Source organism: Coenobita brevimanus, chromosome 75 (assembly GCF_032717465.1).
Source record: "Coenobita brevimanus isolate Jiangsu-jjx chromosome 75, ASM3271746v2, whole genome shotgun sequence".
NCBI classification, from domain to species: domain Eukaryota; kingdom Metazoa; phylum Arthropoda; class Malacostraca; order Decapoda; family Coenobitidae; genus Coenobita; species Coenobita brevimanus.
This window is the reverse complement of record NC_137028.1, coordinates 3750001-3811525: the sequence shown is the minus strand read 5'-3', so window position 1 is coordinate 3811525 and position 61525 is coordinate 3750001. Positions and strand designations below refer to the sequence as shown.

At 40.4% G+C, this 61525-nt stretch overlaps 1 protein-coding gene across 1 annotated transcript; it reads left to right on the top strand.

Moving 5' to 3' along the window:
• Positions 1–8183: 8183 nt before the first annotated feature.
• Positions 8184–42427, top strand: alphaSnap (Alpha-soluble NSF attachment protein). Its single transcript, XM_080278857.1, has 6 exons — positions 8184–8325; positions 16994–17190; positions 28290–28396; positions 33309–33467; positions 34078–34251; positions 37624–42427. Exons 1-6 carry the CDS (start codon positions 8234–8236, stop codon positions 37768–37770), a joined length of 876 nt encoding a protein of 291 aa, XP_080134983.1. The 5' UTR covers positions 8184–8233; the 3' UTR covers positions 37771–42427.
• The last annotated feature ends 19098 nt before the right edge of the window (positions 42428–61525 follow it).

Below are 61525 nucleotides of genomic sequence, written 5' to 3'. Positions count from 1 at the left end.
GGAGTGTCAGATGCCACATGAATTTCAGGATGCAAAAATCAGCCAACTTGATAAAAGAATGGATGTTAGGTGAGCTGCAGCCAAATGACAAATTCACCAAGAACAAATCCAGACGAATAAATCGAACCGAGTCCAAAGGCAGTGTAGGGTAAAACAGCTGGATATTTCTCCACAAACTCCACATTTCTCCACCTCTATATCCTCCCCTCTTGCCCGGTCTCCCTTCTCCCCATCCCATCTTATCTCTCCTCTCCCTCCCCCCTCATCCTCCCACATCATTCCCCATTATCTCTCCTCCACCCCTGCCACTTTCTTCTACCCCTTTCTCCACCTTACAGCTACTCTGCACCACCATCCCATCCCCCAGTCACTTTTCCCCACACCACTCCTCACACTGCTTCCCCTTTCCTCTCATCTCATTCTTACTCATATCCTACACCTTCATCACTGCTTCCTTCTATCACTGCACTATCTCTCTCATTTCTCCTGTCATCCCCAACATTTCTAATAATCCTCTCCTTACCCATCACCCCTCCTTTCACCATCCTTTCCTCCTCTCACCATCCTGTCCTCCTCTCACCGCATCCCTCCTCACCCCTCTCATCACCTCCTCTCCTCCTATCCTCTCTTCCTGTATACTCGCTCTCCTTTACTCATTTCACCTCTTCCTCCCCTTATCCTCACACCCCTTTACTCCTTTCACTTCCTCCTCCCCTTCCATCCCTCTTTCCTTCTCTCATGTCTTCCTTGATGCCTGTCTTCATATCTCCCTTTTTTTCCTACCCTCACCCTCTCCCTTCTTTTGTCCTCATTTCCTTCATCCCTTGCCCCAGTACTCTTCTCACTACCACTTCTCCCCCAACTTCTTCCCACTTTTTGCCAATCCATAGATCACAGTGCCACCGCCCTGCCCCCATCCTCCTCCTCCTCTTTCTGTTTTCTTTCTTAACTTTTTTATTTATCTTTTTTTTTTTCTTCAGTGCCTTCCAAGACAACCAAGCTTTACCTGCCACTCCTTCCCTTCCAATAACTTTTTCTCACACTCACACACTTATCCCCCCCCTCCCCTTCCCTCACTCAAACTCACCATAGACCTTTATCCTCCATCCCATCTCAGCCCCTTACCTCCCCTCTCACTTTCTTCATTCCCTTTCCCCCCCTTCCCTGCCTCCTAATTCTATTCACTCATACATTTCACATTGCTCCCACTTTCATTTACTCCCTCCCTTACTGCTCTGTTTATCCACTTTCTCTTTCCTTCCCTCCTCATGTACACTATCTCCACTCATTTTACTCCCATGCACTTCACTCCTACCTCCATTCACACTTATTTTTTTTACTCACTCACTCCCTGTCTTGCTTCCCACTCACACTCAGTCACTCAGTTCCTCATTCACTTCCCAGTCCCTCACTCAAATAGTCAGTCACTTCCCAGTTACCCACCCGCTACCCACTCACCCCCACTCTCAAACATTCACTTCCCACTCACTCACTCGTTCATTCACTCATTTCCCACTCATTCATTTACTCCCCTCATTCACCCACTCACTCTCTCCCCACTAACTCTCTCACTCGGTTCCTACTCACTCATTTGCTCAATCATTTACCAGTCCACCAGCCACTCACTTCCCATTCACTCTCACCCATGCATCTACTGACTCAATCCCTAGTCACTCCCTCTCACTCCACACTCATGTACTTTGTCAATCCCCAGTCACTTATTCACTCCCCACTCACTCATTCACTCACTTCCCACTCACTCCCTCACTCCTCACTCACTACCCATTGACTCATTCACTCGCTTCCCACTCAGTCACTCACTCTCTAGTCACTCACTCCCCACCCACCCATTCACCCATTGCTTACTCACTCCCTTCCCAATCACTCAGTCGCCACTCATTCACTCTCATTCTCCACTCACTCACTCACTCCCCATTCACTCACTCACTCGCTTACCACTCATATACTCACCCATTCACTCACCTGTTTGCACCTCACTCATACACACAGTCATTTAATCATTCAATTCCCACTCACTCACTCACTCCTCACTCATTCATTCACTCACCCCCACTCATTCACACACTCATTTATTCATTCCCCCTCACTCCGCACTCATTCATTCACTCGCTCCCCACTCATTCATTCACTCACTCCTCACTCATTCATTCACTCATCTCCACTCATTCACTCACTCATTTATTCATCCCCCCTCACTCCCCACTCACTCGCTACCTACTCACTCATTCATTCATTCACTCACTCCCCACACACTCATTCGCTCACTCTCTATTCATTCGCTCACTCACTCACTCACTCCCCACTCACTCGGTCATTCCCAATTCGCTCACTTTTGCTCACCTACTCACTCACCACACACTTACTCAATCCCCATTTGCACACTCTTGTTCACTCACTCGCTTCCCTACTTACTCTCCACTCACTCATTCTTTCACATACTCCCCACTCTCAGACTCATTCACTTCCCACTCACTGATTCATTCCCAATTCGACCACTTTTGTTCACTTACTCATTCACTTACTCCCACCTCATTCACTCACTCACTCCACTCACCCACAAACTCGTTCAGTCACATTCCACTCACTCACTCAGCCTTACACCTCCTGGAAATGTAGACTGACCAAATTACAATGCGTTATCCTTGTAATTAGCAAAGAAAACATTAAATCGACCAAGTTTTATGTCCATACTACCACAACTAAAGGCGCAGATGAAATACGTGTGCACCATCCTCAGGTGTTACGTACGGTGATTAAACCCTTATCAGGTGTTCCAATCATGGCACGGTGTTGTACTCTGTAGCCACTGAGGCAGCTAGAATGAGTCATAGTTTCGCATCATATAAGTGTATTAGAAGCCTGGTGGCCTATTGGATTACGGCGCTCCAACTGGATGACACATTAAGGGTTTTAATTTTCTTTCTTTTTTTTAATTTTCGTCATGTCAGTCAGAGAAGAGCGACGGGTCAATATTGCCTTGAGTGTCTGGAATGAGCAGCCTAACCCCGAGCCCTCTTGTTCGTGATGGGCAACACGGGTGCAACAAAGCAAATATAATTTGCCTCCTGTGACCAGTATGACGAGCTTCTAGCCTTCTCAGTAATGATAAGTCATACACAGCGTTAGTGAGTTGGCAATCTATAACCTTCAGATGTTACTAATTTCTTGTGAGCTGTCCTTCAGAGAACTGAGGTAGCTAAGCCAATTTGTTGCCGGACCCTTGGGAGCTCTGCTGGCCAAAAAAGGAACAAAAGGAGCCCAAGACGACCCTTATAAATAAAGCAATCTTTTTAATATGACTTCGTGTTCATGATATTTTTAAGGTATTTATGCAAATTCTCAAATTAATAATCTTTGTGAAAATTAAGATCTCTGGGAACCATCAGTAGCTTGCAGTTAGCCACAGGAAAGCCTGCTGAAGCTTCCCTAGGGGCTCCAATCTGGCTCAGTTCTCTCCGAATTACAAAGAGTGACTCCTGGTTAAGACGTTACCCATGAGACTCATGCATTTGTGGGCCGGCCTCTGCCGCTGCCAGGGTCTGGCAGTTAGCCATATGGGATCAACTGCTGGCATGTGCGATGCAGGAACTGAATTCCTTCCCTATCTTCCTCGTATAATTATTCATCATTTTGTTTACCAACAAGCCACTTCCGATAAAATTTCCATGGGCTGCAGTAAGATGTAAATACATTTAAGTACTTGGGTAGTGTGATGAATAAGGAAGTTTGGAGGATGAAGTGCTTGAAAGGGTACAGCAAGGAAGAAAGGTTGATGGTTCTTTTAAAGCAGTGATGAGAAACAAGGAAGTGAGCATGGAAGTAAAAAAGTCGCTGCATGACAGTATTGTGATATCAGCTCTAACATATGGAAGTGAATTAAGCTTGGACCTTGTTGGAAGGACACATGAGTGACAGCAGTGGAAATGAGTTATTTGGGAGGAACATGTGGAGTTACATGGAGAAAGACTGACAAATGAGGTAGTGAAGGAGCACTGTGGTGTACATGTGATAGAAAGCATTAGGAGAAATGCATCGAGGTGGTTTGGCCATGTAGAGACGATGAAGTGCGAAAGACTTAACGAGGAGAGTATGTGGGTGAGGTGGAGGGGGAGGCCAATGATGAGATGGAGGAATGGAGTGGTGAGGTATATGAGAGAGGGGGGTGTGAGCTGGAAGCAGGGCAGTGAAATGACAGGGGACCGGGCGACATGGAGGCGATTTGTTTGTGGCCACCCTGTACGGGATTAAATCGTCCGGCAATAGATAGATAAATAGAAGTTTATGTTTGTAGACTAATAACCATACCAGTATGTGCAAGTTTTTTTCCATTGATTACATCTCTATGTATCGCGATCTTGGGCCATTTCCCTGCACATTTCCCTAGGCCAGAGGCCTTTATACAGGACTTCACTCTTAGCCAGCCTTTGGGAACCCTTCCCTTCACATTCACACCTATAACCCTCTTAAGTTAGTCACTCTCCACCCTCTTCTCTACATATGCAGATCATCTCAACCTACCGGTTTGCATCAACACTGATATTTTTTATGACATCTCTCGCTGCACACTCAGTTAGTCCCTGCATATCTCTCTCATTTACGTGCATTCCACTCACTCTCATTTACGCTCTCTACTTGTACAAGCCCTCTCACTGCAACAGCTTCAGCTTAACACGCCTCACAATTTCCTTGTTTTAACTGTAATTTTACTCTGCATGAAAGGAAGGGAAAATAAAGTGCAGTCTTCCCATGTCTCTTGTTCATCCAGGAAACATAAATCACAGTTACGACAGGAATCTGACGGTAAATGTGTCCATGAATCTCGTCCATACCAATCCCAATCTGATCACCCTTTCTTCCCTCACCCCACTACCACTTTGTCGTAAAGGGCTTGCAGAACAGGGTGGCAGTATTTTTCTTCATTCCTTATTGTCCCGTATTAAGAAGCGTCATCTTCAGCGATTTATTTTGCATATCACACCTCAGCATCACCTTGTATGTTATGTTTGGCCATGAGGGGTGAATGGAAAATGAAAGCTTGACCATGACAGTGTATGTGAGTGAGGTGGAAGGGGAGAGCGGGAGCAAGGATGAAATGAAGGAATGGGGTGGAGAGGTATATATATGAGTTAAAGTAGCGAGTTAGACAATGGGCAGCCTGATGATGGATAAGAGGGTGACATGAACAGTATTTTCGTCCATATACTGTACACAGTGAGTCGTGTTTTCGCTGTCATAGGGAAATTCGATACGCTTCCTGTAGCAGTTTACTTGGCATACTGTGCAATATCATTATGTTTCACCTACACGAGAGGCAAGATATTTAGGTGTGGGAAAAGCGGTATGTGACGATATAACAACATATACCGGTATATGCATACATATATAACAGCGAGAGAGAGAGAGAGAGAGAGAGAGAGAGAGAGAGAGAGAGAGAGAGAGAGAGAGAGAGAGAGAGAGAGAGATGATCTTGCATGCATGTCTCTCCTTCACGAAGGCCTCTCTTTCAGTAGACATCCTACCAGAGCACCTCTTTGATAAGGCACAGTCAGCATCAAAAGGACTGTCGCCTCTCCTGCATTTTTCTCCATGCAGTTTGAAAATCAGTGTGGTGAATTCGCAGCAACGGACACTGATGACTTTATTTTGGGCTTACATCAGTCACAGGCGCATCGTTTGCTGCAGGTACACCACAATGATTTTCAAAGTTCGTGGAGAGAGTGGCAGGAAAGGCGACAGGATTATTGATGAATGCACATATCCTCATTCCTGTTTGCTGTTCTCCAGGTATTGCCATTATGCTCGTACCGCTCTACCCGTCACATAAGAATCCACACAAACTCTGGATGAGCTGATCGTTAAGAGATAGCTGGTATGAGGATGTACACTACTTAACTGGAACTCGGGACGACACGCAACGAAGATGGAAATTATGAAAGGAAATTATGATGGCATCTGGTACAGATTATGACAATGTGCTGTGTAATTTCCTGTGCTTGGAACTGGGGCAAATCGCAACGGACAGCAAAGTCGTGGTGCCTCTAAAATACCGCTTATGATGCTTTGCAAATATTACTACCAGATGGTCAAGGGACTTGCTCGTTAAATACCTTCTGGTGTGTGAGAGAGAGAGAGAGAGAGAGAGAGAGAGAGAGAGAGAGAGAGAGAGAGAGAGAGAGAGAGAGAGAGAGAGAGAGAGAGAATCTTACAGTGACTAGATGATGTGGATGACATACTTCTCAAGTGGGAAGCTGTCGGAAGGTTTGCGTGATCAAATCCATACAGGTCACTGCAAACACTTATTCCCAAATTACAGGAAATTTCTATTGTATAACGAAGTGGTGGCAGCACAGGATAGGCTTTCTGTCTTCCAATGAGAAAACTGACTTAAGATCTCTCCCTCTTCCAAAAGACATACTCTTTTTGAGCAAGCATTATCAAAGAAATATTAATACGCTGATGTTCAAATACAGGAATTAGGTAGAGGTTTTCTCTCATGCAAAACTGTCACGAACGCACGATGGTCTCCTACAACTTCAATATCTCGCATATTGTACGGGCGGCTAGGCATTTCAAGGAGGGGGAGGGGATTCCCTTGAAACTGCTCGAAATTACGCTGATCTCCAAGGAATTACTACTAAATAATTATGTCTATCTATCTGTATACCTAGGCTGCTTCCCCCAAGGAAAGGGAGGTAGCCGAGACAGGACGACACACTCCGCATTTACTCATCCATTCAAACACATTCATTCGCATCTTAGCCCCAAAGGGGAGAACGGACAGAGCCTCACCGCACCACATCGCACAACTCCCCTAAATATGTATAATACAAAAATATGAGTACCGGTATACAGTGTATATATATATATATATATATATATATATATATATATATATATATATATATATATATATATATATATATATATATATATATATATATATATATATATATGTGTGTGTGTGTGTAATTTATATGCTTAAAATCTCATGTTCACATGAGGAAAAATAAAAATTCAAGTGCTGAGGGCTGCCATCCCCCCCCCCAACCTCGTACGCTCATATCCTACAAGCAGTCAGAAGAAAAGGGGTGTGGCTGGATTATATTGCACGTTAAATTTAGATAATGATGACTTAAATGACATTTAGCTGATGGGATGCAGTCTAACTTACCTTCGTAAAGATTTTGGGTCATTACAGCAGTTTTGATTGTAGTTCAACCGGACAGCCTCACTGTGTGACGACTACAAATGACGCTTGAGTCGTGTAATTACCCAGGGACGCTTCTATCACGAAGTAAATATTTAGCAGAAGCCGCCACTGGAATTCAAGTCTTTAGACGTGGCTTCTGTTTATTTCTCACCTCTGGCTGACACTTTTTTTTCTATGACACTTCCGTCGCAGAATAACTCATCCCTACCCCCCGCTTCCCGTGAAGTGCACTAATGCCCCAGAAGTTCGTTAATAACCCCAAGGGTCATTTGCAATGGAAATATCACAGAACAAAAGCGTTATCAAGTGAGATATAGACAGAAAACACTTCAAATTACTTGAATTTCAATTGTGGCTGCTGCTATTACCCCAAAGTTAAAATTTCAGTGTTCATAATTAAGCTGCTGCCAATGCCAAAAATTATATTCTCTCGTAGCAGCTGAGAGAGTGATCCTATCTAAAAAGCACAGTAGTAGTGATTAAAAAGCACAGTAGTATAGAAGTAGTAGTAACTTTTAGTAGTAATATCTGCGTTGTCGTCGTACTGTAGTATGTCACTTTTATCCACGTGCATCGGTTTATCCTTTCTCATAACCATTAAATTTTCTTATTTGACATTCGATATTCATTAGTGCACTTATATGCAAAACTGGGAAAGATGAGATTAGACTGCATCTAAATTTGCGCACTGAAACACTCTTTGAAATGTGATACACTACCACTTCTCACAGTAAAATTGCATGTAACGCCATCTATTGAGAACAACAGTAATGTAATCGATTAGTCAATACAAAGAATAGACTCCTTGACCCGGGGAAAGAAAGATTTCCGTACCTTCCTAAAGCGTTTTGCGTAGCCTATACTGGGCAAAATAAAGAACTGGATCCTACAACTGACATATACTGATGACGTTTCATTCGCTTATACATGAAAGCAGACGAGCTGTGTCACTGCAAACCGAAGTGTGTTCGTGATACGTGTCGGTAAAATAATCGTTCCAGGATGGCTGACGCTGAACAGAAAGCGAAGCAGTTGATGATGGAGGCCGAGAAGAAGCTGTCTTCTTCAAAAGGATTTCTTGGATCACTGTTTGGGTAAGATAAATTAGCGAGACAAAATAGTTTGGTTAGAGAGGGGGGTGGTTCCTAGGCCCGAGGTTGTATATGAATATATTTTCGTCGAGCGTAAGTGGAAGGAATGCTCATTAGCTTAAAAGGTGAGTTATTTGGATCCAATGTGTGGTATGACTGAGTACGTAAGGTGGACTCATAAAATTATATGGGTAAGGAAGAGGAATCGAAGTTCCTTGTTACAGTTGCCAGTAGCTTATTCTGGTTTTCTTTGTGGCATATTTTGGATTTAAATACGATTACAGTAACGCGTATTTCCAGATTTCTTACTGGAATGAAGTGTTGACAGAAGCCTCTGTTAATTTTAATAGATTAGTGTATATATATATATATATATATATATATATATATATATATATATATATATATATATATTAAATGTTCATTAACATGGTGTTCCATGATTTAACTTCGTACTGTGTATATTTTAGGTATTATGGAATATGAAGTGATTTAATTTAATCACCAAGTGTCATTTTGCTGACCTTCATGATATTTTAATGGATGTTTCCTGTCTGATGTGTATAAAGATTTGCTTCATGATCTCATCTGCCTGCACCATCCCATGATAATGTGATGATTACCAAGTGCTTGTAAAGCATGGTACTGTTTTGGTGCATTATCTAATGGACATTTTGGTTTCCATGCTGTGAGGTACCGTAGGTTATAATCAATGGGAGTTGGGGGCATTGCCTCCTGTTAGGTTTCAGCACCTCTTCATTTAGGCTTCTACTGCTATTTATGGTTTTTATATTGTGTATATTTGAGTTTGGTGTTATGGTGTCTGTCCAGTTGGCAGGCTCAGCATTAATCATGCTGTCGGGCATACAGACTACCTTCTTGAATATTGCGAAATAGATATTTTTTGTTTGTTCTCTTCAGCATTTTTTGTTTGCTCTCTTCAGCATTTTCTGTTCAAAAATTAAATGTTAATCATGTTTATTGAATATATAGTTTATCTATACCTATTGCCTGATGCCGTAATCCCTTAAGGGGTGGCCACAAAGAAATTGCCTCCATGTTGCCCTGTCCTCTGCCATTTGACTTCCCTCCCCCCAGCGCAAACCCCCCTCTCATATATCCCTCCATCTCATCCTCGGCCTCTCCCTTCCTCTCCCCTCCCCCCCATCACCTCACTCACATACACTGTCCTTGTTAGTCTCACACTCCATCCTGTCCACATGGCCAAACCACTTCAGTGTATTATTTTCTCCCAGTACATTCTGTCACATCCACGACAACACAACACTCCTTGACTTCCTCATTTGTTAGTCTGTCTCTCCATGTAACTCCACGTGCTCCTCTCAGATAACTAATTTCCACTGCTCTCACTCTTGTGTCCCTCCAACAAGGTCCAAGCATCACTTTTTTTTTTTTTTTACATGTCCAACCCTGGGCAAAGGCTTCAGTGCCTATTCCCAAGTCCCAGTTCTTCCTACATCACCACATGCCACCACTTCGGCACTAACACCCACCATCCATATTGAATACGTGCTAGGGCTGTCTCATATAGGACTGGTTTACTGGTATCAGCGGGGGTACTTTTATGACATGTCGGTGGGTCATTTGGTAGATCAGATAAGTCTGCTATTTATGAAATTCAAATCCTTAAACTGTTCCCTGGTCCAGCCAGGATTTGAACCTGGGTCCTTTAGGACTGCAAGCTGCCTCTCTGCCGATTCTGCCATCGCCTCCTGTTAGAGTTTGTATCACAATATCTGTACTGTACTATCATGCAGTGCCTTTTTTACTTCCATACTCACTTCCCTGTTTCTTATCACAGATATCAAAGAACCAGCAACCTTTCTTCCTTGTTGTTCCCTTTCAAGCACTTCATCTTCCAAACTTCCATTCATGTTCATCACACTACCCAAGTTCTTAAATGTACTCACATTTTCCATTTCCCCATCATCCAACCCCACTGTTCATTCAGTTACTTCATTTCTCTCAAAGTCTATAACTTTACTCTTCCCTACATTCACCTTTAGATTCTGTTTCTTACACACTCTCCCAGACTCATTCACTAAGCATTGCAGTTCCTCTTTTTCTTCACTTAACAATACAGTATCATCTGCAAACAACAGTAAAGAAAGTTTCCCAACACTGCCTTCTCTCCTTAGGACCGCTCCAACATCCACTGCCCTACCTTTAACCCGATCCATATACAGGTTGAACAACCATGGAGACATGACACATCCCTGTTTCAGTCCAACATTCCATTAGGAAAATTCACTCAATTCACTGTCCTTATGCACATCAGCCTTAGCACCCCTATACATACTCTTCATGGCTTTCAAAAACTTCCCATTTACACCTTATATTCTATATATTTTCCCCATTCCTTGTCTATCCAAAGTCATATGCTTTCTCCAAATCCATGAAGCCACATACTGGTACAACTTCTTTCCCTAAAAACCTTTCCACTAAAGACCTAAGGATGAATACCTGATCCAGACAACCTCTTCCCATCCTAAAACTTCCTTGCTTTTCTCCAACTAATTCCTCTGTTATTTCCTTAACTCTGTCAATAAGTATCCTGCCATACACTTTTCATCTTGCACTAAGAAGACAAATGCCCCTATGATTACCACACACTTGTTTTCCCCTTTTCCTTTGTACAGTGGAATAATTATACCTGACTTTCAGTCATCCAGGACTCTACCTTCCTCCCAGGCAAATATGCATGTCTTCCATGTCCATTCTACTACTATCTCTCCCCCATGTTTCAGCTTTTCACCATACACACTGTCAGTTCCTTGGGCTTTCCCCATTTTGACTTTCTTCTTTGTTTCCACTTCTTCCATCCTACTAAACTCTTCCTCCCTTCTCACCTCCCTTCTCCTCCCAGCCATTCCCCAGACACTTACACTTGTATTACTTTAATTGTTAGTCATTAACTGTTCCTTAAAGTGTTCTCTCCATCTGCACAGTTTTCCTCCCGTCTTCGCCATCAGTCTACCATTTTTATCTTTCACTCCCCTGCTAACCTATTTATTGCTCTGTCTAACTCTCTGTACCTTCTTCCAGAACATTTTCTTACATTCTCATCAGTTTATGCTCAGATTCCTTCCAAATTCTTCATCCAATCTCTTCGTACTCTCTCTCTCGTAGCTACTAATCTTTTCACCTCTTTCTTCCTCTCTATGTATAACTCTCTCCTCTGTCTCTCGACTTCCTCTATGCCTCTACTTCCTGTTGACGCACTGTATGCTTTCATATATTGTGCCAGTTTGTCTTACCTCTTCATTCCACCATGCTGTTCCTTGCACCTTCTTTCATCTTCTCTTCATCCCACACACTTCCTCACATGCTACACAGCTTTCTTCTGTGAATATCTTGCACATACCTTCCATCTGCTCCAGGTCACATTTACCCAATTGCTCCACTGCTTCTTGCTTACATTCTGCCGTTTTTCCATCTTCTTGCAATCATTCTGCCCTGCTTGTATGAAATACTTCCTCCTCTCCTTCTCTCCTTCCATTCCTCCATTGCACTTGAACTTAAGTTTCACCACTGATAAGTGGTGGTCAGAAAGTCCACTCCCCTGACCTCTGTATGCTTACATACCATCTCATTGTGTCATCCACACACACACAATCAGTCATTGCTTTCCATTCAACCAGTTCACCACCCACCCTGCTCATCATTCGTCACATATACCTGTGGATCATTTTGTGTCTAAAAGAGGGTATTGGCTATAACCAACCCCTTCCCCTCACAGATGTCTACTACAACGCTGCCATTCTCATCCACTTAACCCTTTAACCGCAGGCATTGTTTTGACCTGACTGGCCCCCCCTGCGGGTGTTCCAGCCAAAATGTAAACAAACTTTAAACCTTTATGACTGCACAGACTAAAGCTAGAGCGAAAAATAAGGTACCATTAGAAAGTACTAACCTTCAGCTTTGCAATGATGTAGGTTTCATGACTTCGTTGACTTTCACTGGACGGGCAGTGCCATTAGGAGTGAGCGATCTAAAATCACTATATTTCGCCCCACACACCATTACCAAATGCCAACCACACTTTGATAATAATACTATAAACATATATGAACACTGCACATAAGCAACGTTGGGTCTGGTTAGTACTTGGATGGGTGACCGCCTGGGAACACCAGATGCTGTTGGCATCCCTACGTCAAGTGGGGTTGGTGGAGGATTAGTGCCCCTCCCTGTAAAACATTTAACTCTAAGCCATTGGCCACCCCATTTGGGATACATGGCGTCTGGCAATGGATGGATGGGACATACGATAAACACCCAGTCTGTGTTCACTGAGGCAGGTAAAAGGCACTGTAATTGCCCGCACTTCACTGCCACATCAGCGCCATTGTCACTCACAAAGCTGGACAGTTACTGATGCGTGTTTGGGCAGGGGTGGGGGGGGGCCTGGGGGGTGGGAGGAGGGAGGTAGGGGTCAGCTGGAGTGAAAGAACTTAATAGCTACTCTCCCTTGAAACAATTGGTGCGCGGAAAAAACGCTAGGTATTCAAAATATTCACAAACATTCCAGAATGACACCTGCGGTTTGGTCCAGTTTTTGCAATGTCATTCTGGAATGACACCCGCAGTTAAGGGGTTAAGGCACAACCCATTCACCACCTACTCCATCCACCTTCACATTCCCTACTTTTCCATTCATATCTCCAGTCAAATACACTGTGTCATTCCTCTCTAACTTTTCCATGTGTGCTTCCACATTTGCCCTGAACTCTTCTTTCACTCTGCTTGCACGATCTTGTGCTGGCACATACGGTACACACACACAGTCGCCCACGTTTGTATTCCCACTTTCAATCTTACGCACACAATCCATGAACCAGCTGATTCATACTCTCTCCAAGGTTGGTACAGTAGAAAGAGAGGTAGCACCACTCCCATTGAACTGAGTAGTGATGAAAAGTGATGATAAAGGTGATGGAAGAAGTAAGCAGCACCATCTCTTAAACCAGTCTACGGATATTGTCTTCCCTTTTAGTAGGCATCATTGCATAATCTGCATATGCTTAATTTTAAATATTTAAATATTTTCCTTCACAGCATTCATCACTAACTTCACTCTAATCTTTGGACTTCTTACATTCACATCACATAATGACCTCATTTGTATTGAACAAATGTGGAAACTCATTTGCCCTTTCTTACTCCAGTATTGATATTGAACCTCTCCCTCAATTATCAGAGTATTCTTATACATGCTTTAGTACTACTGTATAATGAAAAACACTTTACAACATTTATCACTTCACTTTTTACATTGTATCTACTTCATACCTTCCATAATTCTTCCCTGTTCACTTCCCCCCCCCCCACTCCCACCTCTTTTTTTTTTTTTTTTCCAGATCTCTGAATGCCAAGTACTGTACAGTACATCTTTCAGTTGTTTTATTCCTTCCACACTATCTATCTAAACTTCAGATATTTGATCCACCATCCCCTAGCACTGGAAAATTATATGAAAGAATTTTCAGATGCCACTACTCTAATTACCTGTCCCCACCCCATAGGGGCCAAGGGACGGGTATTGTTTCCACTTGGTTTGTCTGTCTGTCTGTCTGTCTGTCTCAACAACTTTACCTGAAAACTACAAGTGTGATTTTGACTAAAATTATAGGGATGATGGGCAATGGCCTTCTGATCACCCTATTAAATTTTAGGCCAAATTGGACCAAGGCCTAGCCTGTAGGCCAAAAAAAAAAAAAAAAAAAAAAAAAAAAAAAATCCTTTTTGCGTCATAGCTCCTTTCAAATTCGTCATACCGACGTGAAACCAATACCTAAAGGTGGATATTTCAAATCTGCATCCTATAACATGCCTCATTACATCAAGGGGATCATCCCTCAGTTATCAGTAGAGGAGTCAGTGTCAGGTGGGTAGGTCATAAAATTTCAAATGGACATAAAATCTGTGGTAGGTGGTGGCGACCATCATCCACACACTTGATGTAGTGCTGCCTGCTGCTTCCTTAGCCTTAATCATTCTTTTTCTGTGCCTGCCCTCCTCCCTTCCTATTTCTCCCATCTTTCCTGTCACTTCTTATTGCTTTTCTTTCCTTTACAGGTGGCTTTACATCAAGTGACAAGCCAAATGGTTTCCTGTAAGTCAAGAAACCATTTACAGTGCTGGGTGGTAACCATATAACCAAACCATACTTGCTCCATACGTGTCAACAAGTGGGTTGGTGGAGGGTTAGTGCCCCTCCCCATAAAACAAATAACTCAAAGTCAAATGGCCACTCCTTACAGGATTGTGGCATTTGGCAATAGATAGATAGACATAAAATCGTCAGTTTTCACCCAGTTCACTCCAAATTATGTGACATCTCTGACTAGATATCTTGTTGTGTTTATACGTCAGCACTAAAGTGACTGCTGGGGACGAGTTGGGTGTGCCTTGGCATCGATTCCTGTTCATATGTGCTCCATTTGATCACAGCTAGTCACTGTTAAGTGAGTTGTTATTATTTTTATAAAAACATGGTACTGGTAGATTAAAACTACTTTTAACCAAGTCATTAAATTAGTCGATAAAGATGGCAACATCAGGATGATAAGAATGCAGGTATTTCCTGAAATTGTATATTTATATATATTGTGTGCTTTACAGACATCATAGTGTTATGTAATAACGCTTCTTTGTTCTTTTCAGGTTTTTCTCGTGGGTAATGCATCATGTCATGCTGTCATGGGTGATATGTGAAATGTCTTGAATGTTGCATTATAATATGGGAATTTAATCCTGTTAAGTGATAATGCTTAATCTCTTGAAACTAACTGGGAAATTATCTGTACTGCATTGTGTATTTGCTCTCTTGTATTAACATAACTAACTAATATATCTGTGTTTGTGTGAAGAGAACTAATACTGTCTTCAGTACATTGATGTTTCTTTTTTTTTTAACTCTAGCTAAGAAAGAGACAGTTGTCTGCTGCTCAGTTTATGGCAGCCCCCATGTTCAGTCCTTTAACCTTGAGGTCACAGTTAATGACCTCGTCCCAGGTCTTTTTAGGTCTATCCCTCGCATCCCCACCCTCAGTATTAGCGACTCTAACTTTCTGTACCCAATTATCATCCCCCATCCTTTCCACATGCCCAAACGACCTCAATCTACCTTTCCTCATCACAACACCAATACACTCCAATCCCATCCTACCTCACAACTCTTCCATCGTAAACCTAACCCCCTCAGGCATTGCACTCAGGGACGCACCGCACATCCACCTGATCATTGTCATTTCTGCACGTTTGAGCCTGCGAATATCCTCTTCCTTTACTGCCCAGGTCTCACTACCTGTATATACAGCATTACGCTCCTAACACATGTTGCATACAAAGATCCCCAAGCACGTAGGGAGAGCCGTCTCATCGTCAGGAGAGGCAACAGCTTCCTGAACTTCATCCAACCACTCCTCATCCTTGCCACAGAGCTAGCTCCAGCCCCACCTCCAGCAGACAACATGTCCCAAGTAACAAAATTCCGAAGTAGCAGAACAAGCTGTTGATTTTTTCTTTGCTCTCTGTTTATTTGTGACTAGATACTTTAATCTGGCTTGGAGTAGCTGTTAACGACTAACCTCTGCGTCATTCTCCCCCCTACCATCAAGCTGTCATCTCTCATATAGCTACCTATCAGCCCCATCCCTCTTTATCCTTGGTCTCCTTCTCCTTACTCGCAACACTCTCTCAGTTAGTATCTTCCTCTGTTCTTTGTACATAGCCAAGCCATCTCAAAGTACTTCTAATACTTTCCAGCAGCACAATGCTCCTTCACCTCCTCATTTGCCTTTCTGTATCTCCATGTAACTCCACATAATACTTTTATTTCCACTGCTCTTTTCCACTTCTTTTGCCCTTGACTTGTGTCCTTCCAACAGAATCCAGGTTTCACCTTCTTGCATTACAGTAGAGTAAGGATCACACTACTGCCATGCAGCTGCTATACTGTTTTGCTTTCCTTAACTGCCCATTGTTAGATGTTAAAGTACAGTATTACACATGGAATTTCCTAGTACTCGAAATTAAATAATGTATACTGTAATGTCACAGTACAGGGTTATATAATGTAAGGCAATAGGTTAACAGATCCAAGTACTTGTGAGAAATTTGCCCATCATGACATTCCTCATATTCCAGGGGAGTGGAAGTTTTATTTTTAGGTTCAGGTACTCTTTCTGTTATCATTGCTTAATAATATAATGGGATATATGGTGTCTGAGAATAATGAGATCATGGTGGTGCCTACATTAAATGACATGCTTTGATAACCTGTGCAGTCTGTGACAGAATTTACATTCCACCGTTTGTTATAATCTTCTCACAAACTGGGATGATTGTTATGTCTTAAACTGTATAGTATTGGTAAGACACACAGTGTAGGAGAAATTTTCAGGTCCAGTATGAAATTAGGTCTGTATTCCAGTTTAATTTGGCATTGCCTTAAGGGTCTAATATAACATGAAGATTAATATCACATGTGTTTTATAACTTTTGCTTCTTTTTCATGTTTTCAAAATAGAAAGCTGCAAGCCACACTTTTTTTAATATTGACAAAGTAATTAAGTAAACAAACAGCCTTTGCTGAGATGGAAAAATTCTTTCATGAATTTGTCAATGCAGCATTGATTTTCAGAGGGTCTACGAAGGTGGATGAAGCGATGGATCTGTACCAGCAGGCTGCCAACAAGTTCAAGATGGCCAAGAAATGGGGAGCTGCTGGCCACGCCTTCACTGAACTTGCATCGCTTCATGCCAAGGCTGGATCACGCCTTGATGCTGCAACTAATTATGTGGAAGCTGGAAACTGTTACAAGAAGACAGATCCAAATGGTATGTAGAATACTCAGTACTTGCAGCCCTTGATATAAGTCAGGGATGTGTTTCAAATTGACAAATGAGCTTCATGGTTAGCAGTGGAACTTTAACAGGCAGTTTTCATTTACTGGAGACTTACTAAGCAAGCTAGTAGCAACCACAATTAAAGCATCTTATATAAAAAACTTACTATGCTTATCTCATATGCTTTTGCTGGGTTATTGTGAGAGAATTAATTCTGTCAGTTTAAGGATGTCTTTTTGTGTTTAGCTTTTGCTGCAGTCAGATGATTTTATTCAGTTTAGAGTGCTGTCTAGTAATGCAGCTCCTGCAACTTCAGAAATATCTTCTTTGATGAACAAAATCATTTGAAGATAGCAGAAATAAAGTAAAATGTGCATATTGAAGAGTAGTAAAGAATTCTCTGAAATTTAAATTTCAGTACAGTATCTGTACTATGGCACAAAAGAAGAAAGCATACAATGAATGAATGAGAAATAGGGGAGTGGAAGAAGTTGAGAGGCGGAAGAGAGAGTTATATGTAGAAAGAAAGAGAGGTGAAAAGATTAGTAAGAGAGAGTAAGAAGAGAGTGGATGAGGAATTTGGAAGGAATTTGAGTGTACAGTGGAGGGACTGTAAGAAAATGTTCTGGAAAGAGGTGAAAAGAGTAAGACAGGGTGGAAGTGAAGTTAGCAGGGGAGTGAAAGATAAAAATGGTAGATTACTAGTGGAGAAGGGAGAAAAAGTGAGGAGATGGAGAGAACACTTTAAGGAATTGTTGAACATAGAGGATGGAAGTAATGCGAGTATAAGTGGCTGGGGAATGGCTAGGAGAAGGAGGGAGGTGAGAAGACAGGAAGAAATCAGTAGGATAGAAGTTGTGGAAGCAATGAAGAAAGTTAAATCGGGGAAAGCCCCAGGAATTGATGGAGTGTGTAGTGAAACGCTGAAGTATGGGGGAGAGATAGTAGTAGAATGGATGTGGAAGATGTGCAGATTGGCCTGGGAGGAAGGTAGAGGTCCGGAGGATTGGAAGTCAGGTATAATTATTCCCTTGTACAAAGGAAAAGGGGAAAAAGAAGTGTGTGGTCATCATAGGGGCATTTGTCTTCTTAGTATAATAGGAAAAGTGTACGGTAGGATACTTATTGACAGAGTTAGAGAAAGAACAGAGAAATTAGTTGGAGAAGAACAGGGAGGCTTTAGGAAGGGAAGAGGTTGTGTAGATCAGATATGCATTCTTAGATCTTTAGTGGAAAAGTTTCTAGAGAAGGGAAAGAAGTCGTATGCGGCTTTCATCGATTTGGAGAAAGCATATGACAGGGTGGATAGACAAGGATTGTGGAAAGTGTTAAGAATATATGGAGTAGAGGGGAAGTTGTTGAATCCTGTGAAGAGTATGTACGATGGTGTGAAGGCTGCAGTGCATGTGGATGGTGAACTGAATTTTTCTCTTTGAAAGTTGGATTGAAACAGGGATGTGTCATGTCTCCATGGTTGTTCAATCTGTACATGGATGGGGTAATAAAAGAGGTACATTGTAGGGTAGTGGATGTTGGAGTGGCCCTGGTGAGAGAGGATAGTGTTTGGAAACTCCCTGTACTGTTGTTTTCAGATGATACTGTGTTGTTGAGTGAAGACGAAGGGGAGCTGCAAGGCTTGGTGGATGAGTTTGGGAGAGTGTGTAAGAAACGGAATCTAAAGGTGAATGTAGGGAAGAGTAAAGTGATGGTCTTTGAGAGAGGTGAAGTCAGTGCATGTACAGCGAGGTTGGATGGTGAGGAATTGGAAAATGTGAGTACGTTTAAGTACTTGGGTAGTGTGATGAGTAAGGATGGAAGTTTGGAGGGTGAAGTGCTTGAAAGGGTACAGCAGGGAAGAAAGGTTGCTGGTTCTTTGAAAGCAGTGATAAGAAACAGGGAAGTGAGCATGGAAGTGAAAAAGTTACTGCATGACCGTATTGTGATACCAACTCTAACGTATGGAAGTGAAGCTTGGATGTTGTTGGAAGGGCACAAGTCAAGAGTGAGAGCAGTGGAAATGAGTTATTTAAGTGGAGCCTGTGGAGTCACATGGAGAGACAGGGTGACGAATGAGGATATAAAGGAGCATTGTGGTGTGGATGTGGATGTGATAGGAAGCGTTATGAGGGACACACTGAGGTGGTTTGGCCATGTGGAGAGGATGGAGGGTGAAAGACTGACGAAAAGAGTGTATGTGAGTGAGGTGGAGGGGGAAAGAGGGAGGGGGAGGCCGAGGATGAGATGGAGGGATGGGGTGGAGAGGTATATGAGAGAGGGGGATGTGAGTTGGGAGCAGGGCAGTGAAATGGCGGGGGACAGGGCGACTTGGAGGCGATTTGTTTGTGGCCACCCCAAACGGGATTGAGGCGTCTGGCAATAGATAGATAGATAGATAGATCTGTGGAAAACTTGTCTTTCATTTATTTTATTTTCTTCTTCTTCTTATTTTTTTGGTGGGGGTGCCCACCATCCACTCAACTCAGTGTAGTGCTGCTTTGGGTGTCTGACCTATCTTCTCTTCCTTCCTTCCTCTTCTGTCTTTCTTCATTCTTTCCTCTTCCCTCTTCTTACGGGTGACTCTACACTCCCTCTTCTGTCTGTCTTTCCTTCATTCTTTCCTCTTCCCTCATCTTACGGGTGACTTTACACTCCCTCTTCTGTCTTTCTTTCCTTCATTCTTTCCTCTTCCTTCTGTCTATGGGTGACTCTACAGTGAGTGACAAGCCAAATGGTGTCCTGTACACTAGGAAACCATTTATTGTGCTGGGTGGTAACCATATAACTAAATTATGGCACCTAGTGGTTTAGTGGGTAATTAAGGCACTGCAATCAAATTGAACCTTTGTAGGTTTATTTCCAAATGGAGGTTGGGGTTTGTTGCATACATAATGCCACTCAGGAATGATTGAGGCTGATCACTCTCATCTTAAATGCTAGGACCAACTTGCCTAGCCCTGGGCTTCTGTGGTCCTCATGGGGGCAACATAGGACTGGATGATGGATGGATGGATTACAAAATAAAGTTCCTCTTCAGAAATTAATAAGTTATTTATATGTGTTGCATGTCCTTTCCTCTCCTCCATCCATCTTTCCTTCCATCCTCTTCTGTCTTTTTTTCCTTCATTCATTCCTCGTCTTTCTGCCTACGGGTGACTTTATACTCCCTCTTCTGTCTTTCTTTCCTTCATTCTTTCCTCTTCCCTCTGCCTGTGGGTGACTCTACACTGATTGACAAGCCAAATGGTTTCCTGTACACCAGGAAACCATTTACTGTGCTGGGTGGTAACCATATAGCCAAATTTTGGCGCCTGGTGGTTTAGTGGGTAATTACGGCGCCCCTGTCGAATTGAGCCAGTGTAGGTTTATACTCAAGGAGTGGTTGGAGTTTATTGCTCATGTAATACCACTCAGGGATGAGTGAGGCTGGTCACTCTCATCTTAAATGCCAGGACCAACTTGCCTAGCCCTGGGCTCCTATGCTTCTCATGGGGCATTGTAGGATTGCATGATGATGCATGTCTGCATTCAGATTTTGTAATCTAAGTCTTTCCAGTCATCTGATTTTTCTTTTTGCTGAATGCATGTATTTGTTAGCTTTTGTGTTTTGGCTGCTTCCTGGTTGAGTCATTTCTGGCCAAGCTATGTTTGTTTGTTGTGGTGTTTATGGAAGCATGTTGTACTGTATTTAAATATGTTTGGTTTGTTATATACACTCATTGTCAGTTGTTTCCTAACTTTTTCTGTATAGTGACATTTTTTAAATCAGTATTTTAATGGTTGTGACCCCAGGATCATCTGGATGTGAACTTGAAATTTTGCAATCCACCGTCCTCCTTCCTTTTATATAGATAGATAGATAGATAGATATTGGAGAGGGGATGTAAATTGAGGGGAGGACATCATAATAGCAGGGGATGGGTGACACAGAGGTGATTTGTTTTTGGCCACCCCTTGCAGGGTTAGGGCATTTGGCTGTAAATAGATAGATAGCTTTGTATAGTCATGCACTGCTGCCTGGTTATAGTGCAGCCACCATGTGAACCCTCTCCATCATCACACTGTATTACCAGTATCAGGCAGTTTATACAGATGAGGAGAGTAATCTCTTAGTCTGTAACCAGATGCCTTGATTCCAGGAGGAGTGGCCTTTTAATGGTAGCTGTAATTGATCCCTCCAGGCAGAATGAAATATGCAGGAAATGAGAAAATTTATGAAGCACATAGGCACTGTGTATATGTTGGCATGTCTAGGGCTTGGCTTCAGAGTATTAAAGTCAGCTATGCAACCTTCTGATTACCATATTGGTACCATAATTGCTAGCTGGGTTTTGAATTATAAGACTATAGGAGCTGTTGACTTCAGTTGCACTTCCTAACATTATTACACTCTATGCCTTTTTTTTTTTTTTTTTTTTTTTCCCTCCAGTGCTTGAAGATATTTGGTCTGAAAAGAACTATTGACTTCAGTTATCCCACTTAACACCATCATATTACTTTTAGGTTTTGATTGGTAGGTGTTTTTTAGAGGTATTCAATTCTTGGGATTATTGGCCTTCAGGTTGGTTCTTCCTAATAAACTTATGATTAGAACTGGGACTGGACTGAGTAGCAGAACAAAATCCACCAGATTTGACCACTCAGACCAGAACCTTAATAGGGGCAAAGTCCGAATTTTTTTCAGATACCATAGTGTTTGTCATTAATTTTGCTCATCTTCCCCTATTCTCTCAAAAACTGGAACCTGACTGGATTTTGCCAGAGTAAGCCTACCAGATCGGTTTTCCAGAACAAGGGTTACAGTACATTACTAGAATTAGCCTACAGCATCAGACTGACTAATTGAACTGCAGCTACCAGAACTTGATCAAACGTGATTTTTGGAAGGTGAGCTAAACGGATAGAACCAGATCTTACCAGATTTTTAGTGTTGGATCCCAGCTCTACTGTTGATCATTTGTGTGTTTCATTGGTGGACATTTTTCCAAGCAATCGTTATACAGCAGACCTTCAGTATGTGATGAATTGCTAATCTGTCTGTCTATCTATCTGTTGCCAGATACCATAATCCCGTAAGGGGTGGCCATTTGACATTGAGTTTTACAGGGAGGGGGACTAACCCTCCACCAGCCGACTTGCTGTTACGTAGGGAGCAGGTATGGTTTGGTTATATGGTTACCACCTAGCGTTGTAAATGGTTTCTTGACTTACAGGAAACCATTTGGCTTGTCACTTAATGTAAAGCCACATGTAAAGGAAAGAAAAGCAATAAGAAGTGACAGGAAAGATGGGAGAAATAGGAAGCGAGGAGGGCAGGCACAGAAAAAGAAAGATAAAGGCTAAGGAAGAAGTAGGCAGCACTACATCAAGTGAATTGCTAATACAGTGACAAAATGCCCCCCCCTCCCCCCAAGATATATGATAAAATTCTTGCATGGTATGATATGATCCCATGCAAAGTCTCATTGGTCGATATACGATTGCTGTTTTCACATTTACAATTGCCCTCACATAAGTCTACGGTTGTTTGCTAGTTCCAAGATGACATTTGCACTCATTACTGTTGGGTGTGTTAGCATCAGTGATAGAACAGCAGCGTGGTGTTGGAACACAGGCTGCTGATGAAGTGCAGTGAAGTGAAATAACTATCAGCTGAGGTGAGAGAGACCTATTTTTAGGCTTATTTTTGTCGGTAAGCAGGAAATAAAGTGTAGTGAAGTAAAATAACAACCAGTTTAGTTGAGCTGGAAACTTGTTTTTCAACTTTGTTGGGTGGGTGACTCACGTCCGAAAACATATCTCCATTGAACCCATGTTATAATTGATGATATATGATGAACCATTATGCAGTGAATTTTTTTTTTTTGATATACCCATATTGTAAAATGGGGGCATGCCGTACTGTGTGGCAAGTGCATGCATGCGTACATGTGTATGTACTTGAACTTGCCATTTCCTCCTCTTTATAGTCCTTTAACCTTTGTTCTTGTTCCTCCTTTCCCTCATTTTGAGGTCATTTTGTATTTATTTTTATATTTTTTTCCCCAAGTTACATTTCCCTTTCATGCTGCTGTGCCACATTCTTTATTTTATCATTATCATTGTCATCATCATCATCATCCTGATATTTTTTTGCCATTGAAGAGTAGGGTGAGGTAGGATCCAGAAAGCAAGGAAAGAGAAAGTAGGAGAACACACTGAAGTGGGCTAGACACATGATAACATTTCATTCAAGTCCCCCGAAGCTTGGTTTCACTTTACAAACCCAACCATCAACACTTTTTTTTTTTCTTTCTTTCTTTCTTTTCTTTTTAGATGCACTTAACGTACAGTTCACATATTCATATTTATTGATGTACTCTCTTTGTTGCACCAAGATTCCCCTAATGGGAATCGTACAGCTTCCAAGAAGCAGGCCAAGGCCCGGGGACGCTCCCAGAAGGAACTCAGTGAGGTTATGTTATTATTATCTCTTTTCATGAGTGAAGTTGGGGCAGTGGAGTAATAGATATTCAGTACTGTCTGTGTGGTTATGGCATGCTGGGTTGGGTGTCTAATTTATTTTATTTTTGGTAAGTATTACCAAGTTTCTCATGGTGACCTGGGGAGGTTGTTTCTGTCTCTATTTACGTTCATATATAAGGGAAGTAAGGTTAGGATTATGGTGATGTTGATTGTCCTCTATCACAGTTCCTGTACCTTGCAAGTGGTTACTTTATTTCCTCCATTGGTTGTGGAGTTGGTCTTTAAACTTGGACACTTGTCGCTCTGGCATTGGCATACCTCTCGAGGTTGATGGATGGATGTTACACAAAGATTTACAGTATATATGGTATGTTCTGTCTTGGTAGTCTTTAATAGCATTTCCCCAGCCAGCTTCATGAGCTATAATATACAAATTGACACAAAAGGTAGTAACGTAGCTTTTACTGAGGTGATGAAAAGCGGGTCTTACATTGTTCCTCATTCTCTCCCCCTCCCCCCCCAGATGGTTTAGAGGAGTAGACTGTTAATCATGTTTAATTTTTTTTTTTTTTTTTTTTTTTTTTTTTTAAATACAAGGAAGAAGGAACCAAAGGCCAGGAGCCCACAAACCATTCCGTCCAAGAAAAAACAAAAACTATACAAAAAGGAGCCAAATTCAAGATCTGTTCATTTCAAGATGCCTGGACACACTGTGTAAGACTGGAAATTGTAGGAAGTAGGAAATACAGACAGAAGGAGACAGTTCCAGAGTTGACCAGTTGCATAAATGAAGGACTGGGAGTAACGGTTAACTCTTGCATTAGAGAGTTGGACAGAAAAGAGATGATAGTTTGTTGCTAGACGGGTGCTACACACCCGTCGTAGAGGTGGAGGGATGCAAGCAGACAGTTCAGAGGAGCAGTGACTACCGAAGTAGTGATAGAAAAGTGATAAGATGCAACAGTGCGGTGAAGAGACAGAGGCTGAAGGGAACCAGTAAGAGGAGGAGAGGTAATGAGATGAAAAGCCTTTGACTTCACCCTGTTGAGGAGAGCTGTATGTGGGGAGCCTTCCCACATGAGAGTTGTACTCTACACGGGCGAATAAAACCCGTGTAGAAAGTCAACCTTTGTGCAGGGGTTAAGAAGGTACGGAGTCGGCTTAGCACCTAATCTCTTGGAAGCTGATTTTACAAGAGATGTAATATGATCTTTCCAAGATAAGTCCTGAATGAATGAAACCCCAACCATGCTCAAGGATGATGCAGGATTGAGCTGGATATTATTAAACATTAGTGGGTTCTCCTGTGCAAGATTTTGTCGGGTTAGAGGATTAGACTGTTAATCTTTAGATTGTGTGTTTGATCCCAGCTTTAGCATGGAGTGTTGTAGTTTGAGAATTTGATTATCTTGAAAATGTCATGATTGCTTTTCCGTTAGATCCATCAACATCCTCATAAAACCAGGTGAATTGACGTAATTTTGAAGACACTTTCAACTGAAGAGGTTAGAACACAGTAGTCCCTACATATTAACAAGGGTCACATAAGACATCACTGTGACTGGCAAAAGCTATTAATAATTGGCATCTCTCAAAGCAGCCACTGCATTTGTAATACAATAATACTATATAATTGCCTGCTAACCCTTTGCTGTGCCCCAGAACATCATCAGGTATTAGAATCTACGGTACTTGAAGTATAGTTTGAGATTATTTAAAAATGATATATTGCACAGCGGGTTGTTAAACCATCTCAAAGTATGCTTCAAACAGGTGTATTTTGAGATGTTATATTAACCCTTCAGCTGCAGGGGTGTATTTAACCCTCATTGCTGGTGCAGGAGATATAGGAAAAATAGGGTGTTTTCACAAGCTGTTTTGACCCACTTAACCAAACATGTTCAGATTTTAGTCACACACATATTCCAATCTTTCCACTAACCTTATAAAGAAACTGAAAGGTCCGTAGGTGTTCTAGTGTTGGAGGGAGAGTTAATTGAAAAGGAGGTGTTCTGTGTGGTTGGAGAACATGGATTGCTCAGGCAGGCGTCAGGCAGCATTGGAAATGGCAGCCACACCACATGCAGTATGAAGCTTAGGAGGCGACTTCCGTGTTTATTACACAAAAAAAACAAGCTTTTTTCAGTTATAAGAACATCTATCTCACAGTAATATGGTTGGATATAACCTCATCCATCCATCCATCCATCCATCATCCAATCCTGCATTGCCCCATGAGGAGCGTAGGAGCCCAGGGCTAGGCAGTTGGTCCCGACATTTAAGATGAGGGTGACCAGCCTCACTCATCCCTGAGTGGCACCTACAAGAGCAAAATCACAGGCACTACACTTAGTGCTAAACAAGCCATGTGAGTGTATTAGTGATAGAGGCGACAGTATAATATTTTGGTTATCATTTTTGAATTTGTCTCGCTAAATATATCACTTTTTATCACCTGTTACTACAGAGTCATTTACAAGGTATTGAAGGAATATTATTACACAGAGTTGCCATGTGAGGGAAAAATATATAGCACTTGACTTCACCAAAAATACCCTGTAGTCATTTATTTACCTATTTTTCTACCATTTCTTGCTAGTAATGGACTTACAAGGCAATCTTCTGTCTCTGTAAGACCTTATCTTTCATCATACAGAACTATAACAGTCCAGAAAAACTCTGAAGCAAGCATCACTTCATTTTTGCTCATGTGTAGTGTAGTGCAGTGCAGTGTCACTCAACATTGTCTCCATACTCATTATTACACTATGTTTATCTTCAGCCATACTATAACAGGTTACAGTATTACACATATGTACATTATTTCCTGCAGTATTCTGATGTATGGTACGCACATAAGCCCTCTTAGAGCATCACTTTCACTTGTGTGTAGCACATTGCATTGTTTGTCACCCTTGTCTCTGTATTCACTGTTGTACTAATTTTGCATTTTGTACATACTGAACCAGGATATTTTACACACATGTACAATCTTTTTTTGATCCCTAGAGGTTAGATGTGTTAGTTATGGCAGCATTCTCCCATACAGTGGTTGACTTTGTATTAGGCACACATAGTCACACATGCTCAGGTTGTCTTTTTTCCCTTTCACTTCCACATTCTCCCCTTTAGAGTCATTGTCAGAGGTGTCACTGGGCGGTAGGTGGCACCTCATAGATGGCTGGGCACTCTTTTCGTCCGGTTGGGCAGGGGGGATGAGGAGTAGTTAAGAGGAGGGCAACATCCACATTCAATGGTGGCCAGTGAGTGAATGGTGCAACATCTTTGGGCAGGCTAAAGGGGGCCTGTGTTAACCACTCATTGAGCATAAGCAAGAGATAGGTGGGAATAATGGAGCACATAAAACAAAATTTCCTGCAATCTTCTGGGGGGACCATTGCAGCTGCCCTCACATTCCTTCCAGAAGGAGTGTTGCAGGCTGAGGGTTAATTTGTGAAAAACTGAAACTGTAGTTAGCAGACTAGCAAATATGGAGGGTTAGCTGTTTAGTCTGCATAGGCCCTTCCATATGAGGTGCCCTTCGTAACCAGCATGAAAACACTTCAATTTGGGAAGAATAATCAAGTACATCATCATATTGGAGGGTTAAGATTAGCACCCAGTTGCTGGCATGTGAGGTTGTGTGGCTGTCTTTTGGTATATGGGAGAGACTCTGGACCTCAGAGAACAGTCGTCCATGAGCACTGATTGGCAGTTATTTTGGATGGTGAACTGCTTCCAGACTTTTGACAAGCTTCTGTATTAACTGAGATTGATTTATTGTGAGGTATGATTATTTTGTTTACTTATCATTCTTTATTTTGATGTAAATTTACTTCCATATGATTTAATGAGTGTTGTCTGTAGTGTATAGCTATGTTTGCTTCCCTTTTATTTACCAAGTGTTGTTTATTATAATGTACTTATATCTTTGTTTACCTAGTACAGTAAAAGTCTTCCAATCCATCCACCAATAACCCGAATATCCCAGTACTCCAAATTATTCCAGGCAAAATTTATCAAAATTTTCTGGGCTTTATCGAAGGATTTATCTGATCTGGACTTGCTCTTGGACTTGGATGTACCTGCCTGCAAATATTCAGCTACACTTCTGTGGCCTTCCAGTGAATAAAACAATAACCCATATCATTTTAAGTGCTTATTTAATGATCATGTACATATTTCTAATGTTTTCAGAGGTTCCTCCCAATAGTCTGAAAAAAAAAAAAAAAAAAGAAAGACCCTCGGTCCCCTGCCATTTGGATTACAGGACTTTTATATTATTATGTATTGTAATGTTTCTTTACATCCAAATTATTCAACATCCTGTTTATTGTGATGTATATTTATCTTCTTTACTGAATGTCATTTAATGCAGTGTACTGTTACTCAAAAAAGTATCCATACTAAAGTGACATGAGTCATTTTGACACTACAGGTAATGAAATATGGAATATAGACGCTGTTCGAATCGCTCTGCTCATTGTGGAGTCCTGCTTTCACATGAGGAAGGATATTTTTTTGAGCAAAAGTACATTTATCACTGTTATTTTTTAATAATTTACTGCAAGATTTGTCTTGTTTTCCTGAGTGTTATTTATTGCGAAGAATGCTAATTTTCTTTGTAGAATCGGTTAACTGTCTGCTGAAGGCCATCGAGATCTACACAGACATGGGCAAGTTCACCATGGCAGCTAAACATCATCAGTCCATTGCAGAGATTTATGAAACTGAGGTAAGAAATTAACCCATTGAATTCAGTTACATCAGTAGTAGAAGTAGTAGTAGTTGTTCCTTAGGCAGTCTGGCCAAACAGCCCTGAGTCCCTAAGGAATGTCATGATCGAGACCGGGCTTTCCCACAGAGCTTTCAAGGAGTGTATATTGTGTTGTTGGCATACAGTAGGTGCCTGACCACCTGGGAGTTAAATCAGTTGTCGTTTATTGCTGTTATTTCCAAACAAGACACCAACAAGGGACCTACACTTGGGTACGCTGTGCATTCTGGGTGAAACTAAGCAGTTGCAGTGTCCACCCGGGAAACAAACCTCTTCATATTTTGCTGAATTCTGCCTTGGGGAAGGGCTCTGGTCTGATCCTGGCAAGGCACTGCCTTCCATGAGGGAGCGTTGTTTCCCTGTGCTATGTGCAAACGAGGTCTGTTCAGAAAGTATCCAACCCGAAGTTCTAAAAAAAAAAAAAAAAAAATCCATCCTCTTCTGTCTTTCTTTCATTCTTTCCTCGTCCATCTGCCTATGGGTGACTTTACACTCCTGCTGTCATTCTTTCCGTCCTTCTTTCTTCTTCCTTCTGCCTGTGGGTGACTCTACACTGATTGACAAGCCAAATGGTTTCCTGTCCATCAGGAAACCATTTACTACGCTGGGTGGTAACCATATAACCAGATTTTGGCGCCTGGTGATTTAGTGGGTAATTACGGTGCTCCAATCGAATTGAGCTGGTGAAGGTTTATAATCAAGGGGTGATTGGGGTTTATTGCTCATGTAATGCCACTCAGGAATGAGTGAGGGTGGTCTCTCTCATCTTAAATGTCAGGACCAACTTGCCTAGTCCCGGCCCCCTACACTCCTCATGGTGCAATGTAAGATTGGATGATGGATGGATGCTAACGTGTTGAGCAAGAACACTAATCCCCCTCAAAGTAGGCCCCTTTTGACTTGACACACACAACCCAATGTTCTTTCCACTTCTTGAAATATATTTCAAAGTCGGTTTTGGGTATCTCCTACAGGTTCTTCATTGCATTCATCATGAACTCTTCTCTTGTCTCAAATCAGGAACCCTTTAAGCAGAATTTTGAGCTTGGGGGATAACCAAAAGTCATACGGGGCCATGTCTGGTGAGTAGGGAGCCTGCTGGACCAACAAGATGTTGTGCATGGCCAGAAATTCCCGAATTATTTGATAAAAATGGGTAGGGGCATTGTCATGGTGCAGCTTCTGACTTGCTGCTTTCTGAAGGTCTGGTCTCTTCTGCCGAACAGCATCATGAAGACGGCAGGTAACACTGAGGTAATAATGTTTGTTGACAGTCTGATATTCTGGTGTGTATTCATGGTGCACAACACCATCGTAGTTGAAAAAAAACTGTCAAATTGCATTTCACCTTGTTGCGGACCTGTCGTGCCTTTTTTGGCCAAGGCGACCCTGAACACATACACTGGGATGACTGTGCTTTGGTTTCTGGGTCATACCCGTACTCCCAAATCTCATCTCAAGATAAGTTTTCAGAAAGTCTGGATTGTGATTTTCACACTCCAACATGTCTTGAGCAATGTTCATCAACAGAGCTTGTTGTTCATGCGAAAGGAACTTTGGAACGAACTTGGTGGCAACACTTCACATGCTGAAGTCATCCGTTAAAATTTCATGTGCTGACCCATCACTGATTCCAGTTTCATTAGCAATTTCTCCGACAGTCAACCAGTGATTTCCCATAACCAACTTGCAGACTTTCTTCACATTTCCAGTGCTCCTGCATGTTGAGGGCCTCCCAGGATGTGGATCACTCCCGACAGACATTCGGTCCTTTTTTAAGTGATTGTACCACTCCTTTATTTGCGTTATCACCATGGCTTCACTCCCAGTAACTTGCAGGATCTTCTTGATTCTGTAGTTTCAACTTGGTTATCACCTAGCTTTTGGCAGAATTTGATGCAGTAACATTGTTTGACTTTTAGGTCATCTTGACGAGCATGGGAACTTGACAAGCTCAAGGAACATGACCGTGAATACAGGCCGACTGACAGCAACAGGTTCACTCATGGTGGCTGGCATTAATCACACATGTACACAAAGGTCCTGCACTGCGCTATACAAAACCCCACCCCTATCCTCCAACTCGTTGGTGAGAAAAAAAAATGGTTGTATACTTTCTGAACAGACCTTGTGTCGTACACTGGACCTGTAGGATGGCCCGATAGAAGCAGTTGCTTGTCTTTAATTGATGGGTCTGCTGGCCAAACAGACTGAGGCAAAGCAGCAACTTTCCAAATGTTTTCATTAACAAGAAAGTACTCTTTTTAAAGGTTAGTGAAGGCTGTACGTAACTACTACAGTTTGCAGAGTCTCTCCTAAGTTGAGTAAGATGCAGGTATACCCCAGTTTAACGATGCAATTGGTTAAGTATAAACCCATCGGTAGGTGAGGTATCATATATCAGGGTAGATGTAACATGTAAAGTATAGGGATGCACTTTTTAGCCTTGGGTTTCCCCCCCAACCAAGTCCTAAACCCACCCAAATGAGTCCAAAAACAAGTTTCTAGCTCACCTAAATGCCCCGATAGCTTGAAAATAAGCTGAACTAAGCCTAAAAGCAGTTTATAACTCAATCTGAAAATCATCAATATAAGTCTGGAAAAACTCAAACTTAGTACACTGTACCCTAAAACGACAAAGTTCACCCCACCCGTGAGTAAAACACATTAATCTAAAAACAGTTTATAAATCAACCTAAACACAAAATTTAAGTCTAAAATACTCGTATCACTCTCATCCTAAATGTCAGGACCAAATTGCCTAGCCCCGGGCTTTTATGCTCCTCATGGGGCAACATAGAATTTGATGATGGATGGATGAATATTCATATCATCAAAGTTAGTAAAAAAAAAATCTATACCCATTGTTAAACCAGGGTTTGGCCTTAGTTAGGCAGGGTATGGTAGTACAGTATTTCTACCCCCATTGCTAAGCTGGGGTATCGCACCTAGGGGTATTGTATCTTGGCTTAATTGAAGATATTAGAAATAAAACTAAAGGACTTCACCATAGTAAAGGGTCTAATAGGTGCTGTATTATTTGTGAAGAAATTTATCAAGACATAGTAGAGAAAATCTTTCTGCAGTTTTGTTTGGAAGTGTGGGCTGGCTGCTTCACGTGCCCTTCAGCTCATGCAGTATAACTCATTGTCCAAAAGTGGTTGTTACCAGCTGCGATACTGAAGCTGGTATTGTTTTCAGTTTGTCCAACTATCTGTGTGTCTTTTGGCACAATAACATAGCAGCTGCTCAAGATATCATCACATAATTTTACAGGTGTGTAGTAGGGGAAAAAATCAATCACAGTTTCGAAATTGGTGAAAGTAGGTCCAGGTCTGTGTGTCTGTTACCACAATAACTTTGCAACTGCTCAAGATATCATCACAAAGTTTTACAGGTATGTAGTAGGGATGAAAATCTCCTACGAGTTCGAAATTGGTGAGAATAGGCTAAGATCAAGGTCATAGTCCGAGCCACGCTAGATATTTATTGGCTTGTGGTTGGTGTGATTCCCCCTCTTGGGGGGGGGGGCCTTTATTAATAAATATTCTTTTGGTATCATGTGATGAGATATTTCAATTTTAAAGTGTTACATCATTATTTTGCAATTTACATCATTGGCAATTCATTCTCTTTGGTTTTTGGTTTAGACTGTAATGGTAGTTCCTTCAGCACAAGAATGTGGTGGCATCCATCATCCACTCACTTGATGTAGTGCTGCCTATTTCTTCCTTCACCTTTAGCATTCTTTTTCAGTGTCTGCCCTCCTCTCTTCCTATTTCTCCCATCTTTCCTATCACTTTCTACTACTCTTCTTTCCATTTCAGGTGGCTTAACATTGAGTGACAAGCCTAATGGTGTACTGTAAGCCAGGAAACCATTAACAACACTGGGTGGTAACCATATACTGTAACCAACCCATACATGTTCCCTACATGTCAGCAAATGGGTTGGCGGAGAGTTGGTGCCCCTTCCAGTAAAACGGCTAACTCACAGTCAGATGGTCACCCCTTACGGGATAATGGTGTCTGGCTATAGATAGATAGATAGATAGACGAGATTATTAGTCCCCTTCTGGTGAAACCAGTCGGGGACTATACTGTAGGTTTAAGCAGTTCTGTCAGTCCGTCAGTCTGTCTGCAATTTCATGTCTGCTCTGTAACTTCCACATGCATGGACAGATATTGACACAACTTCATACAATTGTTCCCCATACCATGATGGTGTGTCACATGCAACAACTGGCCATCTACTCCCAAGGTCACACCTGGTGTTCAAACAGGGTCAGTTATCATACACAGCCTTACCTACATTTGTGTCTTCTTTGTAGCTTCCACATGCATGGACAGATTTTGGTATAACTTCATACAATTGTTTTCCATGCCATGATGTTGTGTCGCGCGGAACAACCAGCCATCAGCTCCCATGGTCAGTTGCATATGTATGGTTATCATCTGGTAGGGAACTTGCATGGTAATACTGAGTGCACTTGTTGTTATTTTGTTTTTGCTGTCGCCAGATGATTATATTCAGCTTTGTTTAAACTTTTCAGTAATCCCTTCGCTACTAAACATCTGTAATCTGTGAAAAAAGTTTGTAGGTAGCAGAGATGAAATATAAAATGTCCCCACACTGATGGAATTAATGTTCATTATACTAGTTTGTTTGTCATAACTGGATAACACAAACTGCAACCCAAAGATAGTCAACTCTACCTGCACAGTATTGCAGCCCCTTGCATCACAGCACATTCATGTCACTCTTACGGCACAGACAGATCTTCATCGTAGCATCAGTAAAAAAGTTAATAGGAGCCTCCAACTGAAGTAGAATTTTAATTAGAAACTTCAGTTTTATTTTTATTTTTCAGGTTGCTGACATGGAGAAAGCCATCCAACATTTTGAACAAGCTTCTGATTACTTCCGTGGTGAGGAAAACAACTCCTCAGCAAACAAGTGCATGCTGAAGGTGGCCATGTATGCAGCTCAGATGGAGAACTATGAAAAAGCCATACAGATTTATGAACAGGTGTGTATTTTGTGTACAGTATATTCTCATTGTCATAGTGTCCAATGGTGCCTGGTGGTTGCATGAGAAGGGTGTCCTGTTGCAATGATGGACTAGCCATGCACATAGGCTTGATCCCAAAGAGGTGGCTGGAGGTTTATCAATTATGTGATACCTTCAAGAGAAGTAGGCTGGCCATACAACTGTAAATATACTGGAATTCAGTAGCCTAGCCTTGGGCCTCTACACCTCAAAGGGTTAGTACAGTTCAGGATTGGTAGTTACCATTCACATGGTTTCCAAATACAGTACACTGTAATTTTTGTACTTCATGAATCATCATCATCATCCAGTTCATTATTTTACACTTTCCATTGTAATTTCTTTGACACTTATGGGAAGCATTATTGTTGATTGCTTTCAGGTTCAGCTGAACAGTTTTTGTTTATGTGGCATGACTATAACTTAGATCGGACCATTGTAAGCTTTAAACCACCAGGCATTCACATAAATTTAGGTTAGGATAGTGATGATCAAGATAATCTGTACAGGCTATCAGTTCCACAGTGAACAGAAAGTAGATTGTGATGTTTATACACCTTTTTATTTTAATCTTTTTAATAAATAACAGGTTGCCACAAGCTCCCTGGAAAGCTCATTACTGAAGTACAGTGCCAAAGAGTACATGTTCCGTGCAGCACTATGTCACCTGTGTGTGGACTTGACCAATGCAAGGATTGCTGTTGAGAAGTATGAGGAAATGTATCCAGCCTTTCAAGATTCCAGGGAGTGCAAGCTGCTCAAGGTAATCAGTATATATGTATACATTGATCATCAGTACATTTATCCCCTTCATCATAGTGATGCCTTTCTTAGTTTTTATTATCTTTGGAGGATTTTATTCATTATACATAAAGGAAACTTTCAGAATTGGAGATAACTTTCCTGAAATTAACAAAATAATCAGGAAATAGCAAGAAACTAAAAGAGGCATTCAGTTCAAGGAAAAACTTTTCTTTTACTGCATATCTTAGGTACATAGCTACAGTAAACCCTCACTGTGTGTGGTTAATGTATCAGGGAATTTATCCATGCAAATCGGATGGTAAGTGGTGGCAACCACCATCACCTCACTTGATATCGTGCTGCCTGCTTCTTCCTTCACCTTAGTCATTTATTCTGCCCTTCTCTCTTCCTGTTTCTTGTTTTCCTCCTGTCACTGTTTATTACCCTTCTTTCCACTTCAGGTGGCTCCACACTGAGTGAGAAGCCTTATGGTAAAATGCTGGTTTGTAACCACAAAGCCAGAGAATGGGGTGGTGTGGAGCCGATGTGGTGCCCCTGCTAACTGGGCAGAGCACTTCAAGTGTGGTGTTCATCCAGGAACCAAACCTCCACAATTTTCCCCGCATCACAAGGTGCTGTCATCTGCAAGGGGACATAGGTTCAGTGCACAGGACTGTTCTGCAAGGGCAATTGCTTGCCTGCAGTTGATGATGTGCTTGGCCAGACAGACTAAAATTGATCAGCAACAACAACCATGTAAATCGAACTGCTCAGATTGTGCCATTGAAACCCATGTTAGATGGCTAATTGGTATGGTGAAATCTCCAAATTTTCCCATAGTCACTTCATTGGCCCTCCCGAAAATTTTTTACCTCCTCCTGATTGTACTTAACATTTTTTGTAGTACATATACATCCTCTAGGATGTCACTGGGTATATATATAAGGGGTAATTAGAGTGTAAAAAGTAAATAAGTGATGATCAGTTACCACAATAGGGGACGGAGTGATGTTTGGGTGTCAGGAAAGAAGGGTATCCAAGGCTGAGGGGCTAGAATAGGGAAATCAGCTGTGCCTCTAAACCCTGTAGTGCCAAGACTAGGCTTGGAACCCCTCAAAGTTGCTCCTCCAGTCATAATCACTGGCAAGCTATGGGGAGTCAGACCTTGTGAAGGCCAGGAAGATTGAGATGGCGGCACAGGCATCAGGACCAGGGCTGGGGCAAGGTAGGTCATGATAAGGGTTTGAGATGACTCATTGTTTTTCCCATAAGATAAGGTCAGTTTCACTTTAGAGGAACTGCAGCTTATCTGTGTTGTGCACCACTATTTATTGGGGCGTCCTTGAGCTAATCAGCAATTTCCAGAACCTGTCAAAGCTGCTGACAAGTGGGCCCCTCGTTGTGCAGTGGCATGGTCTGGCCTGAAGTGCCTGGCACTCCTCCTCAACCTCTTTGATGATGATGTCAATCACCATTTTGGAAGCAGTGTTGATAATGATGAAGAATGTCATCATGAGTGATGGCAGCAATACCCTCTTCCAGCACTTGCTGGGCCACCTTTATTGCTTGGAATAATGCATGTGTGATCAGTATTGCCAACATAGCTAGGTAAACATGTGGTAGCAGCTTCTGCCACCCTCGCACTTTGTGCAAACATTGTCCCGGGCAGCAGTTTTTTGTACAGGTATTAAGTTCCCTCCAAAATTGTTATGATGTTGTTGCTTGATGGTTTACAGCCAGAGGTACAGTATTAGAAAGTCAGCCTGAAGGCCACAGATGGGGAGATGACTTGGAGGTTCTACACACACACACACACACACACACACACACACACACACACACACACACACACACACACACACACACACACACACACACACACACACACACACACACACACACACACACACACACACACACACACACACACACACACACACACACACACACACACACACACACACACACACACACACACACACACACACACACACACACACACACACACACACACACACACACACACACACACACACACACACACACACACACACACACACACACACACACACACACACACACACACACACACACACACACACACACACACACACACACACACACACACACACACACACACACACACACACACACACACACACACACACACACACACACACACACACACACACACACACACACACACACACACACACACACACACACACACACACACACACACACACACACACACACACACACACACACACACACACACACACACACACACACACACACACACACACACACACACACACACACACACACACACACACACACACACACACACACACACACACACACACACACACACACACACACACACACACACACACACACACACACACACACACACACACACACACACACACACACACACACACACACACACACACACACACACACACACACACACACACACACACACACACACACACACACACACACACACACACACACACACACACACACACACACACACACACACACACACACACACACACACACACACACACACACTTTGTTTAATGCAAATTAGTCCTGCATAAATTGAGGGTCTGTTATATTTCAGTCTATAATCTGTTTGTTACATCACATAATTATATGAAGTGTTGCTTATTGAGTACCTTGAAGATATTCAGGAAGCTTGGAACAGTGTACATACAGAGGAAGAAGATGCTTTATTATTTTGAAAAGTTTTACCTACATATGAAAATATTTATTGGGATGGTACAAGAGTTGTAGCACTACTTTAGCCTGCTGTAGGTATCAATATAGATAGCACTGTGGAATCAAGACATTCAGTTCATCATATTCTGGGGCAGTGGGTTGGTGTGCACCATCCACTCACTTGATGCAGAGTTGCCTTCTTGTGAATGTACACTGAATGACAAAGTAAATGATTTCTTGTTGCTCAGAAAACCATTTATTGCATTGGATGGTAACCACATAGCCAGATAGATTCCTGGTTGTCTGTGGTGTTAATGCACTCCAGTTAGATTTGGTTGGGATTCATTATTCATATCACTCGGGGATGGTTAACTAGTCACCATCGCCTTAAATGTTAGGACCAGGTAGCCAAGCCCTGGGCCCTTATGCTCTTTTGGGGACTGTAAAGAATTGGATGATAGACAGATGAGGGCTTAAATGAGGTATATCTCACTTCACTGGGTATGCTGTGGATTGTTTTCTCATTTTCATACCTTCTCTTTCATTTTTTTTGGATCATAATTCACCCCATCTTTACTTGGGAAGAAGGGTTAGGCTATTGATGACATTTTTTTTTAATTACTAGTACCGTACGTGTATCAGAGATGTGTGTTAATTACAGTCGTTGATGAATCATCTGGAAGAGCAGAATGTGGATGGTTTTACCGACACAGTGAAAGACTATGATTCAATCTCCCGGCTGGACCAGTGGTACACAACCATGCTGCTCCGGATCAAGAAATCTATTAATCCAGAGGACATTTGTTAAGCCACTCTGCAAAGCTCAACTTGCAGGACCTACAGGTATTGGTATGGAAGTAAGATTCTGCTGCTGAGTGGGCAAGACTATGTTAGTGATCAAAATAGTCTGCTCAGAGATTGCATTTTGTCAATACAGGTCAAAATGCTGAATGTAAGATTGTAAATGATATGGTGAAGACTGACTGACAGTTGTTGAATGTGAATATAAACCAGATCTTGGTCATCACATTCATGATTTGCTTCAACATTACAATGTTGTTTATTCATAATGCTATATTTGTTCATTGGGTATGAAGTGAATATCAAATCTGACCAACTAGTTACAATGCTAACTGTCTTCGGTTGTTGCTCTAGTTGTCATGCATAGATAAGATCACATACAGAATGAAGCTTTATCAGTCAAGTATGTATGAGTATATAATGCTATTTTGGTGAATTTTATTTATTTGTATACCATAATCTTGTTTACCCTGTCCTTCTTTTCAATACAAAATTAGTGTTGTTTAGCTTTAATATTTTATATATTTGAATTTTTAGTTTTAAATATAATTTCATGTGTCATGGCTCTAATTCAGGAATTTTTCAGTGGAACTCCTTTGAAATTAATTGACTATATCCCATGGAAGGAGGCATCCAGTAATGCTATGAACCAGAAGTGTTCAGTGATTTAGCAAATTTGGTTTAGTTGGAGAGATATCATGCCCTATTAGGGTAACACACATTATTTAATATGTATAGTAATGCTAATTTGTATATCTTCAATAGGAATCATTTAAGAATGCCAGTATCATGTTATACATTAGTACAGTTTCTTGATATTGGTTTTCTGTGAGTAAATAACCACGTATACAAATTTGTCACAATGATTTAAAAAAAAAAAATCTGTGGCCCTTTGAATATGAATAAATGGGGATGAAGGTTGGTAGTTTATTTGTGTTATGTGAAATGTCATCACTGTATATGGTCATATGATGAAGTATGATTTTATAATTTTATAATGTACATACAGGCAGACGCTGGTTTAATGATGGGATGCGTTGACTAAAAACCCATCACTAGGCAGGGTATCACATCTAGGGGCTGATTAACATGTAAAGTATAGGAATGTGTTTTTGAACTTTGGAATTCCCTCTCAACAAAGTCATAAACCCACCCAGATGTGCCCAAAAACAAGTTTATAGGCAGTCTAACTAGCCTAAGAGCTGTAAAAGAAGCTAAGCTAAAACCAGTGCCCATCTCACTTTTACCCAGTCAAGGTCACTGGAGAATGAGATCACCGACTCGTATTCAAACTCGGTAGAGAAGAAAGAGAAGTTGCATTGTATTCAGTCCCAACACCAGATGGTCTCGGGACAATTAAATAAACGTCTGTTATGCATAATAATGTATGATGGAGAATCATCCAAGGTACGAATTGTTGTGACGGGGAATCATCGATGTTTGACGGGGAATCCGATGATGTTGAGGGGTAGCCTTTTCAGTGGCCCCTCTTTATGTCGTTTTAGTTACTATTCTGGTTGCTTAGCTCCTTTATTTTCTTCTCTCTTGTTTTCCAACATCTATATAGAAACTCCTTTGCATTTTCGAAGCTTTTTCCCTTGTACAGCCCGTATGTAAACACATGATTTACTGATGTCACAGTTTTCATCGGTGCATTAAATATTTACTCTTTAAAGCGTTCATAATTATTAATATTTATGTAAAATTATTATGTATTCCATGATAGGTTAGATGTTCAGTGGTCAAACATGAAATATTCTTTGTTGAGTCGCCTAGTTGTCCACAATGTTTTGTACCTTGTCTGATGGGTGAGAATCTGTACCCCAGATGACTGGTTCTCCCCACCTATGGCTAAGACACATTAATCTAAGTCTAAAAACAGTTTATAAATCAACCTAAATACAAAACTTAAGTCTAAAATGTCATCAAAATCAGTTAAAAAAAAAAAAAAAACGAAACTCATCCTTATACCGGGATCTGGCCATCGTTAGGTGGGTTATGGTGATATTTTTGCCCCCATTGTTAAGCTGGGGTATCTCTTATTGGGGTGTAGCATGTCAGGGTTTGCCTGTACAGTGTCTTTGGTGTTTTACTGCCTCTGCTTCAAACACATCATTCTGTGATGTGTTGTATTTAATTGGGATGCAAATAAAAGGCCAGTCAGAACAACTGATTAATTTATTTTACAAGTACAGTAAAAGCTTGACATAACGAACACGGGATAAAACGGAAGCTTGAGAAAACGGAAGAACTTTTTTCCGTAAGGTACTTTCAACATACCGGAAGTTTTCATTTCTGTCGCGAGTCGTTAGGTTTCCGTAATGGAAACAAGCCAGTTTGTCCATGGCTGTGGAAAAATCGCGATGCACAAGTCATATCCCCCCCATTTGGAGGTGAGTTTTTTACTGGTTTATTTATTATTATGCCACATCAGGGATGAGAGGCTGATCATTCACGTCTTAAATGTCAGGACCAAATTGCCTAGCCCCGGGCTTCTAGGCTCCTCATGGGGCAGTGTAGAATTGGATGATGGATGGATGGATGGACTGTATTATTATTATTATTGTGGGTTCTTACTGCTCTGTGTGTATCATTATGACTAGCATAGGCAGCATGTGTGTGTGTGGCAAAAGAAGCTATTTAGTAACAACTGTGTATAGGCTTCAGGTCACGAGTTAGGGAAGAAATATCGGAAAAATTGCAAATTTCCGGGAAATTCCGTTCCATCTATGGTTTTGGAACAGAAGCTTGAAAAAGCGGAATATTTGATGAAATGGAATAGGGGTTGGCTGAATTATTCCGTTATATCGAGCTTTTACTGTATACACAAAGTGAAGTACAGGTACAAAGGGAGGGAGGTTTTCTGATACCAAAATCTTAGTTTGCAATATACATACATACATACATTTTAAAAGGCAATGTTCCATGTTTGCATGGTTCATCCTTCTTTACCAGATGACTGCTTTCCAAACCGCATGGTCACCTGCAGCATTTCAGTTGATACATGGTTTGACGGGTATTTATAAATAGAAATTAAAAGGAGATGCACATATGTGCATGTATATGTAACAGATGGTTATAACCTGTACCTTAACTCGGAGTTGCTTATGCTTAGAATGTGTAAATTAAGAGAACTGACAAGCCCTTTTGTACAATCCATTCAAAGTTACATCAGTCATTGCTTTCTGCTCCTGTTCATAATCTGGAATTGAGTAAATAATTATAGTTTCTTACAGCTGTGACATAAAGTCTAGGTTCCAGTGCAGTCTTTGCAGTCTAGTATGAGATAAAGTAATGGAGTTAATTGAGCATTTTTGTTTAATTGCTGTTTGTACACTACTGCACTGAAGTCACAAGCTGATGAAGTACTGGTATGGTCTTAGGTTAATACAAATTATTAGCTTCATCGTATGGAGGATGAAGTTAAAAGAACCCTTTTAATGATGTGAATTTTTTTTTCTTAGTTTATTCTTATTACTTCCAAACAACTATATTTGGCATAGGAAGACTTCTTGTTTTGAACAGGTTAATGAAGGCTATATCTAACTCTGCCAGTGCAAAAAGTCTTACCTAAGCTTAATGGAATGGGCTGTTTGCAGGCCAAATAAGATTTTAAAGATGTTGTCTTAGTGAAGTGAGTCATAGAAATGATTGGCTTTGCTTAATGTTTATGTTACTGTAACCTTGAGCACAATGATTTGATAAAGCATATTGTTCCTGTTGTGTTGACATGAATGGAATTCATGGTGATGTGTTACTCTGATATCAGTGTCTTTAACTCCTTCAGCCCAAGGATGTCCTGTTTGTTTTGTTCTTACCAGCTACAGCCTGGTGACTTTATTAAGCTTTGGGGAACTGTTTTATAGTGGAAGTGTTGAATGGAACTTGATTTTAACTCTGTCACTGTAGAAGGCAACCTCCAGAGTTAAAAAAAAAAATCTGGATGCATCAAGCATGAAATAATGATTACATCCTTTGGCTGGAAAGGTTAAGAACTGTGTTTTGCACAATTGTGGTAAGGTCCCAGCTCGTGTACACTTGTGAGTGATAGTATCTGCTTATCCTCTAATCTTGCATTGGTGGAGGGAAGTCATAACCAGGATTTTACTCTGAACACCTATTATCCACCCCTAAGAGGTAATTCTCAGCTTTGCCAGAGTTCACTACAACTTGTTTACCACAACACTGTTACTTGTGCAGTCTAGAAATAATCCAAACTACCAACAACGGTTCTTCATTTGGTTTGAAGCTTTGACTGTGTTTACCTTTCAGACAGGGATTAGAGTAGTGTGAGAGTAAACTATAGCTTTTGAGTATACACTAATGTACAGCATTTTGAAGGCTTTCTTTCTTAAATGGATTACTGTTGGATAAAGAATGCTTTAAAGTGAGATATAGCTAAATTGTGCCACTCTGGTTCATGAAGCTTCATTATATAAAAAGGTGGTCCACTTTTTTTTTTTTAAATTTTTTTATATTTTTTTATAAGGCCTTTGTACATGCTTACATGTACAATTAATATTGTTAATTATTTGTTCTATTGAGCTACCATTAATTATGGTAACATTATTGAAGCTATTCTTTTTATTCTGTTCTTTACAACAATAAAAAGTATAATATTTAATTGGAGATTATTATCAACTTAATGTATACTGTACAGTGATGACATGTATATTTGCAGACACTACTGTAGAGTTATTGATAAGGTTAAGTATCAGTTAAAGTTATTATATTTTTTTTAGTTCCTACACAGATAATTTCTTGTCATGCAGAATGGCAGGCCAGTTAAGATGTCAAGCACATTTGTGATGTTCATGCAGTTGTTCTGTAATGGGAGTGGTGAGACAGGAATTATAAAAAAAATTATAATTACAAAGTTTACTTATGCAACCATATTTATGGATATCCTGTTAACTGAGTGGAAAGATACACATGCAGCATCCATCTAGGGACCAAACCTCCCCATTTTTCCCAACGCCTTGCTGTGGCGAGGCACTGTCAGCTGCAAGAAAACATTGGTTTACTGCATGGGTCAGCCCTGCAGAGGCAGGCGCTTGCATGTAGTTGATGTTTCTGCTGAGGCAGACTGGGATTGATCAGCAACAATGATACACTTCAGACCTAATAACATCAAGCTTAAGCAAGGAAGCCACATTTCTTCTTTTGTTCGTCAAGGTTAGGACCAGTGTACATGGCTTCCATGATAAGGTTAGGTCTTGTTATTGTGGTTTATGCAATAACCATAAATAAGGTTGTGCAATTAGGGTTACTTTTTTTTTTTTTTTTTTTTTTTTTTTTTTTAATAAGTTCTTCACCTCTTAAACATCCTAATTCGGGACCCAAGCATTTTTTAAGACCTATTCCTGGTTTCCAAGAGTTGAATTAATACCTTAAGGCATAAGTTGTAACACCTGTAGTATCAGTAGCAAAGACAGTGGTTACTTGCTGCTGCAGTTGAATTTGTGAAATTTTCCTGTTCAGTTAAAGGCTGACAGATACCTTGGGATTGTCAAGAACATGAAGTAGCCTATGTTTTGCAGCAGTGTTTTGTAATACTACAATCTTTGCCTTTTATTTATTTATTTATTTTTATTTTTTAGAAAGAATGAACCAAAGGCTAGCAGGCTGGAAGATTGTTCCCTCCAAGAAAAAACAAGATAACAGAGAGCCAAATTCAAGATCTTACTGGGACAGAGCAGTTATAAATTATCATCACTGAAAGTTTTTGCAGGCAAAGTGAGCATACCACCATAGGTTAACACTTTCCCCTTCTTCCAACATCAAATATAGTCTCCAAAACATCTTTGCACAACTGTTCTTTGGACGAAAAATTGCATTCAATGTAATTATCACCAAACCTCACCTTTTATTTTTTTTGGCTGCCAGTGGATGTGCTTTCATATCATGTCATTTATAAAAGCTCAAACATGCTTGGATGCATCGGACTTGGTCACCTAATGGCAGCTTCCCTGTTCAGTCCCTTATCCCTGAGGTCACACTCTGTGACCTCATCCCAGGTCTTTTTCAGTCTGCCTCTTGCAACCTCGCCTTGGATGTTCACATTTCTCACCTTTTAAAATAAAAAGCACCAATGCATAACTGAAAGTGAAAAGTGCTCACTGAACACAGTATTTATTTACTGCTCAGTTGGTGCAAGTTCACACAAAAAATGAATGATATCTGGAAGTGAAGAAGGTCTTGAGAGTCAGTATAAAATTTCCAGTCATATATACATATTTCCATTTCTGAGAGAAGTCTCATAGGTGTTTAGATTTGCATAGAAAGTCCAACAGAGGTTTCTTAGGAAAAGCTTTTCATTTTATTCATGACCACCTCATTTCTTACAATTTTGGAGAGTTACTAACACTTCAGTGTCCTGACCATCCCATGAGAATACACAAAAAAATAGAGGCAAGGTAGGTGGGGTAATAATTAAGTTACAAGTGACCAAACAAAATTTCAGATATTCAAAAGACAAGAACAAGAAGGGCCTGGTAGTAGGAGAGGGTTGGAAAGGGAAGGTGTTAACTTGTGACATGAAATGAAAGGTAGTTCATTCATTCATTCATTCATTCATCCAATCCTGTGTTGTCCCATGAATGTATGAGCCTGGGGCTAGGCAAGTTGGTCCTGGCATTGAAGATGAGAGTGACCAGCCTCACTCATCCCTGAATGCAGAACATGAGCAATAAACCCCAATCACTCCTTGGATATAAACCTGCCCAGGCTCAGTCCGATTGGAGCGCCGTAATTACCCTCTAAACCACCATTATACATCATAGGACTTAAGCATGCAGTTTTATGATCTGTGCTGGCTCAAAGCTCGCACCATGATAGATACTGTATTTAAAATGGGTTCTAGCATTATATCCTTTCATATGCTAGTGTATGTTTGAACCCTTTGGGATCATACCAAGGCATGTACTGACACTGTCACACAAACATATCCCATACCAGTACTGTGCAACCCTTGGACTAGTACATGCAATCTTCACTATTGACGGCTCCTCGTAATTCATATTTTACCAGCATAAGGAATGGTTAATTCTGGCTGACACTTTCAAAGTAGATGATCTGCCCTGCTATTCACCTCATTTGGACTGTACAGATATCTGTACATTGTCTCACCTGTAATATTTATTGAGCTAGCTTAAATTTTGTGTCTGTTCCAGTTAGTTTCCTTGGGGTCCACTACTCAAACTGCAGAACACTTTGTCATGGCACTGCTCTTTAAGAGGAGTAAGTCACAACTCCCACTTGTAATGATCAGATCTACAATATTGATAATAACTGAAACCAACAAATAATAAAGACTGAGGGATGGGTGCTTACTGATGCAGATTTTTCCTGTCCTGGGCATTAGACACCTTATCCTTGAATAAAAATGGTGCACATGGCTTCCTGTTGTGTAACTCATTACTCCAGAATATTATACTTCAAAAAAAGAAAAAGAAGAAAAAAAAAAAAGAAACTGTGTTTCTAGTCCGCAGCTATTAGTTTTTAAAGGTTCACACTTCCTATTGAGGTATATTGAGAAGTTCAAAGTGTAAAGTTCCAAGAGTAATACCCAACATGAAAAGGAGGATAATTAGTCATTGCTTACTACTGTTAAATGTAATGTGACGGGATTGCATGTCTGCAATATGGCAGGACAAATCATGGCCACTTGTCTGGTTTATGAAGTTCAGTAAGTTACAAGAAATTGGGACTTGTTTACCTTTACCGTAACTGATCTTATTTAACAAATTTGATCCAGTGAATTTTCACCCATTTTCTTTAGTGTTGGCATGATGACAAAGGTATTCTCAGTGCTCTAAAGTCAAGATTCAAACTTACAAGTCTTGATGGTGACCTGTCAGTATTCTTGCATGTATGACATGATTCCAGGACTCTGTGATAAAAATGTGGGTTTTTGTTTTCACGGAAACCTTGCATAATATACAGTAGTTGTTTCTCACATAGGAAACTGCGGATAGTACTTGAGCATATGGCAGATTGACAAGCCTGTCCTATCTCTGAGCAATAAGAACTGAGAGAGCCATCTGGAACACTGGCTGAGTCAAGGAGAGAGATGCTTTCATTGTACTATGTTCATGAATTGGAGAAAACTGTTCATTGAATATGCTGATAGTGCCTGTCAGGCATAGAAGCTGATTAAGGCTCACCAGGACAGTGCTAAATTAGGATGTCTCAGTACTGTAGATATTTTGATCTGTTGATGTCATGCAGTGTTTATTTTTTTTTCCTTTACAGTAGTCCCCTCTTATCCATGGGAGATATGATCCAAGACCCCCAGTGGATACCTGAAATCCATGGATAGTACTGAACCCTATATGCACATACATTTAAAGGAAGCACTTTACGGCTTCTCTTTGGCGTATCAGAATAGGCAGCATCACTACTCTTGCGCTTTGGGGCCATTATTAAGTACAGTAAGGGTTACTTGAACACAGGCAGTACCACGACAATCAATCTGATAACTGAGACAGCTACTAAGTGACTAACAGGTGGGTAGTGTGTACAGCGTGGATATGCTGGACGACAGGATGATTCAAGTCCCAGGCGGGATGGAGTGGGACGGCACAAGATTTCAACATGCTGCTCAGAACGGTGTGCAGTTTATAACTTATGATTTATTTATTTCTGGAATTTTCCATTTAATATTTTTGGCCTGCAGTAACTGAAACCGTGGATAAGGGGGGACCGCTGTAGTTAATACCAGTATCCATTTAGATTCAACATTGTAAATGAGTGTTCATAGTAATTATTTTTTGCTGTTTGAGACTGGTTGAGCTATGTATTGTCACAGCGTTACAACAGGTCATTAAACTCAAAGAGTATAATGTCTGGGTCTAAGAGAGTGTGACTGTACCTAAGGAATGTTATGTTGTTACTCTGCCGTCAACAGCGTTGTCTGGTGTGTTGCAAAAAGTATGATGGGAGGGTGATGTGGGCCATCCAGTCTCTGTTTACAGTCATGGGCTTCACATCCTAAGAATGCAGGTACTATAGGAATGACTCCTGACCCCACCACCACATCTCCAGGCCCAACACTCATCAAGAACCCAAATAATGAAAAAAGACTTTTTTTTAGCCAGTCCTAGGCAGGATCTTGGTTTTAGCTATTTGTAGTAGGACTGCAGAGGCACCTGACCAGTATTTCCATACAGAAAGGTTCCACCCTGTTCTGTTTTGATATTCCTCTCAGGCCAAAACTCGCAGTCCTATAATGAATGACATACCTACAGTGTTGAAACACTGATCTGATCAGACATCATGGAGCTGTATTTGATTTATTTTTCATCCTTGAGTCTGACAGGATGTTTGATTATTTTTTATTCATTTACTTATTTTTTAAATTTCTGCCTTCATATAAGTGCCTCTGTCCTTAATTCACCCAGTACCTATAACAGTGCTCTATTTTCCCTCTTTGGTCAAAGACGAGTGGGATAAACATATGGATCTGATATGTCGTATTCTTAGATGTATTGGTAGAAACTGTAAGTTTATGGCTGGGTAAGAACCTGTCAATTCAGATATTTGATGAGAATTGTTTCATGTAATACTGTAAAAGTTGTCAGTTTGTGTTCTGCTAACTGTAGAGAGAAGTAGGAACTTTTTCTGTGACATGTTTTATGTCATAAAAATTTTAGTTATGCTTCATCACAGTTAACAGTTAAAATAAACCAGGTTAAGGATATCATCACAGTACCTGCATGGAGGTTATTATTAAAATAAATTGCATAGGTTTGATACAGATATTCTGTCCATAATGGCATGGTCATATTTGTTTTATCAGTATTTGCTATGCCATATATTTGTTTAGTCTCCCAAAACCAGAATGAGGATGTGGTAAAGAAATAATAATAAGAATTTTTTCATCCTCAATAAGCTTGATTTTTTCTAGAAGTTCAATGTTTTTGTTTGTTTGTTTGTTTGTTTTTTTGTTAGTGTTCCAGGTTGCAGAACTTTTTAATTGTGTGTATTGTTGTTTACATTCAAAGTAAATATCTGATAAATCTTGTGGAGCTTAAACTCTCAGTTGCTATTTAAGTCCTTGAGCTTGAGGATATAACTCTCATTTTATTTTTGTTGCCACCAGGTGATTTACTTCAGTTTATGGGAGTTTTTTTTGTAAGATGCTTCTTTTGTGACTCAGGCTCTTATGAACATGAACCCAGTGGACTGCAGGCTGAAGATGCCCTTCTCCTGGAGTCCAGTATCCTCTGTCTAGGGGATAGATAGGGAGATGAGGGACATAAATACCATTGGGTAATGTCCCAGTTACTTTATATCAGTGCCACCGCATGAAGATATGCTTTTCCTGCACCATTCTAGTAGGAAGTGGAGTTTATTGTTTATAATCCCTTCACTGTCTGATGTCTCATATTAGTATAATCATTCTGTGGTAGGAAGAACAAAACACAAAAGTTATCGTAGTGAAGGAGTTAGGAATCATTTTACATTACAGTATTTTAAACTGTAATGTGGTGAATAGTCATTAGAAGGTTATCAGCCTGTGGTGGATATTAATGTAGATATGTATTGTGTATGTGAAAGTGGAGTTTTACTAAACAAACTTCTGTACAATAAATTGTTGTTGTTATAAGTTAATTCTAAAAATTGTTAATGTGTACAAGCATTATGTTACCATGTTGAAAAATTTAGCTTATAATTTTTACCTGTTTCAACAGTGTTAAAAAAATGTTTATGTGGAAATCAAGGCTGTATAGTATTATGTTTGATCTTATGCAGGGTAATTTGAAGAATGTGTGTTTCACTGTCTTAAAGCCTTATGTGAAACATAGTACTGATAGGTATTGTACTATGTGTGCATAGCTGCTGCAAGGCTGCTAGTTCCCTGAGTTGTAGTGTAGTATCATTATGATGGATACCAAATTTTTGTTGTTGTTTATAATGATTGATGATCCATATTATGAAGATTCTTTGGGTAACTGTCTCTACTTACCCCACTTTCACATTTTACCTTCTAGTCATTACCCTAAACCAAGGGGTCATATTATCAACAGCTAAGGAGACATCCTGATAGCTCCTCCTGATCCATTTATTTTTGCAAGCGGAACATTCATAGTCTCAAATCTGTTATGCAGTCTGTGACCATATTTAAAAGACATAGGTACCATAACATAAGAGGTATAATATGAAATATAACCAGCTAAGAAAGAAGAACAGTATTAGAAAGCTTTCTAAGCCGACAAGAATATTAGGCAGGAGCTTTCAGCCTGTAGTGTCCATGGCCAGACATGGTCAGCTCAACAGTATAAGGACTTGACTAAACTGCACACTGATGGCCGTGAGGGGTGGTGATTTTGCATGGACATTTTTGGTATCTGACAGCTGATGTCTGGTCTGTTACATCAGCAGTTGTGATTAATCAGATACTGTTGTGTTTATTATATTATTATTTTCAAGATAACTAGTGAGGGTATTGCTTCCCCCAAAATATTGACAGTTTTGATAAGATTATGGTTTTGGGAATGGTATCACTAGAATCACTCATTAAATGCATAAAACATTCTTTTTATGTGTATTGACAATTTTTATGCTAATGTGCGTTTTAGATACAGTAACTGAATGTTCTGTTGACCATTTAAATGTGATCCGCATGCCTGTTATCTGAAATTTTTATTAAATTGTATGCACAATATATTTCACTTTGTAAATCCTTTTTTGGTTTATGAATAGAAAACTGATAATCATGTCTAAATAGTGCTGCATGCTCTGAAAAGAAACATATGCTTTGTATGATTTTTCAAAGATAGTCATCATTGCATGTGTAGGTTAAAAAAGAGATATATGAGTTCAGTAACGTAAAATGTGGTTAACCCCTTCAGCTTGATGACATTTTTATTTTTTTACTTTGTTCTTGCTGCTTTGGAACAATTTTACTTAGCTTAGGAGAGCCACCTGGTTGTAAAATCATTAATGAATGCTTCATATTATCCTTCCAATTCAGAAAGTTTCTCCAGATTTGAAGGAAATCATCTGGAGATGGCAAGATTAAAACACAATATAAGCGATGTTCCTGGGCCAAAAGGGTGAACATGATTATTAGCATTGTGATGGCAGCTGGTATGGTTCTCATGTATATTACAAATCACTTAACCCCTTAACTATGATGAGACGCACTATTGAGGAGCCTACACATGATGGTACTGTGTACCCTGAGTGGTGCAACTGTGCCATCCACTAGGAGCCTATTCCCAGCACCATACCATGGGAAGGACCCTGGCCTGACCCTGGTGAAGTGTTGTCCATCACAAGGGGGCACGGGGTCCCTGCATAATGTTTTTAAATACATTATACTGTACTATACTTGTAGGATGTCCCTACTTACCTGTGATTGATGGGTCTGTGTGGCCAGACAGACTCAGGTAAAGCAACAAAAAAAGTGACAGCTATGGTGATTTTTTTTTTTTTTTTTTTTTTTTTTTTTTTTTTTGACAGCATTATTCATTCAAGCTGGTGGGGTTAGGTATACTTTTGCAGTAGGAAAGAGATTTCCTAAGTTAAATAAATAATCTGATATCAGCTGATAAAGAAAAAATTTGAGGATCTGAAGGTGTTAATGAGAACTTTAAGCCCTTCCGTCTGATGACATAATTTTTGCTTTATTCTTTGCTACTGCTAAATGATTAATTGCACTGAGGATAGCAGTCTAGATGTGAAGGGATTATTAAAGGTTTTTCTGACTCCCTCCATTTCAGAATGTGTATTCTATTCTGCATAAAACTCTTTGGAGATAGCAAGAATAAAAATACATCACCCCATTCAAGGAGGTCATATGCAGTGTCTTAATCTAGTCATTGTACTTTTCATTTTTTCCTACTTGAACATAACGTCTGGGGAGTTTGCCCTTTTTTCAATGGATTGACATTTTTATTTTATTGTTCGGATTTGGAAATTGCACAAGTAGTGATGTGACTACTGAAGGCTATATAGTGCCCAACTCCTCCAGTTCAAAAACTTCCACTTAAGCAAAATAAAACTCTCCAGAGATATCAAGAGTATGATGAAAAATACATGATTGGTTTGAAGGGGTTGAGAAAGAATACATGAGGTCCCTCCTAATCTGGATAAAAGCATCTGATGATAGCTAGAATAAAACAATACAAGACCAGCCTCTTAAATCCAGTGGTCTATTATGCTAGCTAACTCTAAACTAATTTAGTGTAGGGGACAGCTCATGTAATGAAAAGGTAAATGAAGGCTGTATAAGACTTCTTCAGTTCAACACATTTTCCAATTTGGCTAAAGCTGTCTGGTTGTACTTTAGCAAGAATAAAACATACATCATCATACAGACGATATTAATTTTTGCAGTTTTGCACTAGTTTTAAGTTCAGTGTCCCATGAGCCTCTGCACTGAGCTAATATCTTCTCTGTTTTATTTTTTCCATCTACAGACAGCTTTCTTCAGCTTAGGAGAGAATTCAGTTATTTCTTTTCCATTTTTATTTGATATAGGCAATTTTATTTCAGCTCAGGAGAAAGCTTTTGGAGTGGAAGGGTTAGAAATAGCCCTCATTAACTCTTTCAGTGCAAGTGGCCATTTCTGAGAATAAAATAAAAAAGAGGAAGAAAGAATAAGTAAAGAAAAGCAGTTGTAGTGAAGGGGTTAAGAGGTATGGGGGGGTATGGTATTGAGACTATGCATCATTTTGTACCATATGTTTGTGAGTGCTTCATTACATTACTAAGATTGGACTGTTTCGTTATACCTTGTATTCAGATATTTCAGATGTGTAGGTTGGTTTCTACCCTTAAATATTTTGGAGCCTTGTAGCTAAACCTCAGATCCCTTCACCTCAAAGGAGACTGGCTGCAACTTTTATTTTATTTTATTTTTTTTTTAATCCAGATTATCTGGTGAAGGTAATATAATCCCTCTGTATTTTTGAAAATCATTATGTTAATTATTCATCATAAATTGTTGCGCTGATGATGTCGAGGTCTCAGATGTGTGTGTGTGTGTGTGTGTGTGTGTGTGTGTGTGTAAGAAAAGCTTTGGTGTGCTGGTATGGATAGGAAATTTACTATATAAGTGTATGATATTTCTCTCTTGCACTTCTGCTGAATTCAGAGTTACTGTTGCATGTACAATACAGTAATGAACTGGACTTTTGATGCATCTGTAAAACAACTTAACTCTCTGGCACACTGACCTAAACTTAGTTCAGCACTAAATTTACAATGGAGTGTGCATAATTATTTTGTGTTTGAACCCAGTGTTGGTGGTAATATTGTTTTTCTGCCAAGGAATGACAACAGAGTCTTTGTAGACGATTGACCTGTTCATGTAATGTAATTATTATTGAAACAAAATGCTACATTCTTATGCTGAAAATATAATAAATGGGTACTGCTAATGTTCAACTCAGTTTGACTACATCAAGGACAAAATTTGGTATCAAAGGGACAGAATATTCTGGATATACTGACCGGTTTTGGAATTTAATGTCATACTGGGAGTGAAAGTTAGTGAGAAGCGGAAAAGATGATCCCATTCTGGTGTTGCAGTCATGAAGGTTAGCGAGGAAGTTTATAGATTGGTGTGCACCACAGAGGAGTTGACAGTTTCCCACCAAATACTGATAAATCAGTCATTATCAGATAGGGTATAATATGCATATGGGAAAAATAAATTTCTAAAAAATGCTTTTAAAATGTTTTTGATCCCAGGTGTGTCAGCCACATTTACAGTATTTTATGAAAGGGATTTCGTAAACATGTTTTTTTCATGGTCTGGTATCCCAGAAGGTTAATATGATATAGACATCGAGTGCGTAGTCTAAGAGTTGTTTTAATATTAGATTAGCAGTTGTTGGGATGATAGTGAGTCCAAAATTTTACCCTGTAATACAATACAGTGCAAGGAAAATTGTGGTATTACTCTGATTTATAGCTGATAGGCTCCTCATGGGGTGGCATAGGACCGGATAATGGATGAATGGGTGGACCTTGTTATGTAGGATGATGTACACTCGCTCCAGAAAGTATCGGTGCACTGTGGGTCCGTTGCCATCCGGAATGATTCGACCATGTGGAAGTGACAGCCCATTAATACCCGTATAAATTGTAACATTTACGGCCATTCCCTAATCATTATGAAGGACACAAGAGGTATCTGATATAGCAGTCATCTATCGTTTGGGATGCCTGCATGTGGGAGGACAGAACAGCAATTTCCAGTTTCCTCTGGTCCCTGTGTCATAATATTTAACACATTCTGCATCGATACTTTCTGGAGCGAGTGAACATGACAAGGGTTGCACCATTTTCATTTTCAATCTGTGCGCTCTGCATTGCTTCAAAACTGAATTGTAACTTCTGAGTGAAAATCCCTGCATTAGAGTGCCAAATATATCATACTGTATCAATATTTCAATTAGATATCAAGTACAGTAATATCCTATATATTTAGAGTGTAGGAGTTTTGTTCACAGTGAAAATTAAGAGTGTCAGTTTTAAATCATATTGTTACAATTTCAACATGGAAAAAGATACATAGTATTCTTTGATTTCAGTATTATTGTGTCTGATTATTTCCTCTCAACCACAATTCCCACCAAATGAGGGAGAGCGGTGATGGTTTGGCCACTCTTTGAAAACACTTTTGTCAGAATATAGGTATTGATAGCAGCTACAATTTCTTGGTGCCAAAGTGTTGTCCAATCCTATGGCTAATAAATGTGTGACATTCAAAGCTGTAGCTCTTTAAGTTGTTCATGGGCATATCAGAGAAGAGAGGTACGTCCAAATAATTCCTCAATGTTGAGATAGTTCAGTTACAAATAGGATTATAGTCACATATACAATACTGTAATACTTGTCTAAATCATATACCAATATGATAAGAGATTAATTATTATGCTAGAATTTACAAAAGCAAATCTACTTCATTGTATTTAAGAAAAGAATCTCCATGTACTGCACCAGCTATTGAAATTAATTTACTTTGAAAATGGGAAACTTCAGGTCCAACTGTTACAGATTTTTTATGAATGGAGGACACCTGTAATTTGATGTATGAATTGTCTGTAATTTACTGTAGCTTGTTTCTCCTGTTCATCTGTAAAAAAAAGAACTAGGATACACACACACACACACACACACACACACACACACACACACACACACACACACACACACACACACACACACACACACACACACACACACACACACACACACACACACACACACACACACACACACACACACACACACACACACACACACACACACACACACACACACACACACACACACACACACACACACACACACACACACACACACACACACACACACACACACACACACACATTATTAATTCATATATCTACAATGCCCTAATAAAATACTGTTCAACTAAGTGAATCAAGTAGGAACATCTTTTCACCATCAAAGGATTGGTTCGGCCACTGACAAACCATGACTCTCCTCTAGAACCACTCTGAAAGTACTGTATTTGATAATTTCTAAGGACATTTAAATCTATCACATAAAAGTTTGATATCATTATGGTTTTAAATCCACACATATTTGTGGTTGGAGAACATACAGTATTCAGCTGAAAAATTACATGACTTGCAAAAAATAAAATCTGAGGTCCATCAGCAAGTATGACCATGACTGCTGCCCAGTTCTGTCAGCTCTGTAGTGATGAATGTTCACGCATTTACGCCAGATTTTGTGAGCATACCGTCCATAGGATTTTCAAGAATGTCAATGCCTGAACCATCCCACCATCTGAACTATCACCACCCTTCCCTAAACAGGGTGAGGAATTTGGGTGTGATGTGTGCAAGGTTACTGTCACACCAAGGCACAAGGATTAATACATTTACAGTACACATTGTTTTGTTGTAGTATTTCATTAGTGAAAAACCATGGAATGGTACAGTATTTCATTAGACTGTCGATAACTGCTAATGCTGTAATGTAGTGTATCATGAATTGTTTTATTGCATAAGGCTCTTGACCACAGTACTGTAGTCCAAGGTGGTAGTACAGTAGTTAAATATTACTGTATACTCTAATCAAAAGGTAATCATAAAGATTTTTAATTCTGACTATGCCAACAGACAAGTTTTGTGTAGCATGTTTGATGAAACTTTTTCTCAGACCTACATTAAGGTTTTGACAGTGACATCACATTTTGAGAGTTTTGTAAATAGGACTGACTAGAGCATGCTTTTCTTAGCACTTCTCTAATACAGTATACTCATACATTTATGAATTTCTTTGTAAATAAAGCTACTTCCTTCTTCACTCTCATACTTATTATACACTACCGGTACTGTACTTTTATTTTCACATTTCTGTGACTCGACTGTATGATCCAACAGTTATGATAGAAAAGAGAATCTTACACTGCTGAAATGGTCCTCGGAACACTGCAGGGTATCCTATATTGGCTTATTTAATTCTGTAAAATGAAAACTGCTACCTTTAAGAGCTTCACTTTATGGAGACAACAAATACGGCAAAATTATGAAGTTCCCCTCCAAAGAAGATTATGAAACCTTGAGGCTCAAAGCTGATGCAAATAATATCATAGTTAGTCCTCAGAAGACAATGGATACCTTTGATAGCCACACCCACCCCTACATTGTTCAAAAGGGAAAGGTGTACCATAATTATTGAGGGGGACAGTAGCTGGGGCTCTCACTCTGGCTTTAACATCATCCATGTGAAGGACTTTTTCAAGATTTAAAAAAAGATATTGGCCACTAATACCGGCATTCCTTCCCTGTGGGAGGCAGGGGAGTACCGCCCTGCCCAAAACCTGGTCCTGGAAAAAAAAAAAAAAAAAAATGCATTCGGAGAGTGGAACTGACAAGGCAATCATAACCCCAATACATAAAGAAAACAGAAGAGGTTCTGAAAAGCAACAGACAGGAAGCTCCCACTTCATACATAATCAAGACTTGAGAATTTGTGGGAAAATTCATCTGCATCTTCCATGGGGAAAACAACCTTCTCAGTCTGTTTCAGGAAAAGTGGGTCCTGCCTGCCACAGCTACGTAAATTCCCGTTATGAAAGACTACTACACTAAATGAAGGTAGAAGCACTGATACTGCATTCCTAGACTATGCAAAAGCGTTTGACAAAGTTGATCATAGTGCTTGTATACTTCTACACATTGTGTAGTTTAGGAATCACTTAGGCGTGTAGATTCATAACTGTCTCATGTTGCCCAGGAAGTATTGGCAAAAAGAATGTTCCATACAGGACCAGTCATCACTGGTGTACTGTCCCATAAAGGTTGGTGCTAGAGCTTTACTGTCTTTTCTAGTTATGGGAGTTTGGGTTGCCTTACGTCTTTATTTTCTCGGACATATCCTGCATTTAGGTCTGATCAGCTATTTCAGGTCAGGTGCGGGTAAGGGGATGAGTCTGTTATGATGTGGCAGGGGTAAACCAGCTCTGCTGTCGGGACCTGCTGCAGATGTCACTGATTGCATTGCGCAGTTGACCCTTGTGCGGTGTGGTGCGGTGAGGATCTGTCCGTTCTCCCCTTTGGGGCTAAGATGCGAATGAATGTGTTTGAATGGATGAGTAAATGGGGAGTGTGTCGTCCTGTCTCGGCTACCTAACCTTTCCTTGGGGGAAGCAGCCTAGGTATATAGATAGATAGATAGGTCTCGAAATCTTCATCCTGAAGGAATTTTTAAACTTCTTCAAAAGTCCTACAAAAAAAAAAAAAAAAATGAAATGAGGGGAGGTGGAAAAAAATCTGATATCCCATTTATAAGGTGATTATTTAAAATCTATATGCATTTATTTTTTTAAATAAAAGATAAGTTTTCTCATTTGGAAAACTTAATTTAAAAAAAAAATAAGTTTTCTCATTTGGAAACTTATTCACATTTAAGTAATTAAAACCATTTCCCCTTCATGCTAAAGCCAAGACTAAGGTAATTTAAACTTGGAAGAGAAACATTTAAATAAAATTGACAAATAGGCCAAAATTGGAAAATACTCTAGACATTTGGTATTGTAGATAAAGTGCCTGGGATGAGACTTCCCGCAGTCTTCACTCCAGCTACGACCATGGGAAACTGCGCTGCAGAAAAGTGGGTAAGGTGACAGAAAACCACCACAATCTTACTTCACCCCACAAGACCAACCCATTCAGACGTAGACTCGAGTCCCCGGGTTTCCTCACTTTCCAGTGCGTAGTCTCTGGTGGTGTTACGAAGAGAGAGCTTCCCTCCAGACCCTGAGATCGAAACCCCACACCCAAATTGGCTATTTTCCACCCTTTTTTCATTCCACTTATCCGACTTGTATAAAGAGTCATGAATAATGATAAACCTTCAATATAGCCATCTGGAGTTTGTGTGTCTTGTGCTACCAGAGTATATTGAAAACATACTTTGTTCCCCCCTGTTTAGAAGAACCCAAAGGTTCTAGGTTTGCATTAGCATTACAGTAAACATTTTCTACTGTAGACATTTTCTACTGTGGACATCCTCAACTGTAGACATTTTCTACGGTCACGATGTATATAATTATTAATGTTATATAAACAAGCAATATTATCACGGCTGCTTCAAGATTACATAGCGCCAAAGTGTGTGTTGGGCTGTGGAAGGATGTCTTCTGGAGCATCCTCATTTTTTAATGTTCAGATATGGCAACCCTAAATGGGAGGCGTTGATGATATAATATCGTAGTCAGTATTGTTATACTTTGCTGACAACACAGTATCTGCGAAAGCATAAAAACTAAGGAAGAGTCTGACTAACTACAAGAGTAGATCAGCACCAGCAACTCGGCAAAAAGACGTATGTTGGTCGGTGACAATAAACTTAAACTTCTCCTATGTAAAAGCCTGAAGGACATCCGGCTCATTCCATCGTGAGGACGTTATGTTCGGAGACAAGTTATTGAACCACTCTCAGTTATATCTGCAAAATTATCAATATAAACAGATGGTTTTTGAAAGCTATATAACCAGCACTTCACCCACATACCACGGTCGGATTATTTATATATTTTAATTTGGATGTCATATAGATTTTCATAAGTTGCACGAGGAACGTTACCGCGATGCTACCCCCTCTTGTAGTTGGTTTAAGTAATTTAAATAAGTCTGTAATAATGACTGGCCCAATCAAAGAGTGCTTCATATCAATAATGCGTCAATAGATAAGGATCATAACCGTACCCAGAAGATCTGATTATTCCGAATAATTGTTGTGCTGTTAAGGAAAATGTGACCATCAGACACGTTGCCGGAAAAGTAAGAAACGTTACTTGTGCGATTTATATTGAATTATGATTATAAACTCAGCTATTACGGTTACAGTAGTTGTATCACAAACTTAAAATGTGTACTGATGTGAAATTTATATAATAAACTAACCAGAAAGTGGTTGGTAGGGGCGCTCACCACCAGTTCACCCGATGGAGTGCTGCCCTCGGGTACCTGCTCTTCCTTCCTTCTTTCCATCCTTCCTCTTCTGTCTTTCTCTTCTTCAGTCTTTCCTCTTCCTTCTGTCTTCGGGTGACTCTGCTCCGAGTGACGAGTCAAATGGTTTCCTGTATACCAGGAAACCATTTCTCTGGGAGGCAACCATATAACCATATTACGGCGCCTGGTGGTTTAGTGGGAAATTAAGGCGCTCCAATCGGATTGAGCCGGTGCAGGTTTATATCCAAGGGGTAGTTGGGGTTTACTGCTCACGTAATGCCACTCAGGGATGAGTGAGGCTGGCCACTCATTTCAAATGTCAAGACCAACTTGCGTAGCCCCGGGCTCTTACGCGCCTCACTGGGTAACAATGGATTAGATATTGTAAGAATGAATCAACTAACCAGATGACAATTTTTGTTTAAACGACATCAGCATATTCGTAACATCAGCATGACATCAACATAGACTATAGTCACGGCGCGCGACTGTGAGGTTGTTATTATCGTGTCCTGGGAACCTATCATTCAAAAGCGCGTCTGATTTCGTGTATAATATGAGACTCATGTGATTCGTGTATAATATGTTCGTGTATAATAATATTCGTGTATAATATATTCGTGCATAATAATGTGATCCGTGTATACTATTATACGAAATCGGACGCACTTATGAATGGTAGTTTGCCAGGGTACGATAATGCCAACCTCAGAGTCGTGCGCCGCGACTATAGTTGATTGAGGGGGTGAAAAGTCACCCCTTTGAATGTATGTATGTTTACCATTCTTGATACATGAGGAGTTAACAAAGCCTGCTCAGCCAAGTCCTCTGCTATCTCATCTCTGTCTGGGTTGTCAGGGTCCTCAGGGAAATGAAAGTGATAATGATCCACTCTGCTGATGTCCCTCTTTCTGTGGTAATTAACTATGATCATGCAATCTTCAGACATTGACTCTATGACTGCAGATTATGATGTTTAGACAACTTCTTGGCTGTATAATGAACCAGTACTGCAATGAACACTAATAAAAGGACAGGGTAGCCTGCCACCAGAAAGCAGGTTAATCGCACACGTCTATGAAACTACTAAATGCGAGATTTTACACACTTCTTTCTTTGTCGTCCCTGCTAAAGTAAATAATAGTTATCACTGAAGTGATCGTAGATTTGCTTGTGAAGCTGTACAGTGTGTTATGTCGATATAATTACTCGGGTAACCTAATCATCTACTTTAAATAACCTTTTTGTTGATCATTATTTTTCTTTACTCTGAATAGTTTATGAGGGAAGAACGATATAGAAAAAATCTGCATTGTTTCCTTGTCATTTCTACAAAATCAAGTAAGATTTTTTGACCCGCGCTCGCGAAGCGAAAGCGGTTGTTATGTTTTGCTTGATGCTATGTGTGTGTGTGTGTGTGTGTGTGTGTGTGTGTGTGTGTGTGTAAGAGAGAGAGAGAGAGAGGCGTCAATGCGCGGCCGTAGGAAATTTTTTTTTACTGTAGCAGAAAACAAACTGTTATACAGAAGTCGACCTCTCGAACTTCTGGCAAAGTCTGGGGAGCCGCGGACATCAATGTTTGGTGCAATACACTGATTTATTATTATTATTATTATTATTATTATTATTATTATTAGTATTATTTACCTAGGAAGAGGATGTTTTGCACAGTGGCAGACCTCCACCCAGACCAGGTTTTAAGAAGGGTCCCCGGGATGGCAACGACGGGTACAGTGCATAGTCTAAAACGGACCAGATTTTGGGTAGGGTGAGAGACCCCTGGGGAAAACACAGGGTTCCCCTGCTAGTATGATATGAAATAACATGTTGTTACGAAGTTTGAGGTGATATCAGCAGCTCCTTATCGTATCTTAGTTATCTCATTTCCAATTGCCATGACCCCTGATACCGAATTCCAATCTTAGATATTTTCCACAAGTGGTTCAAAGTTCATCATGTGATAGAAAATTTTGTACACCTTAAGATAGACCGGTCATATTGAGTGGGTTAGCAACAGATTCCACGAAGCCCTTCAGTCTGATTATTTTTTAATTATTTCATTTTTTTTTTCTAGTTTGTGGCAGACTTTTCGCACACAAGGATTTGAATACAGAGATCTCCCTAACGCAGATTAAAGTCGTCTATAATTAGCATGAAATTGAAATGTACCGGTACGGCATGGGATTGAAGGAGTTAACTCTTTCATCCCAAGGCCATCTTTTATTCTAACTTACGTCAGACTTTCATTTACCTTAGGAGACCACTGTGTAATGAAAGTTAATGAAAGCTATATCTAACCTCTCCAGTTTGAAATGCTTTCTCCTTATCGTGGAAATACCAAAAACAAACGAGAATCGTTATCGTGGCAAAATAATATTTTCAGTACGATGATGGACATTTATAATACTTTTGCTGCCGCAAGTCATTTCTATACAGCTCAGAAGACAAATGAAAGGATCAATGAAACTAATCCGTCTGGCTGAGCAACTGCTTCTGTGAGGCCGTCCTACAGGAAATTCAGGTAAGGTACAGTACATACTGTACACCGTGAGTGGATCTCGTCCGTCTCAGAGATATTCCTATAAATAGTATTATTTGTATACCTACAAATCATGACATAGAGCCACGCAATTTTTGTTTTCTGGCACTTGAATTTCATTCACTACCTCACACCGGGAGAGGATTCAAGCCGCAGTTTCAGTATGTAGGGGAGGGGGGGTGGGGGTGGAACTGGTGATGCATGTGTTTTCGTGTCCAACTCGCATATGGAAGAACACGAGATCATTTCATATGTTGGCCAGACTCTTGGACGAAATTTGTTTCATCATTTTGCCCTGTTCACCTGATTGTACATAGATGGGACTTGGATGTATCAAGAACTATTGTGGATCGTATGTGGGGGAAGATCAAAGCTTGTCAAAAATGAACTGCTGACAGGGGCACTACGGTAGGCATCACATCACATTTGGCTATATGGCTGCCACCCGGCGTCGTATGCCGTAATGAGCCTCGTGAAGTCGATTGGTATTAATCCTAATCTTTTAGTTGTTGTTACTAGGCTATGTGGGCATAAGTACTTCCTTGAATGTAATGGACACCGCAAACTAACCACGTAGTGAACGGCCCTGTGGTTGCAGATATTCACTCTTCAAAAGCGCTACGGTCGTCCGGGCCGGGCTGGGCCGCTCGTGTGTTGAGAGAATGCTACTATTTGACGAAGGACTCGCGAGGGCTTCGCCCTCACTCGTGATCACAACTACCTCGGTTTTCTGCTGAATAAAATCGTCTGTTCATCAGTGAAATAATAGACAT

What these genes read in the sequence shown, in the direction of transcription:
- alphaSnap (XM_080278857.1), top strand. Translation starts at nt 8,234, where the DNA reads ATGGCTGACGCTGAACAGAAAGCGAAGCAGTTGATGATGGAGGCCGAG. An exon ending in CAAGAAGACAGATCCAAATG is followed by an intron (nt 17,191 to 28,289) that starts GTATGTAGAATA and finishes TTTTCTTTGTAG; the next exon opens with AATCGGTTAACTGTCTGCTG. An exon ending in GGGAGTGCAAGCTGCTCAAG is followed by an intron (nt 34,252 to 37,623) that starts GTAATCAGTATA and finishes TGTTAATTACAG; the next exon opens with TCGTTGATGAATCATCTGGA.